Source organism: Acomys russatus, chromosome 8, assembly GCF_903995435.1.
Source record: "Acomys russatus chromosome 8, mAcoRus1.1, whole genome shotgun sequence".
Taxonomy (NCBI): domain Eukaryota; kingdom Metazoa; phylum Chordata; class Mammalia; order Rodentia; family Muridae; genus Acomys; species Acomys russatus.
The window spans coordinates 67636654-67708742 of record NC_067144.1 but is presented as its reverse complement, the minus strand read 5'-3'; the positions used below and the strand labels follow the sequence as shown (position 1 = coordinate 67708742).

Here is a 72089-nt window from a genome sequence, read left to right as displayed (position 1 = left end):
TGAAATAACAGGACAGATTAACACAAACATGCATCAGCTCTGGCATTTCCAATATTCCTTCAGCTTTAACATAATCATGAAGTTATTTGCACTTATGTTTCAAATCCCAGCCTTGGAGGGTAGGTAAGTAATTCCAGAGGAATATGGGCAGACAAGCCATTGTATTCATCATCATTATTAGAAGCCATTTTATTGTTTGTTTTATATTTTGGTGAGGATAAAGATGAGACTTTATTCAATAGCTTTAGTGAGTGAAGAAAGTCTAGACTAGATTTTTGGCCATGTAGTATAAACAGTTAATCTAGAAAGGTGAAATATTCACTAACAATATCAATGCCATATCCCTGTTGTCTGGGGATGTTGACATTACATTGATGGGCACATGCTTTTTAAGCCAAATTGACTGTAACCTGAGGCTTCAAGACCTTATCAGGTGGATCGGTGCCCTGTACTATAACCTGTTAACACTGGAGATAAGTTGTAAAAATCTGCTATTATAACAAAGGAGTTTATGTAACTTCATGTGGTTTGATTCTTGCCTTGAACACAACTTCCTAATTAAGAGTTTCATGTTCCGTACAGGAACAGAGTAAGTTGATTACAATGAGTTCCAGCCTTTTGATCACTCTGCAAAGTGATCTCTCAGGGTAAATTGACAACTAGTCTCTGATTATTATTTCATTTTCCACATCAAAAGAGATGATACACTGACAAAGTAGACTATTTCCCTTTCTCAGTGAAGCAATTTGTCTCTGAAAATTAATACAATAATCTAATTATAATTTAAATTACCTTGTAAGTTAAATATAGTAATAATTTATGGATTAAGCAAATACAAATGTTATAACTCCTGCAGTAATACTTTATTATATGTTAACATATTGACACTGATGATGCTCAACCACTGCAGAAATACATAGTTATACAGTAGTTTTATTCTTTTATTTAAGCATTTAAAAATTGAAACAAAAAGACAAAATATATATTAAATCCCTTTTAATACATTGGTAAAATTCACAAGTAAAACTCTATGAAAAACACATAATAATAGAATGGGACACTATAATTCAAATTATATTTCAAATAATTGTTATTTCTAACAATTGTTTTACTACATTATTTTCTTTTATTCTATGTTAACGTCTCAAGCAGAGGACTGTTTCTTGCAAGAATTATGAATATTTAAAATGTATATAAATTCATAGTATGATATTGATTGGGATCTCTGAATGAAACCATGAGAAATTATCATTTTACATTTTATTATCTAATGCAAGAAAATAGAACATATTTGTTCATGTGTGTATTCAAATCTTCATTTTTTCAAGATATAACTCTTGATATCTTGTTTGATCTAACAAAATGCAAAAATTCCAATAAGCAAATAACCAGTTGTACATCTAAAGTACTCTTGCATTAAATGAATAAAGTGTTTATAGCCAAGTACTGGTCAGCTCCCATCTCTCTGTATAACTATACACTTTTATTATCCTTTCAGGAAGCCGAACTTACTTTGATTTTTGTTTTTGTTTGATACAATTTCTTCATGTTTTCCTATTTCTTTTTTTTCTCTCTTATTTTTCTTTATTTGCTTTTTATTTATTTCTTCTTTATTTTTTCATTCTTATTTGACTAGGTCTTACTGTGTAGGCAGATCTTAAAACCATAATCCTGCAGGCTCAACCTCCACTTGCTGGGTTTGTAGCTGGCTGTCTACTGATTTTTGTGGTATGTGATTTCCATTATTTACTTTATAGGTGTTTTCTCATTTCTATGAGCAGTGAAGATTATCAGTAACAAATGATTCTCACATCTCTTGCCTTGTTTCAGTATTCACTGAGAAAGCACATCATTTATACATTTGTGACAAGACCTGTAAGGAAAAGAATGTAAATATTTAACAAGTCTCTTAAGTTATGGGCGATCATCTGGCATAGTATAGAAATAATGGCCTACTTTCCTTATGGCAATAGAGTTGTGAAGTTATTAAATAGTAAAAAGTTATTTTATAGTTGATTATTGTTGCCAATGAAATTGTGCAAAAAACTGATCTATATATTTAATAGCAGATAGCTTTATACTCTCCATTCATAGAAAATTAATGTTTCTTGCTTTTAATGATTCTATTTCATAAATACTCTAACACATTCTTTGTTATGAGATTCCTTGCCTTAGGTAACAGCACCAGAAATTATTAGAAACAAGGAAAAGATGTTTTGTTAATGAGAATATCACTGTAATTGGATGTTGTGGATAGTTATGAAGAAACAAATTGTGAACAGTAAAAAGTTCTTCTTGGACTAGTTTGTCAACTGGATTTTCTGTAATAATGGAGCATTGTTTACTATTTGCAGACATGTTCAATATATAGAACTCAAACATCATTAACTACTCACATCGCACTTGGTATGTCTCTTGTTCACCACAGAATGAGGTTAATTCTCTTTGCAGTAGCTTTCCTTGAACTTAGAATATTTCTATCACCTAATTAGAAAGTCAGTCAATCAATGAATACAGGGCTATTAAGTAACAAAATGGCAGTATATTTAGATGTTAGTATATCAATGTAAATCAGTGTAAATTTTATTTTTCACATTGAATGCATACATACATATTATACTAAATAGAACACATGCAGAATTTAACATAAAAATTGTGTACGTAAGTTTTTATGTGTTGACCATTATTCCTTAGATATAATTAGCATGTAGATACATTAAAAAACCCAACCAGTGTAAAACCATATGAAATATATAAACTGATAAGAATTTGAATATTTACAATTAAAGTAAAGCCATTGTTTGCTATAAAATTTTAATTCAATCCTGTCAAACACAACATGAAAAAAAAAAAAATAAAATCAGTATCCATTTGGAACAGGAAAGAAGAACAGAAAGTTAATACCAACAATGAAATAGACCCTCAACCATGCCTCATTAGAATCTGGAACCTCTGTGATTTTCATATTTAGGAATTGTGGGCTTATTAGTTTAAGGGAAGCTTAAGTAATATGAAACTAATATTAAGTTAATGTGACGCTTCTGTGCTATGCAACTCATGAAGGCGTGGGAGTACATACTGTCATTGATAAGGGCTTAAGATATAGCTTAGAGGTACTAGTGAAGAGGACTCAAAACTAATAGATTGGGAAGCTGTCCTCCAAGTGGACAATGCATATATGAGATGCTTTTCATGCACATTTGGTGGATGAAATGGAAGGCCATGTTTGCTGGTGGGTTGCCACACCAACTACGGAGAGTGTACAGAAAGCCCTGTGGAAATGGGGGAGCTCACGCTCGCTTCAAACACTCTGGTTTCAAGTAAATGCTCAGTCTGGACACCAAGAGCTATTACCACAGCTTCACTATGGCTAATTTCCCTGTTGTGCATTATTCCCCTCTCTACTGTCCTGTGGCTACTGAAATAGATCTTCAGATTTCAGCATACCAGAGCTGAGTTGATAAAAAAAAATCTTGGAATTTTAAGTTGAGGGAATTCATAGCTTGGGAAGTAATTCTTTTGGGTTCATATTTTAAATTGCTCATGTGAGAATTGTCAAAATTCACTTTAGGTTAGTATTAGAATGGGAGGGAGGGGGAATGGGAGGATACAAGGGATGGGATAACAATTTAGATGTAATATGAATAAATTAATAAAATATATTTTTAATATATATTTTAAAAATAAAATTAGATTATTTTTTATGGGGGGGCATTTATTTAGTGTTCTAATTATCTTTTCTATACTTCCCTGAGTACTTTGGGCAATCTTCAGATGATGGTCTTCTTTCTACAATCCTAGGCAACCATGAGGGAAGGAACGAGTAACAGTTTGTTTCACACTAAACTAAGATGCACTGACACAGCTGCAGCGAGCCTGACCAGTTTGGTATCTTCACAGCAGGATCGTTATGGGCCTTTACTGCAGCATTTTGTACTGTGTACTCAAGGGCTGCTGTACCTTGCTGTCTCTAAGTAGGAAACCACACTGCTGTGTGGCTGGGAGCCTTGTTCTTAATGGATTTCTCCCTCCGTGGATACCCTTTTCGCCCCACTTAAAGGATAATTGAAAGATCTGAGATTGGCTTCAGCTACCTGCTATTTCTACAAGACAGTGCTGTTTCAGCATCTAATGGTAGCAAGCTCCCAATGTCCACGCAGTGGTCGGTCACTGTTATACCTATTTTTTAAATGCCCTAAAAGACATTCTGTTTCTGCCATTAATTTTAATCTCTCAGTGATCATGGCATGTTTACTTAACTCAGTTTATGAGTCATTTAGAGAGCATACATCTTTGGCTATAGTGTATATGTATTTGACCACTATTTGTGTTTCTAAACTCCAGTATGACTGCTTGTACATTTTTGTATAGTCCTTCCAGTCTTTTCCTTCTACTTAACTTTTATTTATGAATGCTTTCTTCACTGATAAATTTCTGCATGCATGGAAGTTTACAGAACCGCACTGTAGTTTCTCTGGACTTGATTTTCTGGTTGTCAGAAGGAATGTTCTTACAGTCCTTTTAAAAACAAATGATAGATTTTAAAAGAGAATTCTTTCAGATGCCCACCCTATTAGGCTAGCGTTTGACCCACTTAATACTAATTTGTGAAGGTGTGATCTTGAGTATTGGATTCTTTAAGGGAAACCAACCAAAACAGAAACCTGACAAATCTGTAGAAAGAGGGAATGGAGTCCTCGAAAGAAGGCACATTTAACTTCTACCTGCCGAATAGGATGTTTATGACCAAAGAAACATTTTCGTTGGTTATAGTGAAAACATTAGTAATGTGTGCTTACAATTACTCCCTAACAAAATTCTAAGAGCAAATATTAATAATCTATTGGTTATAAGATATATAGTTCTCATACAGTATAAATTCAAGGAGCCAATATCAAGGTTTTTTACAAATTTAAAAAATAAGTATGTATTAGTCCATATCATAAAATAAAGCTATTGCTAGGCAAACTTTGCTTGGGCAACAGTGTAGGATGGCTGTTCTCATTGTGTCAATAAGAAACTAGGTTTTCCCAGACACACTCTTTGACCATAGTGTACTGTCTGCTGTATTCTTCAATTGATTCAATCCTACACTTTTTCAGTTACCTATATAACAATTGTGTTGCAGCACATGGTGTCCAATCTGTAGTATCAGAGGTAGCAAGTGAAGCTCAGTTTCTTGGAATCCTGATGTGCCCATGAACTCAGATAATGAGATACAAACTCAGATACGTAGGATGCACACGCTGTGTAAGGTGCTATTGTACTGGCATTGCCTCTAACGAACTCTAACGTGATCAATGACCTCTTGTGGTATAGGGAAGGTGAGTAAACAGAGTTAAGCCTCTTTGCTGCAGTGTGGCTTTACTTTAAGTGCTCTAGGCATCCCACTCACCATCACCTAACACGAAATGCAGATTTATCAGTTGAATATGTGCTTACTCAGCATCTTCTGGAGATTGGAAGGTTCAGTGAGATGACTGAGGAACACATTCCAACTTCCTTGGTCAGAATAATCTTCAAAATAATGATAGCCAGTATAAAGAGATCATTGGGGTTGAGGGGGTGACATTGAAGAGAGAGATCCTTGAAAAATCAGGACGATGTTTTTAGCTTCTAAATAAAAAAAGTATTATGTTTACAGATCCAATTGTGTCCAGAAGCACACTATTTGTTGATTTTTTTTGTTTCAATTAGAAGCATATTCCTGAAGATCTTCATTGAATCGTTCTGATGTACAACATTTTATTTACTGAAATGTTTCACAGACTCTTACTATTGTCAAGATATCCATATAATACTAAGTATATCCACCAGTTCAAAAATTAGTCATGTTTCATTTGAGCTTTCAAAATGAGGTTAGACTTAATGATCTCACCAGTGTCAAACTGACACACTCCAAACCAGGTGAATTCATTGTTCGTTGCAGTCATCACGTCTGTATAAAGCAAGATTTTTTTCTGAAATATGAGCAATGTGTGCCTTTGATTCTTGGCAAGCAAGACACGCCATCAGAGTAGTGTCAACCCTGCACTTGTGCTAGAATCACACAGCCAATTTTCACAACTCATGCTCTTCTAACTTTTACCTTTCATATGGATGGAGAGTCAGAGTTCTACACTTAACACTAATACCAGTTTTTCAGTTGCTTCGAATCCCTCTGAATTGTAATGATATGGCCAAATGTACATGTTATTTAGTCATCTCACTGGTGGTTTACTTGTAGTAATTTGAGTGGGAAGAAGGGAACATTAGATTTTCTATTCATTCTCTAATACCCCACATCAATGTCAAGCAACAAACACTTCTTAGCTCGCATTTGTATAGGTCTGACAAGATATTTATTCTATAGTTCTGCTCAGGCTATCCTACAGTTTAAATGAAGATCTCAGCCAGGTTGAGAGCTGATCTGGATGCTGCTGAAAAACCTGTTTCAAACTACATTTTGGTGGTTGTCAGAATTAAAGTGCTTGTGGTTTCAAAACAAGTCCCCATCTTACGCTGGCTGTTAGATGGAAAGCAGTCTAGCATCAAGTAAGGACTACAGTCACTTCTTGCTGCAAACCAGAACCCCATTCAACTCTACAGAGGCATGTGAATTCCCCTCATAACCAAGTCCATGATATCTCCTGCTACTAGCTAGAAAGAACTCAAGCCCATCCCAGTAGCCACTCTTTCTTTTTTCAAAAATTCTAATCAGTGAATATATACTGTAGTTACAGGACTCTGTGGTGGAGTATTTTGGTTGTCAGGTTGTCTGGAGATGGAGTGAAGTAAGAAACACTTCTGTTTATCTCATTGCCTTTATGTCTTCTAGGTGAGGTGAGTTAGTTATATGTTTGTGAATTCATTTATTCTATACACAAATATATTTATCTTGTTTGCTTGTTTATCTATTATGTTGCAGCCACTACTGCTGCTGCTGCTGATAGAACTCAGGTCCTTCTGACTTCCAAAGTGGACTGAAGACCAACAGCCCTTGAGGAATCCAGTATGCCTTCAAGAACTGATTTGTACTACCGAGGCACCCAGGGCCATGGGCTGGGCAGCTACCAAATTAGAGATTCTCCAGTATGTAGGGAGCCTCTCTCTCTCTCTCTCTCTCTCTCTCTCTCTCTCTCTCTCTCTCTCTCTCTCTGTGTGTGTGTGTGTGTGTGTGTGAGTCTCTGTTCAATATCGGTTTCACAGATGTAAGAAATTATATTTGTCTTCCTGAGCCTCACTTTTGTCATTTAGTAGCACAATCTCCAGATCTCACATGCATTTTCCTGAAGATTGAATAATTGCATCTTTTCATAGGTGAACAAAACTTTATATATGCACTATATTATCTTCATCTTTTCATCTGCTTAAATTAAAAGACTTCTGAACCAAAAAGGAAACTGTGAGGAGACTGTATAAAATGGGAGGAAAGTGTCCCGTTTTTTTGAAAATTACCTCTTTTTTATGACATTACTTAGTCATGAAAATAAAACCCACCATCTACACTGTACTAGGGTAAAACAGAGTGTGGTAGTTATCAACTGTCAGAATCTTAGTGAAGCTCTCAATGTTTCTTGGGGTTTGCTGTATAACACATGAGGTGGATTCTCAGAACACACCCAAAGAACCATTTTCCACATGATTCAAAGTTAACACAGATCTAGGCAGTGGTACTGCTGTGATTGCTCTGAATTTGGCTGACAAATTTGCTGCCAACAGTGTAAGTATTAAGAACAGAATACACTGTACTATGTCTGAAGTCTTCCCTCTAACTCTGCCTAGTTCTTTCCATGTTAGTTATATAAGGAGTCCTAGGATTGCCTGTTAGTTCTTCTGTCTATCTGGCATATTATTTATCCAAGGAAGTTATCAATTTATATCCTCATATACCAAGTTCATACTCACAGACACAGTTTTTTTCTTTTCTTTTTAAATTCATTTTGACTTTTTAAAATTCACTTTATAGCCTGATCACAGCTGCCTCCCTCTTTTCCTCCCAATTCCACCTTTGCACTCCTTCCCCATTCCCCCATTCACTTATCCTCAGAAAAGGGGAGACCAACCCCCATGTGTACTGTGTTACATTAAGTCCAGCAGGACTAAGTGTGTCCTCTCCTACTGAGGCCAAACAGGGAAGTTCAGCTATGTGAAAGGTATCCAAAGGCAGGCAACAGAGTCAGAGATAGCACCCTTTGTAATGTTTAGGGGACCCACATGAAGAACAAGTTGTTATTCTGATATATATATATATATATATATATATATATATATATATATATATATATATATATATATATATATATATATATACAGGCCTATGTACAGCCCATGAATTGCTATTTGGTTGGTGGTTCAGTCTCTATGAGCCCCAATGGGCCCAGGTTAGTTTATTCTGTAGGTCTTCTTGTGGAGTTCTTGATTCCTCTGGCTCCTTCAATCTCTCTTCCCGCTCTCCCACAAGATTTCCTGAGCTTTGCCTATTATTTGGCTGTGAGTCTCCATATCTGTTTCCATCAGCTTCTGGATAAAGCCTCTCTGAGGACAGTTATGTTAGGCTCCTATCTGCAAACACAGAAGAATATCATTAATAGTGTCAGGGGTTGGCTCTCTCCTATGAGTTGGGTGTCAAGTTGGGGTAATCATTGGTTGGCCATTCCCTTGATATCTGATCCATCTTTAGCCCTGTACTACTTGTAGGCAGGAAATATTCTGAGTCAAAGGCTGTGTGCGTGTGTGTTTGTGTATGTGTGTGTGTGCGTGCACGCATGAGTGCATGTGTGTGTGTCCTGATTATATACCCAAAAGATGATCCACCAAACCGCAAGGACACTTGCTTAACTATGTTCATTGCAGCTTTATTCATAATATCCAGAAACTGGAAACAACCTAGATGTCCCTCAACTGAAAAAAATGGGTAAAGAAACTGTGGTACATTTACACAATGGAATGCTACTCAGCTATTAAAAACAAGGACATCATGAATTTTGCAGGCAGATGGATGAAACTAGAAAAGATCATCCTGAGTGAGGTAACCCAGACCCAGAAAGACACACATGGTGTGAACTCACTTATAAGTAGATATTAGCCATATAGTACAGGATAACCATACTATAATCCACAGACTCAAAAGACGCTAAGTAACAAGGAGGGCCCAAGAGAGGATGCGTGAGTACAACTCAGAAGAAGAAATAGAATACATATCAGAAGTGGATGAAGTGAGGGAACTGGGTGGGAGAAAGTGTGTGTGGGGGAACCAGGATGGGAATCCAATGTAGGGAGAGTGGGGGTGAAGGAGAGAGAGCTGGGAGAAAGAAGTCAGTGGAGTGAACATCTCTGGGAAGGGGGAGGTTTCTGGGAGTCTATGGAGATGACCCTAGCTGAGACTTATATCAGCGGGATATGGAGCCTGAAGAGGTAAAGGCCTCCAGTAGCCAGGTGGACTTCTAGTGAAGAGAGGAGGGGACAGCAAGGCAACACCTTTAAAAGACAAGCCCATCTCATTTTATCATCCACTTCAATAATGTCCATGGGCTATTGCATATTGCTTATCAGTTTTACCAATTATCACCATTTAAAATGATTTTGTTGGTGACATCTTCCATTTTTTTCACATTGAAATATGATCTTAGGAAGTCAGGGATATTTTTTTCTTGCCCTTTTTTCTATCTTTAGTAGTTTCCCCACTGTTCAGAGAAACTCTTAGGTCTCATTAGCCATTCAGTGATTGGTTATTTGAGAGGATAAATTAAGTCTGCATTTGTTTATGATCTGTCTCCTGCATTAAAACATTAGTTTAGAATACTGAGGGAATTTATTTTTCTTTTCACTACCTTATCTCCAAGTCAAGTAGATAAATGTCATCTATTATTTATTGAGTTTGTAGATCAGAATTAACTAGAATTTAATGCAAATGAAGAAAAGAAGACTGACAGATGACTTCATAGTTTTGTCTTGGACAATGTGAGCATGTAGATGCACACACACAAATGAAAAAAATGTGACAATACTTAATAATGAGAAAGTTAAACAATGGATAAAAGTAAATATGTCACTGTGGTATGGAAGGCTATGAAATAACTTGTGGAGAAAGGGTGGTTGATAGAGAGGTCAGGACTCAAAGCAATACACCTGTTTATGTTCAGTCTTCATAGTTTTATGACTTGTAATCTTTTAGATATATGGAGTAGATAGAGTACAATTAGTTGACAAATATCACAGCATTCATCACTCAGATTTTTGTCTTAAGTATGAGATATGTATATGGAATAATATATCTTACTGAGTGATAAAACATATGAACCCCACATAGCGAGTCCAGGACAGCCAAGGCTACACAGAGAAACCATGTCTTAGAAAAAGATGAATCCCACTAATACTAAGTGTGTAATTGATATGGGTACATAATGTAGTGTAGGGTAGTATGGAAGGAAGGTGCTTAATCTATCAGAGGAGATTTGGAAAGTTCACCATGAGGACTGAGGACCATCCCCCATAGGCTTGAGTATTTGAACATTTGGTCCCCAGTTGTTGGAGCCATTTTCAGAGGCTGTAGAATATTGATGGGCTGGAGCCTTGCTGAGGAGATCAGTCACTGGGGTCTGGCTTCAAGAGTTTACATCCTCTTCCCACTTTAAGTTTGTTGTCTCTGCGTTGTGCTTGTTAAATATATGACCTCCCAGATTCCTGATTCTGCTCTCATGCCTGCCAGCTCTTATGCATCTTCAGTGATGGACTTTTACTTTTCTAATCATGAGCCTAAATAAATGCTTTCTCCCATAACTCATCTTGTTCATGGTGTTTTGTTACAGCAATAGAAAAATAACTCATATGCTGTCCCTTAGAATAGGGGCAGAAGGGGATTTTATTCACTAGTAAAGGTTCTTAATAGAGCCCAATGTGTTGACAATGTTACATATTCAGAGGATGTTTCTAGAATGAATATATTCAAACTGGCTAGATATGAAACAAATTTGGAAAGATACATGCGTTTACCTTCTTGATCACAACACACATACATAGGCCACATTGATATTTTGAGGGGAAAGCTCAATGAACAATAAAACCCCAAACTTTAAAAAATGGAATGTAGACGAAAGGGAAAAAATTTTCAAGAGCAAATGTTTGAAGCATTGACATGTGCATCCGATTAAGGTGGAGAAATCATTTAAAATTGTTAATCAGCAGCAACAGGAAAGGAATATGAGCCTGAGGAAAGAGAGATCATTGTTCTACAGATGTCTAATAATAGAACAACCATGTCGATCAGCAGGTCAATATGCCATATTATTTCAATAACCCTACTGCAAGTGAGGCCACTACCCAGTCCTCAAAATGCAGCTCTGGTTCATTTTGTTTTCAACTCACTCTGCATGCATACTCCTTAGTTATATAGAACTCATATACCAGAATGTTGCTTTCTTCAAATTCATTAACTAGTTTTTCTTAACCCATTGATTTATGAACTATAAAAGCGGTCAGTAAATATCTGATGAATAAATTGATTCTACACTGAAAAGACATTCTAGCTGCTGCCTGCAGATGATTAGCTCACACGGATATTTATAAATAACTCCTAATACGTTCATCAATACTTATAATGAGATTGCTTAAAAAATAAGACAGGTTCAATTAGGAGACCGCTGCTTTGTTTAATTAAAACTACCAATACAATTATACAACCAAGGTTAAGAACAGATAAAAGTATGTTTAATTTCATATTTAATTATATAGCTTCTTAAACATTTTGTGTTGATTAAAACAACTGAAAACAGTCACCTTAAGGGAGTTATTTTCACACAGTCTTATAGGTTTTCTCTTACACTAACAAGCTACAGGAAGGGACCTGGAAGAGAGTGGGGCCTTGCTATGCTTGAGACCGTGGGAGAGGCAGAGGAAAAGGAAGTAGAGGGAATGGTTGACAGAGTGATCAAGGCTGTAAATATGATCACAGTGCATTACATGCTTGGATAAAGTGTCCCAAAGGATGTATTTGTTTAATCTGTGTGCACTGATTAAAATGTTGATAAATGTAACAACTCATACACATACAGAGGCACATACTCTTCCATAAAGTCTTTTCCACTCTCAAGAGAAAGCTACATGCAGGCTGCCTGACATTGAAACATTGTTACAGTACTGGGTCTTAGAAACCAGAGTCTTATCTTTGCAAGCAGTTAGTTGAGGTACTTTGAACAAACAATAAAGCAGGATATGATAATACAAAGATAGATTGTTGGGAGTTTGAGTTTAATACATAGAAACGTGGCGAAGAGCGAATCCCTTCACAATAGAAGATGCTGTAATGGCTGGTTTCGTTTATTTCTAAATAAAATCACATAGGTGAAATCTGCTTCATTCTATGAAATACTTTGGCAGTTAATACATCTCTTTCAGGAATCCTGTTAGCAGAGACATATCTCCCAAAGCCTCTGGGGTCTATTTTTAATCTTTAAATTATTTTGCACTAATGTATGCATTTTCAGGTATTAAGGTCTAATAATTAAGCCAGAAAAGTTTACATACTGTCACTTTATCACATGAAATGGCACCCAGTCTGCTGACCGACAAAGATACTATGAGTGATCTGGAACTTTACTGTTTGAAGTTTTAAATTATTATTATTATTAAAACATGATGTTTTCATTTCTTTATATGTATACAGAGTATATGTGAACATAAGTACAGTGATTAGCTAAGGGTTAGTTATCAACTCCACCTCCTTGAGCACCAGTCACTTTTATGTTTTATGAATGTCTATGCTCTTATTTTCTACTCATTCCATATACCTACCCTACTATGACATGAGAAACAAGGGCTGATTTTTCCTTTATTTAGTGTCATTCATATTTCCTTCTTTTCTTTTCTTCAGTTATTTTTTTCTTTTGTTCACCTTACATCCTGGTTATAGCCCCTCCCTCATCTCTTGTCTTTTCTTTGTTTCAATCTCACTTTTCCTAACCATTATCCATTGATGGTCAATTCCATTTTACTTTGTTCTTCCATGAGATAACTTTCTGCAAGAGTGAAAATTATGAAAAGTTTATTCCACTTAACATAGTGACATTCAATTCTCTCCATTTTGGGACTTTAGGGGTGTCTTTGGAAAATGATTTCATAGCCTTCAAAGTCCCATCAGGGCATTGCTGGATCATACTGTAGTTTTTGTTTTAGCTTTTAAAGAAAGGTGTATACTATTTTCCCTAATAGCCACACCAAATTTTGTCTTCAGCAACACTGTGCAAGTGTTCCCTTCAGTACATCTTTGACAGCATTTGTTATTTTATTGACTTTCTGATAATAGTCACACTTCTCAACTATTTTGTAACCCCAGAATAATTTTAACTTTATGTGGTATTTTAAAGGTAAACTAATTAAATAGAAACAATTAAAAGACTATGCAGTATTGGTCAAATTGTGCTTGTATTTCTAAACATTTCGCTATGTTAATGCTGTGGTGACTTGGAGATAAAAACTATATATGAACTTCTTATTTAAACCATGACTAGGGCTGGGAAGGAGGCTGTAGGCTGTGAAAGGGGAAGATGGTCCATGTGGTGAAACATCTAGGCTGAACCTGGAGTATACACAAAGCTTAGGAGGGGCATTCTTAGGCTGGGGTCTCTAAGATCCTCAATTACTGAGATGTAATAGTCCCCTCTCATGAAATACTTACTTGAGTCATGACAAATGTTAAACTTAAGGAGTCCATTTCAAAGTATCTTAAATTAGATAAAGCCAGAATTATTCTAATAGACGTATACTGACACAAAATATTTCACACCAAAGAGAAGGTACATTAAATTTGCTGGTGGCAGGAAACCACTAATGTGAACATACATTTTCAACCAACTGTTAATAACTTGTTAATAAAGCACATTTTTGGTACTCTTTGTGGCACTCAACTATTCTGAGCTACAGCATACACTTACCTGAGCATTCCCATTAACAGACTTAATGATATATGTATATTTTATTGTGTGATGAACAAAGAATCCAATCCAATACTGTAGGAGAAGAAATTTAACTTTTTAACTATGTCCAAGAGCTGAAGCACTTAAATTGATCAGTCCTGGCTACCATTAAAGATGACACCATGATTCTATGTGTCCCCAAATCACAGCTCTCTTTTTTATTTATATGCGTGTGCACACACACACACACACGGGGAGAGAGAGAGAGAGAGAGAGAGAGAGAGAGAGAGAGAGAGAGAGAGAGAGAGAGAGAGAGAGAGAGAGAGAGAGAGAGAGAGAGACAGAGAGAGAGAGAGACAGAGAGAGAGAGAGACAGAGAGAGAGAGAGACAGAGAGAGAGACAGACAGACAGACAGACAGACAGGGACAGAGAGAGATGGAGACAGAGAGTTATATTAAGTTTCCTTAAGTTTATAGTGGTAGGGTCTTATGAAAGCCTGAAATTTAAGCCTAAATGCATTTGGAGCAGGTACCTATGTATGTGGAACTAGCATAGTTTTCTCTGCACGGTGTTTAGTGATATTTACTTAGCAGACTGTCTATATAAGAAGCATAACAATTCAGAAGTACTTGATTTCCATCTGTGGTTCTTTAAATATATATATATATATATATACACACACACACATATATATGTATATATATAGTCATTGCATTACACAATGTGAGTCTCAGCTGACTTTAGAATGCATGGTAGTGAGACACACGTCATGGTTGATAGCTGTCTTATAAATGAAGTAGCACTTCAGCAGTTATGATTCAGTGCAGGTGAATTCTTGCAAAAAATAATGATGGGACACCTACCTGGTTTAAGAAAATTCTTCAACTATGAAATATCAAAAGAAAGATAGTTAGAGGATAAGTGCATTCTCGTGTGATACATTTTGAGTGTTTGGAGCTAAGGATTTTATTATAGAGTAAAACTCAGGAATTCAAGCATGCAGGGGACTATAAACAGCATAGCATTTTTTTTAATTAGAGGCAAAATGTTTTTCTAGTCATATAAATAAAGCAGCCCATTAAACATGTTGCACAACCTTTAAATCACTAATCATACAAACAAGGAGAGGATGTGGTTGAGTCCCAAGAAACAGGATTGTTGACATAGCTTTCAGTATGCTTTAAAGGATGACATTTAGAGGTGTGGCTTCTCCAAGTATATATAAATGTCGTTGGGCAGTTGCACTGACAAAATTGTCCTGCAACTACAAACGAAACTCCCGACACCATGAGCTACTACAGCGGCTACTACGGAGGCCTGGGCATTGGCTATGGCAGCTTCGGAGGCCTGGGCTGTGGGTGTAACAGCTTCCGGAGACTGGGCTGTGGCTCTGGCTATGGAGGTTATGGATATGGTTCTGGCTATGGAGGTTATGGATGTGGCTCTGGCTATGGAGGTTATGGATATGGCTCTGGCTACGGAGGCTACGGAAGCTACGGATACGGCTGCTTCCGCCCTTCATGCTGTGGAGGGTATGGGTTCTCTAGCTTCTACTGAATAAATATTTGAATCTACAATCCTGGATTAGTCTTCTGTAATACCTTGATTTTGTAAAACTCTTTATTCTGCGACCTTCACACAGTGCATTCTTTGTCCAGAATTTTACTTCCCGTGGTACCACTTGGTTTCTGTAAATACTGTGGAGAATACTAGATGCATTCCATATTTTTGAATGTTGATCTTCATGGATCCACTTCTGTACTGATGCGGAGTCATTATGTTCTTACAAGCGTTAATAATAAACCTTTTCTTTGACAGCTCACTTGTCTTGAACTTCTTTAATAGCAACAGCTCTGTTTGGTGTATTAATATAATAGCCAGATACATGTTTCTTTTTCTTATAGGTAAAATATTCAACAAAGTTTGATTTTATGACTGCTTCCTTTTCCCTGTTTCATCTCTCCCATCTGTTTCCACAGCTCCTTCCTTCTTTACTCCTCTTTCCTTATCAGTTTTCTGTGTCCTTTTTATCACCCTTAGCTACAAATGTCTGTACACTTTTCCTTCAAAATACAATAATTCTATGCCCAAGAATTCAAGAAACATTTACTAAAACAATTCACTACAGCTTCATGTCTTAAATGGGCTATAAGTTGATAAGCTAGGAGATACACATTTAAAACTTTACTCATTTATTCTATTCACCTATGTTTAAGATATTTCAAAGTAGAGAAAGAAAACAAGCAAATCAAGGGGAAAAAATCTCCTAAACCAAAATGGAAACCATTGTATTCTACCTTAAATATGCATGATTATATTAAGTGAAACTTATTACATGATTGAAAATATAGTAATTTCAATAATTTTAGTTTCCTATTGTACGTTACTCTACTATTAGAAAGTCTTCCAAAATATAATTTTAAGGTCAAAAATTTCCACTGGTCAACTCCAACAGCCTTTTTTGAGATAAATAAAAGGTGGAATATTCTCTATATATTTTAAGTTGAAAAGTCTTAATATAAAATATGATAATATCATCTGGGGAGAATATATAAAGCTATTATTCTTTCTTAACTTAAATATAATTCTTCGGAACTATGTAACTATTTTTCTATTAATATATTTTAAAAGTAGTACTTCATGTCTGAATTTCATTAGAAAACTCCAAGGAAATCTTACTATTTGATAACCTGAAGCATAATTTAATATAAGAGGAAAATCAATTCTATAAATCAAATTATTAGCACAGCTAATCTTAAGCTATGAAGTTGTGAAATTCAGAATTGTATGAAAATGAATCTAAGTCCAATAACTACTTTTTCTTTAAAGAATGTAGATCTCATTTCTTTTTTGATATTATTTGTAATTTTTGTTAATTCTAAACATTAGTTGTTTTAATTGTTATTTTAAGAGATTATATTACTTGAACCTATTAATAGAAAAACACAGTATGAGTAATTTAACTCCATATTTGCTCTATCATTTATAATTCTGCATGGTAAAATATTGAAATTCCTTTTTTTCTAGGTTTTTTGAGCTATACCATACACAACCACTACACTACACTGAATTGCAGAACTTATTCCTAACTAAATGCAGCTGAGTCCCACTGATGAGGCTTTTTGAGCATGTTTTCCACCATACTCTCTTCATAGTAAAATAAACATAGTATCATAACTATGATACCTCATTGTATCATAATCATAGTGTAATTCTTTTTTTTTAATTAATTTATTCTTGTTACATCTCAAAGTTTATCCCATCCCTTGTATCCTCCCATTCCTCCCCCCCCCCCATTTTCCCATTATTCCCCTCCCCTATGACTGTTCCTGAGGGGGATTACCTCCCCCTGTATATTCTCATAGGGTATCAAGTCTCTTCTTGGCTACCAGCTGTCCTTCCTCTGAGTGCCACCAGGTCTCCCCCTCCAGGGGACATAGTGTAATTCTTAATAGAGTCTAGCTCATAGACATGGCACAATGTAACTGTCATTCATTAGTCAATTTTTGGTGTTATTCTCTAGGGAAAGGGATGTTTTAGCTACTGCCTATGGTTTCTTCTAGCACTTTCTGTGCTTCAGGTTTCACATTAATGCCTTCGATCCATTTGGAACTAGTTTGTGTGTAACATGGCAGTTACAGGTCTAACTTCATTATTCTACATGTGGACATCCAGTTTTTACAGCACCTGTTTTTGAAGATTCTGATTTTTCTCAAGTGTATGCTTTGCATATCTTTATCAAATACTAGATGACTGTAGTTATGCAGACTCATGTTTGGGTTTTTCCCCCATTTTTCTATGTATCTATTGGTACTGATGCTACACAATTTTTTATTATTACTATTATTTCTAATCTGGAATGGTGGTTCTTCCAGATTTGTTTGATTTGTTCAGAATTGCTTTGTCGAGCCCTTATTGTAGCATACGCATTTTTGAAATGACAAATGTGGTCTTATAAAACAACAGCAACAACAATATTGTACAACTAAGAAAACAACCAATGGAGTAAAGAGAAATCGGACAAGGTGAAAGAAAATCTTTGCCGTCTATATATACAATATATACGACTGATGGAGGATTAGTGTCCAGGTTACATACAGCACTCAGACAAAGAAAGAAAGAGAGAAAGAAAGAAACAAACAAAGAAAGAAAGGAACACCAAACAAATCTAAAACAAAACAAAACAAAAAATCTATCAAAGAGCCAAGGAATTAAATAATTTAATAAAAAATGGGCTAAGTCTCTAACAGATAGTTCTCAATAGAAAGTATAACAGGGTGCTGGAGAGAGATGGCTCCTCAGAGTTTAAGAGCACTGGCTGCTCTTCCAAAGGTTCTGAGTTCAATTCCTGACAACCACATGATGGCTCACAACCTTCCAGCTGAGATCTGGTGCCCTCTTCTGGCCTGCCCGATTACATGCAGGTAGAACACTGTATACATAATAAATAAATCTTTTTTAAAAAGGAATAAAAATGGCTAGGAGATATTAAAAAAATTAATCATCCTTAGTAATGGTAAATGCAAATTAAAATCATTCTGAGATTTCATCTTACACAGGCAGAGTGGTAAAGACCAACAAAAAGACGGACAAAAGAGGGGCAGAGAGAGGAATCCTCATTCAGGGATGGTGGTACAACAAATTTATGCATATTCTCTGGAATTCATAGTGGATAATTACACAACATTACTCAAGAGCATAGTACCTTCCTATATGCCCAAATGATGTAGTGCTCTGCTCTACAGCTACTTGCTCAACCATGTTCAATGACTCACTACCACCAAATTCTTAACACTAGACACAGCTGAGTGCTCAGCACTGTACCAACATCAGCATCTGTATCAAATTCTCTGAGGCCCAAAGAACACTGTGGAAGGACGGGGAAATGACCTGTGAGCCAGAGGACAAGAACGTATATTGAAAAATGCTGTCTTCTGAGTACAGCATGGACATTGCAACCATGAATATGCCGCAGCTGTGCTTACCGTATAAGATCTGCAGACAGGAACATCATGAAAGCTGGAAGGGGATTAGTTGAGAAAAAGAAGATGGTCATCAAAAGTGTGAGTGAGACAGAAGAATGGAGTGGGTAAAAAATACAATGATAATCCATTACACATGAGTAAGAAACAAAAATAAATGATATTTAAGTAGCTAGTTACTATGTATAAACATGTTAAGTCATGTTCTAAAATTTGAGTTAGAGTTAGTACAATTCAACCATAAAATGGCAAAATACTCAATATTTGTTACTGTACATAAAAATGTAAATCAGCAGGGACTTATGCACACTATCACTTAGAATACAAAATAATAAAAGCACTTTAGGAAGCATGCCACAGCTATTAAAGCTTCGCATTCATATTTCCTATGACACTGTAATTTCACTCCTGGGAATTCATCCAACAGATATGAGTGTATATAATCATGAAAACAAATGTGTAGATACATCCACAGTAGTTTTATTTACAGCCAACCCAAATTGGAAAAGAGCCAAGTTTCCTGGTTGTATATCACATAATTGATATGCAAATCCTGTGAAATATCGCTCCGTAGCTGCCATGTGAAGCAATGCATCGCTATGTGGAACAGGAGGAGAAACCACCCCTGTGCTGAAAAGAATAGCCACTGCGCTACCACGTAAATAAAAACGTCAAGGAATGATGTGGTGGTATGTGCCTGGGGTTAGGATAGCTTGTTATGCCATGTTTGGTTGATGTACCTGGGGGTCTGCTCGGAGACAAAGGTAGGGGAGAGAGGATGTGGGTGGCAAGGCTGAGCAGAGGGGAGGCGGGGGGAGGAGGAAATACAGTGGGATTGTGATATATGATAGAAGAATTTGAAGGTAAAATAACAAAACTACAATACATATGCATTATATACAAACATGTGCACTTGGAAGATGGAATGCTTCAATAGGCTGTTGGTACAATAGACATTACTAAGACACAACTTACTGATACTTCTTAGATACAAATTCTGAGAGGGCTTTGTATCATTTTAAGGTTTGTTGTATTTTTAGAATTTTTGTCTGTACTTTCTTTAGTAGTTTGGGTGCTTATCACCTATAATTTCTCATTGTATTACTCTAAATGTGTGTAGAATAAAAATTGGCAGTATTGCAATATAATAAAATGCTTTTCTGCATGGCAAAAAGTGCTAAGGAAGAGCAAAAATACATACAAATCATATTAATGTTTTAAATTCGCCCCATCTATTCTGCCAGCACTCTCCTCGTTTTCAGCCCTGGCCCCTCTGAGTGAATAGCATGGTTGTTCTCTGAGGTTTGTTTCCTTTTATTTTCTTTCACAAACAGCATGGTGAATAGATATTTTTCATCAAACTTGTTAAATTCCATAGCATACATATGTTGTTGTAATGTGTTTTTTTTTTTTTTTTTTGAGAAAGAGTTTCTCTATGTAGTCTTGGCTGTCCTGGTACTTACTCTGTAAACCAGACTGGCCTCAAACTCACAAAGATCCACTTGGTCTCTGCCTCCTGAATGCTGTGATTAAAGACATGCACTTCAACTGCACAGGTTGTACTGGGTATTTACTTAAGATCTATTTTTGCATTTGTGCACATGTTTGTGTGTCTGTGAATAAGGCCAGAAGAGGTGTCAGACCCTGAGGCTGGAGTTCCAGGTGGTCCTAAGCTGCATAGTGGAGGGCCTGGGAACTGAACTTGACACTGTAAGAGCAGCAACTGTTCCTAATTGCTGCGCCATCTCTCTAGCCTCATGCATTGTGCAAAACCTTGCATGGCCAAAACATACACTGCCTACACACACACACACACACACACACACACACACACACACACACACACACACACATACACATATGTAGCAGATGTGCAGCCTGATCATCATGTGGCTCCCCTAACAACAGGAATAGGCCTGTCTGAGTCTGTGCCTGCCTTCTGATCCCTTTCCCCTAGCTGGGCTGACTTGTCTGGCCTCAGTGGGAGAAGATGTGCTCTTTCTGTGACCTGAGGCGCCAGGGTAGACTAGTACCCTTTAGGGTCCTCCCATTCTCTCAGAAGAAGAAAGGGGTTGGAGGATGGGGTCCTGAGGGTGTATCTGGGAGGAAAGGAGAGAAGGGTATGGGATTTGGCTGGAATAAGATTAAATAGGTAAAATTTAAAAATAAAATAAATACAAGAAAATTTGAAAGTGTTACCTGCTATTTGTTTAATATTCATTTTAAGATATTTGAGATATTTTCATATTCCTCATTATTTAAAATGTTTAAAGATTGGCAGTACCCTGTTTTGAAGCATACTATAGTATATTAGACCATTTTATTCCCCACTCGTACTCTTTTCTTGACATTTCATGATCAACCATATTCTTTTAAGTATGTGAGGATGTGATGGTTAGTCTCAGTGGTGTCTATGGTAGGATTTTGACTAATGCAGAAAACAAGCCACTGGGTGAGTTGTGAGAGAGTTTCTTTTATTTTTATGTTTGTGACAAAATTCTGTTTTATTCTTTTATCTTTTTTAAAAATTTGTTCACTTTACATCCCAATTGTAGCTCCCTCCCTCATTGCCTCCAGCTCTCCTCTCCCTCCCCCTCCCCTAGATCTTAGAAAGGGGGAGCCCCCTCCTCTAACATCCAGCCTCAGCCTATCAAGTCTCATCTGGACTTCCTGTTTCCTCTCCCTCTGTGGCCTGGCAACATGCCCCACCAGGGGGAGGTGATCAACAGGTGGGCACCAGTGTCCATGTCAGAAGTAGTCCCTACTCCCCATATTATGGGACCCACAAGGAGACTGTGGGTCTCATGGTCCTCACCATGCATGGTCCTTGGTCAGTGCATCAGTCTCTGTAGCACTCCCTCCTCTGCCCATATTTGTTGACTCCATTAGTCTCCTTGTGGAGCTCCTGTCCCCTCCAGGTCCTTCTATCTCTGAGGGAGTTTCTAAAAGGCACGAAGATCTACCCTAACCATGGGGTCACTGATAATTGGGCTGGTGTCACTGAATACAAAGGGACAACTTAAGCTGAGTACCAATGTGCACCACTATCTGCTTCCTAAATAAAGACACAATGTGACAATACAGTTCACGCTCTTGCCAGCATGACTTCCTGGTCATGATAAATGGTGCCCTCAAGTCATGAGCCAGCATTAACACATTCTTCCTTTCTTAAGTTGTTTTATGTGAAATACTTTCTTGCAGTACTGAGAAAGTGACTAATATGAGAAAAAGCAAACAAAGAGCATAGCCCTTACTCTGATAAGTTTACTATTCATAAAGCAAATTCGATTTTCTCTTGTACTCTTTTTAGCATGATATTAGATTTTATTTGCTAATTATTATTATTTTTAGTATTTTGGCATATATTTTCAGAATTATGGCCTGTAATTTTCTCTTTCTGTGCTATTGATACTGAGTTGAGATAAAAATGCTGACTTAGTTTCAGAAAAAGTATTTGGGAGTATACTGACTTTCAGTGTTCTAGAACAAATCATATTGAAAAATGATTTTTTTCTTTGATGTTTTAGCAGAAGATCTCTGAAACTAATGCATTGCATAGCACACATGTTTGCACGCGTGTGTGTGTGCATATATGTGCGTGTGTTTAGCAGTGTTCATCATATCATGTATCTTGTATGAGTGTGTAGAGGGGAACACATTGTATTATATAACATGTATGTATGTAAAAGTGTGTACGTTGCATCACATAACTCTGTGTGTGTGTGCGTGTGTGTGTGCGTGTGTGTGTGCGTGTGTGTGTGCGCGTGTGTGTGCGTGTGTGCGCGTGTGTGCGTGTGTGTGCGTGTGTGCGCGTGTGTGCGTGTGTGTGCGTGTGTGTGTGCGTGTGTGTGCGCGCGTGTGTGTGTGCGCGTGTGTGCGTGTGTGTGTGCGTGTGTGTGTGTGTGTGTGTGCGTGTGTGTGTGCGTGTGTGTGTAGAGGAGAGTATTTTGAATCTTTCTCATTTTAACACTTACTCTTCCTGTGCATCGTCGTACTTCCATGTCATTATTTATTTGTTCTTGTTTCCAGGTTATTCCAGAAGAGAACCGTACAACGGCTCTCCTAGCTGCTAGTGGCTAAGCTTCTTACGGATTTGTCAAATAGTGAGTTGATTGCGCCATAGAGACTCATGACTCTGAAACAACCTAGATTTTTATCCTAGGTAAAACTGTGGGGTTTTATCCTGTAAAATTATACAATTGAATGCGTGGGGTGAATTTTTTTGCACTCATTTTTCCTCTTGTGTTTTAATGAAGCTACATAAAAACCTGTTTCATAATCATTCTTTGAAATTTATGTTAAGATCTAATATTCTTGCCTTGAAAGTGTTTGAATCATTTCCAGAATACACCGAGGGATATTTCTTAATCTTTAAAGTCATTCATTTCTTGTACTAAACTATGACATAAATTTTACTGTTTTAACCATTGTAGGTTCATAGCTTGATATCTGGCATTAAATTGACGCATGCTGCCTCGCAGCCATACGAGCTATATTTATCACAAGAACCTTGAACAAAGACTTGAATTTGTTAGTTATTAATCATGTTCTTACATAATGAATGGCCACATCACTGTACAGATTGAAGATATCTGTTCATTTTAGACGCTCTGTACATTTCATCACTATACAGATTGAAGATATCTGTTCATTTTAGACGCTCTGTACATTTGCCTGGTACTTTCACTAATCATTCTCACTGCAGCCTCCATTAGGTGTCAGCTACACATCTCTTTTCCACTTCACTGGTAGTTCTCTGTTTATTTTATTTCTTTTCTTAGTCACAGGTTTATTACATTGATTATTCTCTGATCTGATCCCATGCCATTTGTTCCACAGTTGCATTAGAATTTTGTGTTCACACACGCATGATTTCTACACTCTTATTTATTTCCTAGAATTTTCAATTAACTTTCTTATTTTTATTCACTTTTACTCTCACTCTTTAACATTTTAAAATATTTGTTTTGTTTTTAATTAGGTGTGTGTGTGTGTGTGTGTGTGTGTGTGTGTGTGTGTGTGTGTTTATGTGTGCATGTGATCATGTGTGTGCAGGTACTATGGAATCCAGAAGAGATGATTAAGTCCACTAGAGATGGTTGGAGTTAAATGTGATTGTTAGCCACTTGATATGGATACTGGGGACTAATCCCTGGTCTCCCCAAGGGCTCTTAATAGCTGAGCCATCTCATCTTTTCAGCACCTCTCTTTGGCTTTGATTCATGGAACGTTTCTTGCCTCTCTTTTTCCCTTTCACTATCTGGAATTACCAGTGAACTAATGATCTTTTCTATTTGTTTTAAGCATAAAACTTTGTGTAGATGAAGATTGTTTGCATTTCTGGATTTGCAGGTGGAGCTGGTTGCTAGAAGTTTATTATGACACTGTACGTGATTTTTATTAGGTCTTAAACATTCGGTTTTCATGTTCTGATGTGAAATGGGCTTGTCCTTGCCCTATGCGACTTTACACAATGCTAGGGGTAGAAATCTTCAGAAAACTCTCCACTAGAAACTGGTAGAAGATCTTGTCTAATGTTCTTTTAGTTTGGCATTTGTAATGCCCTTCATGATAGGATCATTTAAAGCACTAAGAATTTGTGTGGTCCATTGATTTGTATTGGGAATGTTCTGGAAGGCTAAACCTGAACAGCTGCCACTCCACCTCCCACCCAGGAAGGCAAAGATTTCATCATCATCATCATATCAACAACAACATCACAACCCAGTTTCAACAGCATTCGTTAATTCTCTATTAGGTCATAAGCTTGCATACTGTGACTACATTTAATAAATCATCAAGCTGTACGTCTATTATCCTAAATACATCTGACCGCTATACATAATGTGAAGAGAAGAAAAATGAAGGGATGCATTTCCATGGCTTACAATGGTCAGAGATCACAGAATTTGTACATTTATGGACTTTCCTAAATTTAATCAATCCAGTAAAAATCTACAGCTTTCTCTGTTTGGGTAATTAAGTATAGAACGTGATGACATGTGGCTGTGTTTGGAAGACAGGGATAGAATGAGATTTGTGTCAGAAGTGTCTGACGCACACAAGATGATCCACATTGAAGCCGCATGTCTCTGGGGCCACGGAAGGCTGGTGTCTTGTAGTGTTCGACATTGCTTGCTTTTGAGCTGAAGAAATGTATAATGTGGATTACAAGTAAAAAAGGGAGAGAGACATTTGATTGGAAGATTTCTGCAAATGGATCTCAGCCAGTAAGTAGCAGTGTAGATGGTAGGGATGTCCATCTACACTGCACAATGCAATTATGTGTTCTAAAAAGTGTGTGTGTGTGTGTGTGTGTGTGTGTGTGTGAAATTAGTAAATAGATACATAGTATTTAATGAAATCCCATCTATCAATGTATAACTTGACTGAGAAGGAAAGGGTATAGTTTCAGATTTAATAGATGAATTAAAAATTGAGGAAAGACTAAAAAAGAATGAGCAGAGAGAGGTAGCTGGTTATTTATTACAGAAATTAAGAGAATGAAAGACTACAGAAATTTGATGGGGTGATGTAATCACTGTTTTAAATGAGTCCAGAGACGGTGTTTCCTTTGAATGCAGCTATTTGGCAATTACTAAGGACTTTGTGGTTATGCCTGAAGCGCTTGGATGTGAAATCCTTGAGCTAAAGGAACGGTGGCTAGCTAAAACAATGGAGTACAAATTAAAAAGAAAAGCACTCCAAGGTTGCGTAATTACAAGGTTACTGGAAGCTATCAGCCAGATTAGAAGATTTTAATTAGAACACTAGTGTGGCCTTTGAAGAGGGTAAAATCATTTTTCATCTAGGAAGCATTTCTTTTACTGGAATGCAAACTCATTAAAAGGTAATGGTTACTAACAATTCCTTAATAGAAGTTTGGACCTTTTGTTAAGTAACAAAGAAACTATTTAAATGAATTTATAGACGTGAAATTATTCTGCTGCATGGAGATGGATCACCTGTCCTTTTTTTTTTTTTTTTTTTTTTTTTTTTTTTACTACGCTTAACACAAGAGTATAAAAGCATTCAGGAAAGCTAGGCACACACACACTCTCAAATTCGTCTCCAGTGCAAACAGTTAATCTCTCCCAGCATCATGAGCTACTACAGCGGCTACAACAGAGGCCTGGGCTTCGGCTATGGCGGCTTCGGAGGCCTGGGCTGTGGGTGTAACAGCTTCCGGAGACTGGGCTGTGGCTCTGGCTATGGAGGTTATGGATATGGCTCTGGCTACGGAGGTTACGGATATGGCTCTGGCTACGGAGGTTACGGATATGGCTCTGGCTACGGAGGCTACGGAAGCTACAGATACGGCTGCTTCCGCCCTTCATGCTATGGAGGGTATGGGTTCTCCAGCTTTTACTGAGTGAATTGCTTATCTTCAGACTATCTTCATTATTTTGTCCATAGAGAAGAAAAATGCTCTCTTGTGGTTTATTAACTTCTTGCTCTGGGGAAAAAAAAAAACAAAAAAACAAAACAAAAAAAAAAAAAAACGGTCTTCAATTACTCTCGAAGAATCTGGAATCTCCCCATCGACCTTATGGCTCCTTGTATGATATTCAGTCATTAACATTGTTCTGGATGTACATGCTCTACACTTGAAAATCATCATTAATAAACATGTTTAACTGATCTGACAGCATGAATTTATCATTTTATTTTAATACATTATAAACTGTAATGTGGGCTTATAGTCAGTATGTCAGTCTTTTATATGAAAGTCAGTGCTTTGATTCAATAATGTTTTATTTAAAAATAAATTTAATTCAAATTATACTTGTACGACTTCCTGTGTTGTGAACCATTCTAAGCATTGAAGATATTAAGGTATATGATGGGTTATAACATGGCTACTTTCCTGTGTTCTTTCTTTTGTTTTCAGTAGTTGTTCCATTTTTTAAATTGAAAATATATTTTATACAGTATATTTTGAATATGATTTCCCTCCAGCTCCTCCCAGATCCTCTTCACCTCCCTGCCTATCCAAATCCACACTCTCACTTTCTTACTTATTATAAAACAAAGAGTCATTTAAAAATAATATGAATAATAATGATAATAATAAAACAAGATAAAAACAAACCAGAATAGAACAAACTGAAGTAAAAGAGATGAAGGAGACAATACAGTGATTTTATAATCTGATTCTATGTGCTACTATGTTTAAGACTTGGTTTTACATACTTATTCCAAATAAATGGTTGGTGTAAAAAGATATTTGTATTGATGTTTAAGGTAGAAAGGGTATTATTAAATTCTCATGGACATCACATTGAGGTTTTAATTTTGTTATGTCTTTTACATATAATCAGTTTGGTTTTTAAATACTGGACAGGTTAGACCCAGCACTTAAGAAGTTCACACTCTGGGCGTGGTAGAGCACGCCTGTAACCCCAGAACTCGGGAGGCAGAGGCAGGAGGATCTATCAGTTTGAGACCAGCCTGGTCTACAAAGTGAGTCTAGGACAGCGACACTACACAGAGAAATATTGTCTCAGATAACCAAAACAAACAAAAAACAAAACAAGCAAAAGAGTTCGCTTAATTCACTGCAGTTTTCCACAGGTCCTGCTGTCCAAAAGGTGCTGTTTGTCTAATATAAACGCCAGATATTTCAGGAATAAAAATACCTGGATCAGGGGCTGGAGAGATGGCTCAGAGGTTAAGAGCACTGACTGCTCTTCCAAAGGTCATGAGTTCAATTCCCAGCAACCACATGGTGGCTCACAACCATCTATAATGTGATCTGATGCCCTCCTCTGGCCTGCAGGGGTACATGCAGGCAGAGCTCTGTATACATAATAATAAATAAATAAAATCTTAAAAAAAAAAAAAAAATACCTGGATTGCCTTTTCTAATTCGGACTTCTGGGATTCAGTCCCAGGTAATATTTTTGTTAGTTATATATTAGGGCTACAAATTTTATATTACTCAACATCTCTTAGGAAAAATCTCTGTTTTAATTGAATGTCTTATATTTTTGGATCACAACCTCTCCTCCTTCCTCTCCCTCCCTTCCTTTCTCTTTGAATGAGGTCTCTAGACTAGCTTCTGAACACTTAAGGATGTGCTGAGCTTCCCATCCCTTTGTCACCACTTCCTGAGTGCTGGTGTATAGGAAACTCTGACCCAGGCTGGTTCACAAGGAAAACAAACCCAGAGGTTCATGTTACACAATGCATCTCACAGCTGAACCACACCGCCACCTGGATCATAACTACTCTTAACATCCCTTTTTCCCATCTTATTTTCTTCAGGGAACAAAACCTGTGTCCTAGCTCTCAGGTAGCTTCTACTCTCTACAGAAATCCACGTGAAAAAGCACAAAGACTTTGTAGACCTAAAATATCTCCAAGATAATCATGTCAATTAACCAAACAATGGACTGAAACAGCATTTCACCCTGGGATATTCAGGTAATATTTACTTAATAATATTAAGTAACTGTCCCTCCCATGGTTATGGTTTGTTTTTTAACTTCTTTATGAATATGGTCATAAATATGTGGTAATTTTTATATATCTGCCCAATGTATTTTTAATTTTCAATAATATCATACTTTTATACAATGTGCTGTGATTACAGGAATACACAAGTGCCCTCACATTTCCCTCCAATTCCTGTCCACAACTTGCTATTCCAAATAAACATTGCTTTCTCCCTGCTCCCTTCTTCTTCCCATTTCTCTGCACACTGCATCGATGGATTTACCACTGCTGCAAGTCCATGCCTGTGCTGTATTGAGGAGGCGCATTCTTCCCCATTCTTCAGCTCCTCCAGTCTTTCCGCCCCCTTTTCTACAATGTTCCCACCACCTTGGACATTGCACCATAGATGTTCCATTTGGGGTGAGTTTTTTCTTAATTGAAGGATAAAATTTCATATATTTATGAACAATGTGATTTTTTATATGTTACTTCATGGAATGACCAATAATGGTAATTAATAAGTCTATTGCTTATTAAACATCATTTAGTACTCTTTAATATTTTTATTTAAGATTTACATTTTTGTTGTTAATTTTGTTGTTTGAGTAGACTCCACTTTGTACATGTTATACCATTAATTTATATTATACATATATGATATGCAAAACAATATTTAGGAATATATGTATATATGCATATGCATATAACAATTGATAAAAGATAGGCCATAAATTTGATATAGAGCAAATGGTGGTATATGAGACACCAGTATTAATACCAGAATATTGAGAGGAAAGGAAGGGAAGAGAGAAATGATATAATCACATTATAATCTGAAAAAATGGAAGAAACAAGCAAAAGAAATATGTTGGAGTTGGGTATGTAGCTATAGTGGTAGTGTGCTTTCCTAGCATTCACAAAACCCTAGGATGCATGCCCAGTGACACAGGAACCACGTGTGGTATTGCAGGCCTGTAATTCCAGCACTCCAGAGGAGAATGGAGCTCAATCTGGCCTCCAATTCACAGAAATCCTCCTGTATCAGTCTCCCAGGTGCTGAGATTATACATGTGAGCCCCATATCTGCTTTGATGCTTTATTCTTACTAACATATTTTTTCTTGAAGAGCTGAATGGCAGGAAAACTTGCCAATCATTACTTTTAAATATTTAATTTTACACAATGGGAAAATGCAAATCAAATTGATTCATCAAACAAATTTCATTGTTATTACCGCTGGTCATGTCCTTTTAAGTCCAAAAGTAAAGAAAACATTGAATAAATTGTACTTTCTAAGCCTTTAAAATGTTGGTGAATATGTGTTACTGAGAAAAATAATTCGTATGTCAAAATGTTGTATCATTAAATTACATGACTTATTATGAAAAATAATTCAGTTCTAAAACATATTATTTATGATTGTCTGTTCAGTTGCAGAAATGCATAATGAATTTATTAATACCCGCAATAGTAATGGCTTTTAGCTTAGTGGAAGAGATGGGTTGTTTCTGTCGCAGACTGCATAGGTCTTAAATTTCAGGCTACTCACATACCCTTTTGATACACAGAGTGCCTGACACAGAAAAGACAGTGCGTATTTGTTAAGAAACATTTACTTGATTTTCATGATATAGACGTAATGAGTTGGAACATCCTGCATCTTCAATAACAGTGTTCAACTACTAAGTGAACAATGGGCTGATTATTGTCAACGTTACTTCCTGATCCCTTATTGAGATCAAATGTGCTTTTGAAAGTTAACTAATAATATATCCCTGCAAACAACCTGAATCAAAAGTGAAGTTGTGACTCATACAGAGCCTCAATAGCTTATACAATCCTAAGAGATATAGTATCCTCAGTGCAGACCTTTATGATTCTACTTCTGGATGTTGTCTTTAATTCTATAAATGCAAAGTAGGTTTGCAAAATGGAAAAGAGTGCATTTCTCAGCAAATATTTAGCAGATCTTTGATAAGTCTAGAGAAGAAAATGCTTGCCAACCTATCTTCAAAGCATTAATTTCATTGTGAATAAATTATTATCTGATTCATATTTTTATGTTTACTTACCACAAAAACATTGTTTTTTTTTTTTTTTTAAGCAGACTGACAGTGTCATTCACATAAAACTATCACTTCAATTTCTAGCAACACACACTCAAACACACATTTTGGTGAGGATGTCTTTCAAATTAAATTGCTACCATTAAAAACAACTGGTTCATCCTTAGGCGTTAATCTTTTAAAAACCTACTTTATCTGGGGTTCTTTAATACCTCTACATCCCTTCCAACCAACCAGGTAGTGTGGTTACCTAGCATGCACAAAAAAAACTGGGCTGGATGCCCCAGCAACACAAGAACTGCACGTGGTATTGCAAGCCTGTAATTCCAGGCTTGGATAGAAAAGATTAATAGGGACAGTGGAAGTAGGCCCTTTTAGACTCACTTTTTTGGGGATATTCCATTCTTTGTCTTTAGGATTATAGCAGACCCATTAAACAGCAACCCAGCAATTCAGTAAAAGTGACCACAATGGCAGTAAATGGAACCTAAAATCTTTCTCTGAGGCATTTCTCTCTAGAAGTATCTCAAAGCAGAGTCGTGAACAGCCAAACGATATCAGCTGAGGCAAAGCCAAGCCTTTGTTTCTTGGGCTGTTTATCTCCAGAGGCCATATTAGGATGGTTTTCACCAGTCAAAGATCATGCCTCTGCATGAGGCAGTTCCCTTCCTAGCTGACAAATACCACATGCCCTCACACAAGTTAGCTTCACATTCCATACTTGGGATCAAAACGAAATGTGTTTATATCCACTATATTCAACCTTTCTTTGAGTCTCAAAGAGATCTACTTATTTCACACACTTGTTTCATTGGGTTATGGTTGTGTCTGAGAATTCTGCCAGAAGCAGCAAAAACTGGTGTCTTAGGACATACTGCATAGAGATGAGAAGGCCACCTGCTTGATGGCTCATGTATGGATGTGTGAGGCTGATGCAGGTTTGTGGAAATGCTACCTCCTCCATGCAATCAATAATGAACACTTACTGTGTCTGTGAACAAATTGATTCAAAACTCATTTTTGTAGTTTGTGGTTTGAATGCAAAGAAGAAGATAATATTCACAGATAAGTCAGAAAGACTAGAAACGGTGAGCTTATTCAGCAGCAAGTCTTGGAGGCTGAGAACATTGTAGTCCTAAGTTGGCAGATGGAGGCTGGAAGATGAAGCTTTCAAGATCCAGGCTTGCAGAAGATTGGATTGTATGGAGGCTGGCTTTCAGGCCTAGGCCTAGAGATAGGTAGAAACACTCTGGGCTCAGCACAAGCCATGCATTCATAAAGCTTGAGTTTCATCTCATTTCATCATCTAAGGAAATAACAATTACATTTATAAGGATGTTTCATCATTCTTGTTTGTTGATGATTTGGAAAACCAAGGGTCATCTTCAAAAGAGAGATAAACATTATTCAAATGACATTGCTTAGTAAGTTATGTCAGGACATTCAGTGTTCAATTTGCTGCCAGCTATTTGGGAAGGCTCTTAGTTTTGAGAAAGAATAACACATTTACAAAGTGTAGAACTACAATGAGGTGAAAGGTTTAAGCAAGTGAATTTCAGACAGAAATAATTAAACTATTAAAATACCAAATTCCAAAATAAAATTGGAAAAGTGATATAGTTGGGTAATTTTAAACAATCTTGGTCTTAATAAGAAATAAGATACAACTTCAAATGAAATTGAATTAAATTAACAAATAATGAATCCATTATTTTGAATAACAATGATAGGATGTCTAACTAAATGACTGGATAGGCTCTTACTCCAGGTGCATTCTGGGATGATATCATAGTAAGTGTCAACACAGGCACAGTATGCGTCCCTGGAATTTGGACAGATCTGCCACGTAGAAAGCAGAAATGGTGGTTATCTCTCCTGCAGCTGAAGTCATGACTGTTTGGTAAAAGAAGGGAAATATAAGAGTTCAAAGCAAAGGAAGATTTTTATTTGAAACTGATTTTGAAACAGAATTCGTAGGCATAATACTTAAGTGGCTGTCTTTTTCTTTCTCTAATTCAAAATAAAATAGGTAGAACTAATATATGTAATTTTTCATTGTTTAGGGGTTATATGAAGCAACTTGAAGGATGACTGAATTTAAATTCTCCACAGACTACATGTAGTTTTTGGATAAGCAGCCCTGAACCGGTAATCAGCTCATAGAATTATGCCTGCATATAGCATGAGCTCAGCAAATATTTCTTGAAGAACTTGAACTCCAGAAATAAAGGAAGGTGATTGAATATTTTATTACTGCTTTTAGTCTCTCTCTCTCTCTCTCTCTCTCTCTCTCTCTCTCTCTCTCTCTCTCACACACACACACACACACACACACAGACACACACACACTATACACACAGTCAGTTGATTTTTATAGTACACTGAAACATAGAAATAACAGCTTAAGCAAATATTTCAAGTTCTCAAAAATAGCAAGAGGCAGAATAGCAGGGACTACACAGAGTTTTAGAAATAGAGATCAACATCGTGTTCTTTTAATACAACTTGCTGATTCTGTGGGACTGTAGCTCCCCCCCCATCAGTTAAAATTGGTGATTTGTTTTCTTTGCAAGAATGAGTGTAAAGCAACCATACTGTCCCAGTCTACGTGCGGATAGATGCAATTCCAGTGTCTGCCATGGAGTTAAGATGGCAGATCATTTTAGATCTCTGTTTCCAAAAGTGTACCACCAACGTAGTGGCTTACAGGAGAGGAAACTGCTGGTTCAGGGCCAGATGCTGCAAGTCCAAGATGAAAATACGTTTAAGGGTCCTTGCCCAGGAGTTATTTGTGTTCGAATTCTTCCCACTTCTCCTTCGTTTCCAGTGGCTGAGCTGAGATCTTTGATTCTGCCATTGGCCACAGTAGCACGCCAGGGTCTGTCTGTGTTGTTCCTGAGTTCTTCTGAATCTCACCATCTTTTTGCCCCAGTTCCTTACTTTCCCTATACCCATCTTCTACAAGTCATACGCTATTTTAAATGAAGAAAATAATGAACCAATAATGTTTAAATCTGTAAGTAAGCTATTTTGCCTCTCTTTTGTTGTTGTTGTTTTTGTTTTTTTTATTAATTTATTCTTGTTACATCTCAATGTTTATCCCATCCCTTGTATCCTTCCATTCTTCCCTCCCTCCCATTTTCCCATTATTCCCCTCCCCTATGACTGTTCCCGAGCGGGATTACCTCCCATTCTTCTTTCATATATTGCATCCCCACTGCAGTTTCCTTTCCCTCCACTCCTCACAGCCCCTCCTCCCACTTCCCCTCTCCTCACGATCCACTTCTCTGTTTCCCTTCAGAAAAGAGCAGTTCTCCTAGGGATTTAAGTCAAGCATAGAATAACAACTTACGATAAGACCAGGAACAAACCCTCATATCAAAGTCGCATGAGGTAACCTTGTATGAGGAAAATGGTCCCAAAAAAACATCCAAAGGAGTCAGAGACAGCCTCTGCTCCCACTGTTAGGAGTCCCACAGGAAGACCATGCTACATGGATGTAACCCATATGCAGAGGGCCTAGATCAGACCCATGCAAGCTCCGTAGTTGGCAGTTCAGTCTCAGCGAGACCCATATGAGCCCAGGTTAGTTGATTCTGTGGGTTTTCTTGTGGTGCCCGTGACCTCATTGGATCCTACAGTCCATTCTTCTTCTCTTCTGCAGAATTCTCTGAGCGCTACCTAATGTTTGGCTTTGAGTCTTTGTATCGTTGTTGTTGTTGGTTTTTAATCAGCTGATGACAATTGGGCTAGGTATGAATTTATGAGTATAGCAGAATATCATTAGGAGTCATTTCATTGACTCCCACACCGCCCGATTGTGTTTGGTTTCATTCTAGGTCTCTGGGTTAGCCAGATTCTGGTCGTCCAGGCAGTGTCATGGGTGTGTTCCTTCTTATGGCATGGAGCTCAAGCTGGACAGGAACCACAAACACAAGCTATGTATGTCACATTCACACAACAGGATAATTCTGACTTCTACGTATCGTTTTGTAAAAGACACAATTATGAAGCCCATAATAGTGATCTATATGTTTAAAGCTATTTTATTTAAATAATCTGATTATAGTATAATAGAAAAAGTATAACATATTATACTTATAAACAGCATAACAATACAACAGCCCTGGGTCATGAATTCCCTTCTGCTATCCCGAGGATGCCCTTCTGTAAGTGAAATGTACTCTAAAGACAAACAAATGACACTGCTACAGAACAGACTGTGTTCAGCCTGATATTTCAAGGGTTATTTGTTCATGTCATCTACAGAGCTTCTGGTTTTGATTCATATCCTTTTACAAATGTGCATGAACAAATCGCATTATCATCAAACACTTTCTTTGAGTAACTTATACTTGATTTCAAAGAACTGTGATTTTTACTGTCTATACAAATTGATTGTTCAAACAAATGCTTTCCCCAAATGTTCATTACTGTAGATACTCTGCATGCTTTTAAGGGTTTTGTGCTTCCCTTTACATCTTCTGTTTATCTCTTGAGCAAATCTATTACCTCCAAAAGATAATCCAAGCTTTCTCCAAATACTTTATGAAAAATGAAGTATACAAGATCACTTCTCAATGTTACTTATCTCCAAAATGATTCCTCAACTTGTCCTTTGTTTTTACAACAGGAAGAAACCAAGCGAAGACATAGCAATGTCTTTAAGAAAGATGCTTTGTTACTCTCTCACACCCGAACGTCACTTCATAAGATTTACAAATGAAGACAGAGGAACAGCTTATCACTGTCCTTCATGTCAGCTATCACATCACCATCCTTTAGCAGAATTCAAAGGATCAGGGAACTCAGCCAAAACTGCTTCTCAGGATTTGAAAGGCTAAAGTTTCCAGCAGAACAGTGATATCTTTGTCTCCTCATGCTGGACCAACTCAATTTGATTCAACACATTTCTAACTGGATATACTTGGTTGATTGATGAACCATTGCAGAACCATCTGCCCTATCTTTTAATTAATCATGAGCAATGTCTAACTTTCCATATATGGGGCCGTTGTTATTTCTGATTGTCACTACTTCAATATTTTTAAGCCTAAAATATAGTTAATGTTTCTATGGATATACCATTTTCTGCATTAAGCTCTTAAAATTTCCAAATAGTTGTAAAAATGGAACTTTGTAACATTATATTTAAAAGTAATTTTATGTTGTTGTTTATTTGAGAAAGCTAACAGGACAAATGGATACATGTTTGACTGTGCCAAATGGATGCCAGTGTCATTTGGGTGTCTTCTTTTTGAAAAATGATTTTCAAATAACTTGGATTATTTTCTTTATAGAAACTGCATTAGTTTGCATACCTTGATGTTATTAGTTTTCTAAATACTTAAAATGATTTGCAAGAGTTCTAAATACTTAACATGATTTGCAAGACAATAGCAGGCAAAGTACCAGTTGTTTTGTAGGAGTGCTGTTAGCTGTTAGGAATGTTATTTACAAAATTATAAATAAAGAAAGGCTTGTTTTAAAAGTTTAACCTTCTTTTTAAAAAAATAATTACAATTTAATTTGACAAAGACAGATTAAGGAAGACAAAAGATAATACAATTTTTACGAAAGCAAGTTTAGAGTTCCCATAAATAGCAAGTTTCCTATTTTCTACAAAATGCTTTCAGAAAGAAAACCTGAAAAATATTTATGGATTCTATACCCGCTCTTACACGGACATGGAAGTCACCCCGGAGGCAGTTAAGAATGAGAGAGACTATAAGGAATCCTGTGCTGTGACTATGAACTTGGGTGTGGCAGCATCCGAAGGCTTCCAGTTTGGCTTTTAATGTGCTGGCTTTTTACCATTTTCCATCTGGAAACATGTCATCTGACTTCTACCAAAGTACCATTTTGGTTTTTTTTACTTAATAACTGGGTGTTATAAGTAGATTGAACAAAGTAGACTTTAAGGTCACCATAAGCCCCTCGGTCTAAATATTTAAATTCTCCATATTAAGACAACTTACTGGCGAGAGGAGCTACATCATGTCCTCAGACATCAGAACTGTGCATTCATAAATGAGAACACATGTTATTCTAAAACACAAAGGTTTGGTCCCCAGAAGACTTGAACTTGGCTTTTTACTCCACTACTCCATATGAGTTTTTATAACTCTCATTGATATATTTTTTTTAACTCTCATTGATATTGTTAGGTCCTGCTGCTGGGCCTGGCTGGCATGACCTGCCCTCTACCTAGGAGTGGGGCTTCCCTTCTCTTAGAGAATCACTATATAAACCAGACATTTTGGTCCCAGGGCCCCCTTTTCCCCACCTCTCTACTCTGTCTCCTTCCCTTCTCCCCCCCCCACACCCAGCGCACGGCCCCCCTTCCCTTCCCCCTCCCGTGCGGCTTCCCAAAAAACCCGCATTTATATATTATACCTTCATCACCAATTAAGTCATTCTGTTTATTTAATCAATCATATATGAGTCCAAGTTTTCAACTGTAAGTTGTCTATAATTCTTGCTTATTCTGTTACACATTTTAACTTTGTTTTATTGTTAGATGTAAATTTATTAGTATGTAGTTACTATACATAGTGATGATATTTATTACCTTTCTTTTATGTGTTTAAGTGGTTTTCCTACATGTGTTTTTGGATTTTATGTACACACATAGCATCTATGGACATGAAAAGATCTTGTCAGTTTCCTTGCGACTGGAGTTACAGATGGTTGTTACCTACCATGTGGGTTTTGGAAATTGAACCTGCGTCTTCTAGAATAGCAGTCAGTGTTCTTTACATTTGAATAATCTCTACTCTTACTTATTAATTATATATAGATATAAAGTAGATCAATATATTGGTATAAGTAGTTGTATGTATAAATATCAAATTATATGTGTGTGTGTGTCTGTGTGTGTGTGTGTGTGTATGCATATCATGAACGTTGACCACATTCACTCTTTCCCATCTCCCTTCTCCTCTGTCCCCCATTGCTCTGCTAGATGTGAGAGAGAGAATTTTTAATTAGCATTAAAGCAACCAGAACAGCAGAGCTTTCTAACTCATAAGCCCAAATAGTTGAGATGCAGGTCAGCAGGTTTGCTAGCCCAAGGCCCCAGATGATAAGTCACAAAGTTAGGAAACAAAGACCTATTGAGTGTTCCAGGGACCTGCTGGCCATAAAAGATAGGGAGGGTGCACAAGGACAAATTCCTGAGAAAAACAGGTACCGGACATGATCGAGTGAGTAATGAGCCAAGACCTCTCATCCAATCTTATGGTGTTTGCTTAATCCCCGTTGAGGCCCGCACCCAATGTTCCACATTTGAGTTTAACCAGACGTGTTGTTAGCTCAGATAAACATCTACCCTCGGGTTCCGAGGAAACAGGAACTGAGGACTGCTCCCGTGTGACTAAGTCCAACCTTACCCCAGATCTGCCTACGCAATTTGCTGATGTTCAAATGTTTGAAACAACCAATCGTGTGTGGCCTCGCCAAAACTTCCCACTCCCCCCAACCTTTGACCATATAAACCCCAAACTCCTCGGCTTCTGGGTCGACCCCTCTGTCTCCTGCGTGAGATACATGTCGACCCGGAGCTCCGCCAATAAACTACCTCATGCGTTTACAGCAAGACGGTCGTTTGTGTGTCTTTGGGTGTGTGCCATCCCAAGGCTTGAGTGAGGGTCTCCCTTCAGGGGTCTTTCAGGTGGTTTGCTTACATTTTCATGTCATTAATATAAATACATATATCTATATGAACTTATATGCATTTGATATCATATATCAACATCGTAATATATCATCCATATAAAATTTATGATTCACAAATGAATAAAAGCACACAATATTTGCCTCCACGTATTTAACTTGAGTTTGATTTATTCTACTCCTTCTGAACTCTGTGACCTTGAGCAAGTTAGTTTGGTTCTTTATCCTTAATGAAAATAACATACGTGACCTAAGTTTACATTATTTTTAAAGTGTTAAAACAATGAACACAAAAACCCATGAATAGGACAAATGTTACTGAGTGCTACAAAAGGAGGTTGGAGAAATGCTGTCCATGGATACAAACTTAACTCAGAAGAGAAACACAAGTGGTGGAGACCTATTATATAACATAATGATGCTAGTTAGTAATGCACGTCCTCATTAAAAGTTTATAAAATAATAGACTTAATCTCTCTTACTACCTGACTACATATACAAACATAAGTATATGAAACAATAAATACATCATTTTGATTTAGATATACCACAACGTATACACATTTTAAGTAACATGTTATATATAATAAATATGTAAATTTTTTATTCATTATTAAAATAATAAAGTTTCTAGCAACACCACTGATATGTAATTTATGGGAAGTTTTAGGTGAGTAACAAAATATTAAGTTTACAAAATTTTTAAAAAATTTTGGTTATTTTTAAAACTCAAGAAATAGAAAAGGCAAAATTATTTGAGAGAAAAAGTAAGGACTTTACAGATTCTGTTATGTGTGTTCAAAACATGAGTGTCCTGTAATCCCCATACAAAAAGTAGGATATTCTGTTTCCTTATGTGAGGAAGAAATGTTGTTGCAAGAACACTAATAAGCTGCACGTGCAACAGGATGAGCTATGACTCCCATTTGCAGACCCTCATGGGAAGGAAGGACTATTTGGGTGGAACTCTCACTGATTAAGAAAAGGAGGGTTGTTTGGCATCCATCTGTCATCACAGAATTTGTCAGAGAAAAGATCCATGTGTAGTTCACAAAGAAGAGCATGTTGGCAGAGCTATCATGTACCTACTTTTGCTGCAAATCTGAAGTGGCACTTGGCAGGCAAAGTTTGGTACCAATGTCACATTACCAGTAATCCTGTAATCAGGCATTTATTGACAGAGTGCTAAACACATTTTCCCTTTGGGAACTAAGGAGACATGTAGCTAGACAATTCAATTTATTTTCCATAATTATAACCGTGATATCATGTGTATTATGTTTAGAGGTCAATCTATCTTTTTATTAAGAATAAATTGAATGCATAAATATTTGAAAGTCATTTTGGTACGTAACTGTTCACGGTTTCTTCATTTGTGGTAACTCAAATCTGGAGCAATCCAGATGTTCTTTGAATAGTTGATTAGACATATACGCTATGCATATACATATGGTGGATTTATACTTGGCAATTCGAAGCAAAGAATCACTGATATTATAACAAGCAATATAAGTCTTAGGCATTATTCACAGAAGAAGAGGCTATAGTACATGCTTCCTAATACCTGAGCTTTTGATAATGAAAGCCTTAACTATAATAAATTGATTAATGATTGAGAAGACTTACATAAAGGTAGAGGAAACAAGATTGTAACAATAGCACAGAACCATGAAGGAACTGTTTTGCATCCTTGCAATGATAGTCACAAAAAAACTATACACATGTAAAATTTACAAATATCCTATATAGCCAAAATAAAAAATAATATTAATGTGTGACAATTTAACAAATTAAAGTAAAAGGCTTAGAAAACTTCATTTTAGCTTATGATTATAATTATAAAACAAAAGAAAAGAAACCCCATCAGTAGCTTTGAAAAATGTACTAATTTTTATTTTATGTGTGTGAGGGTTTCACCAGTGTTTATGTAACCGCATTGTGTGCCTTAGTGCCTGCTCATGACAGAGGACAGCACAGAGTAGCCGGCTCTAGAGTCACAGATTACTATAAAGAGCTACATGGGTGCTGGTCCTGATATAGGAGCAGAAAAACTGCTCTTAACCGCTGAGCCATCTCTCCAGCTCCTCAATATTTTTTAAAGCAAAAATTTGAAAATTAAAGACCAAAAAAAGTATTTTGAAACCAGAGGTTATGTGCCTCTTGAAAAAAAATTGACTGAAGACAGTTTTTCTTTGAAGAGATGCCATAAGATACTATCAGGTCAATAAGAAGATTAAATTAGATACTTTGGCTAAATGTTATTGTATATTTATTTCCTCCAGATTAAATCATCTCTTTCTACTTTCTGGATGGCGCAGAGAGACCTCATAAGTCTCAGGAATTTCATGAAACTTATAAGGCTAAGGGCTCTCAGGAAGATGCAAGATTAACAAAGGCATTCTAATTTTGTAAAAGCAGTACACAACTTCTGAGAAGAAAGTGTTTGTCGGAGCTCCTTCCAAAATTAATAAGGAGCTCCAGAGAGGAAGCTTTCCTCAGGTGTCACACACAGCAGGGAGGCTTTTTTGGTGATGCACCTGGTTTTGAATCACGACTGTTTTGTAAGTAACTCCAATAAATTTCTTGGGGAACTGTTCCTTTTTTTCTGTCACTAATGTCATTTCCAAGCAAATCGGTTCATTTCTTCCCTCCAAAATTACAACAGCAGAAGGTAGAAGTCAGTTTACATAAATGTGAAGTTTCTGGAGTCCGTAGTAGGTATATTCCCATAACAGTCTTGGCTTTTGTTTTTTAATGTCATATGGGCCACACAAGGAATACTGGGTGTTATGTAGGAAAGATTCTAACACTCATTATTCTGTAGTTGCCAGTATTAACAATGAAATGTGGTTTGTCCTCCCTGAACAAGGTACAGGTCTCTCCTGGGGACACACTGGTAGGGACTATTGTGACCATGGTGGCAGAGAATGGAGGCCGCCAACAGAAGCCTACACAGTTGCACCTCTCTTCTATTTTTTAGATAAAAGAGAATGTTTTAAGTGCACAGAAAATGGCTTCAAAATTATAGCCCAAGAAAAATTGTAAATAGGTACCCAGGGGAAAGAAATGGGAGGAATTAAAGAAACAGGTCTTTCTCCACTGAGAGCAATGAGGGACACTGATGAAGGCGGTCCTCTCAATCAAACCTCAGCCTCTTCATCACCCATTACTCCCTCTACTATACTCATGCAATGTTAGTGCAAGTAACAGTGGATTACAACTGGAAGAACTGCAAAAGACAGATGCTGCGATGAACATGAGCTGGTGCATCCCTGTGATGCCGCAATGTGAAGTTAGTTACAATTAGCACTAAGAATGCCCATTCCTGCCATTATAGCAACAATAAATGCAAAACACAACCTAATTCATATACAGATTAGCATAAATCTGCACCAAGAGAGAGGAAACTCATGCCATTTCCAAGCAAATGCAGTTTTACTGTGATCCTACCAATCCTAGGCATAGTGTTCACCTTCAAAAGAATGTCAGAGCAACAAAGAGCTATAACACAGAACATGGGTTTTTGAAGAAGGAAATGGACAATATTACTTATTAATATATCAAAAGCTACAGTGACAAAGAGAGTTAAAACAAGAGATCAGATAGAAAGAGTGTACAGAACAGAGAGAAAATATGAATCAACTAGAAATAGTAGACACTGAAAAGAGCACAAATGTAAGAAAGGTAGCTTTGTCTTCCATGTCAATAGTAGGAACAGAGTTAAAAATATATCAGTGAGAATCCAAAAATGTAACCAAATTTATTATCACTGAAATAATAGTAGAATAAAATACAAGGAAGTATTCATAACATATGAAGGAACATCAATAGGCATGAACACTCTATATAAACATATGTATGTATATATATGCATTAAACTCAGTTCTACGGGTACTATCTATGCACATATGTATGAATCAAGTGTTGGGTATAAGGCAGAAACAATATTATAAAAACACTGGACATTTTTTTTCTACAGTTAATGAGGAGCCCAAAGTAAAGACTAGCTAAGGAGTTTAAAAAGTATGTATTCTTTTTTATATATACTTTCATTTTATTACACATGTATAAAACAAACTACATACAGCAGAGAGAACCATGTGACAATCATGAGAATAATGAGTTCTATACATGTTACATTCATAGTGACTTGGCCATCTGCATTCGTCCCGTTTGAAATAAATGTCTTTCTTGTCTCGTTGGGTCTAACTTTCCAAATGAAATTCAATATCTAACCTATCGCAACTCTAATAGCTTAACTTTTTTTTATCTTGATCTAAAATGATCTTATCCCCTAACCAATTAAGTCAGGGTAAGCAAGTCCTCAATAGTTCCTGCCCTGCAAACAACAAAGTAGGTATTCTAAACCAAGCTAAACAAAGAGAAATGACCCCTCCCCCCAAACTCTCCAAACCTAAATGCATCTAAACACCATATTTATCCCTCCGATTATAAGAGGCAAGGAAGGAGGTAGAATCAGAAAGTCACTGAAGGCACCCAAAGCTTTTTAAGGGGATTTACTACTCATTTTTAATCAGCAACCAAGCAAACGTGGTGATAAATATAATGACCTCTTAAAACATTAAAATACAAACTACTAGTCTTAAATGAAAATTGTGTCTGTATATACACCTTTAAATTTTATATACACATCAAAAATCAAACAAAAAGACAATGATAACAAATGGAAGAAAGTAATTGCCAGAAAATCTGTTCAGTAACAATGTTTAAAAGATGTTTCAGGCAAAGGAGAGGAAGTCAAGTCACAACTTTGATCTAATTAAAATGATGATGTAAAATGGAGTAAGATACAATATATTATTTTAATTTATTTATGTTTTTAAATGAAATGTGGATTCAGAGCAATATTAGTGACCCAATGGATATAAATTAAAAAATAATTTAATATATGAACATTGGCATAAAAGGACAAATTAGGAATGTTATATTTAGAGACTTAATTTACATATAAAACCTTCTTTATATTTTATTTTAATTTGAAATCAGATTATTTAATCACAAGTGATGTGAATTATAGGAAAACTAATAGATATATTTTGAGAAGCACAAATTATGAATTAACATATAATATAAGTGGAGTCATCATAATAAATACTCCAAACCAAAGAACCATATGAGAAAATAAGAATAAAAAGTTAAAGTTCAATCAATAGAAAATAGCAAGATGGCTATTATAGTAACATTCATTTCCAAAAAAGAAGAAAGAAAAGAACCCAACCAATGGTCTAATTATATCAACACATCAAAAAAAATTAATCTCATTTAGAGAAAGAGAAAGTAAAACTATAGAGTGAAACATAACTTATACACTGACCAAAATAGATAATGGCAGGCTATGCTACTTCTGGGGTTGAGGTAGAAGTCAAAAGAAGCAAGTTGTTCAAGGTTAAAAGGGATGTTGGATAATGGGAAACAAACTGTTCAAGCCCCATATTTGTAAAGTATCAGTATCTGAATTCTCCCCAGTGAATATGTGTAGATCTAACAAGAGATTCGAAATTCATGAGGCACAAGTTAGTTCATCATTTTCACAAATGCTCTGAGTTCTGACACTCTGCCTCAGTGTCTGATAGGTTAATTAAGTAATCAGAGAATTGGTAAGGATATAGTGGTCAAACTGATCTACTAGTTATCAAATGTTATATTCATTGAGTTGTGTGTACAATTTGTGTTCGACAAGACACAGGATTTTACAGACTACTAAAAAGCCTTAAATTTAAGAGACTGTAAATCATACAAAATATGTTCTCAGACACTAATCGAATCAAGAAATAGAGGTAAGTTTCTGGGAGACAACTGGAGAATAAGCCGTTAAGATCAAACAACATCCTACTAATTATGCCATGAGTGAGAGAAGTCTCAAAGTCAGTTAATAATATTTTAATATGAATTAAAATGAAAACACAATCGCAGATCCGGGGCTGTGGCTTCCTGTAGCTTATAGAGGAGTTTTCTATTAAATGTATATGTCAGAAAATAATAAGGATATAAAAAAGTAAACTAGTGGAAAGAAAACAAATTAACTCCCCAAAGAATAATACATTGAAAACAGCTATACAGTAAAGAAAAATCAGTAAAAACCAAAAGCATATTTTTAAATAAATCAACTAAGTTGATAAATATCTCAAAATACTAGACAAGGGGAAAGGATGAAGGAGAAGACCTTTATACTAAAATGTAGAGGGATAGAGATACCACTAATGCCCTAGCAGTTATTAAAGAGGAAGAAGTAAAAAACACTGGTTTCATAAGGCTAAAATTACCATCACACCTAGTCATCAATTGGTCATTGAAAGAAAATTTCTAGTATATTTTAAGAAAATAATTGCTAAATTCTTCAATGACTGTCTTAGAAATTCAATCCTGTCATTCATATAATATTAATAATAATAATACTCCATTAAAATGAAGGAATGCAAAGCTTTTGTGTTCACAAGTTCATACAGTCTGTAGTCCAAACTGTTAACCAATGACAATGTCTCAGGGTTCAATAATCACAGAAGAAAGTTGACAAAATTCAACGTACATTTTTAAAGGAGGAATTTTGACACATTAAAAATGGAACAAGTCATGCTAATATGTATTGACAAAAAGCATGGCAGAGATTGCACACATAAAATAGGGAAATTCTCTCCCCACCTTAAGATTGAGAGCAAGGCCATAACCAATATCATGAAAGACAACGACTGAAGTAAGGGCACAGGGGAGGGGCATAGAAGGAGGAATGACATTTTGTGCAGAAATCTACAAAAAGAACAGCACAATTCTAAAGCTTCTAAGAAAAAATTTTAAAAGCTTGCATTTCAAGAATAGAAACAAAGCATTGGAAGAAATCAAAGTATAAAGCTATACACTAAGTAAGTTAGGGATATATTTCCTGTAATCATATAGTAAAACAAATTTTAGGAACAGATTTCACTTTATAAATATATTCTCATTCATTGCTTGCGAATTTCATGCACTGTGCCTTGATCATATTCACCCCAACTCTGCCTTTAGTTCCTTGATTTCTACTCCCTACTTTCCCAATGTCCAGTCCTCTTTTCTTTGTAATTAATAACATAGTAACTCCACTCTGTGCTGCTGTATACCCTAGGGGAATGTTAATTCAGAACATGGCTGCTCTGGCAAGAGATCACATTCAAAGACCTTCTAGGTCTGTGTGATCCAGCTGGAATACAAATATGCCTTTAATCCAGGAGACAAAGGCAAATAGATCTGAGTTCAAGGCCAGCCTGCTTTGTTTTGTTTTGTTGTTTTTTCGAGACAGGGTCTCTCTGTGTATCCTTGGCTGTCCTGGACTCACTTTGTAGACCAGGCTGTCCTCAAACTCACAGTGATCTGCCTGCCTCTGCCTCCTGAGTGCTGGCATTAAAGGTATGTGCCACCACGCCAGGCCCAAGGCCAGCCTGTTGTAGAGCAAGTATCAGGTAAAGAAAAGCATTGGTGATACATACCTTTGATTCCAACTGAAGGTAAAGGTTGTTTGTAGAAGGAAGCACCCATGCTTGAAAGTGATGTCTGATTGAGTGGCAGAAAAGGTGACAAATCAGAGAAGATTGATAGACTAGGATATGCCCAAAATTTAGGAGAAGAGAGAGGAAAGGGAAGCTACTTAAGTCGTAGTTTTCTAGAGAGAGGAGGCAGCTTTTTACCAGGACAGCAATAGAGAGATGGGTTGCAGAGAGAGAACTCAGGTGAAAATGGAACAGGCCAGAAAATGAGAAGAAGACAGAAGACTAGAGCAGATTGTTGAGTTACTCTGAAGCCAAGCAGAGCAATTCCAGGCCGAGAGAGAAGCCAGATTAAATAAATCAGCTGGGAGAAGAGTTTGAGCCAGAACAGCTGCGTTGAACCATCCAGCCCAGAGCTCAGAAAGAACAAGTAAGGGTGAGTTTATTAAGCATCAAGCCTCAGAGGCTAAAGCATTCTAGGCCTAGATTAAGTTATAGGGAGTCTAGAAGCTTCCAGGAGTAGGCCTATGTTAGCAGAAGGAGGCAGTTAGCCTCCCAGACAACAATTGAGCCAGGAGAATAAAATTACTTTTAAGAATACTTCAAAGACGGGTTTGCCTTATAAAATCAGCTACTGAGGCGCTTAAAGGGGTATCTGAAATAATTTTAGCGCTTTAAGGTGAGCCTGCACTATACTTAACTTGGTTTGTGAAAATAGTCCCAATGCCTTGTTTTCTCCTCAGCTCAACTGCGACTGTAGTGAAGGCAGCCCACCAGCAGGGGGAAGAGTTCCTCAGCTCCTCGCTGGTAGGTGAGGACCTCACAGGTCTGGATGGGTCGCAGAGAGAAGTAGAAAATGCCAGTGTCAGGTTCTAAAAGTGATACATTCTCTGACCTGCCCACTGCTGAGAACCAATGAGCCAGCCCGAAGCTTCTGCTCCTCAGAGGAAACAAATTTCATTCCAAAACTCTATTCCACGTCAATGTCCCTGTTTCTGACCTGAGCCTTCATAGCTGAGATACCCAGAGGCGTCTGTGGAAATGGCTCTGGTTAAGCCAGCTGCAGCAGGAGGATGCTATGCCTCATCTGAATAAGTGTGCAACCCAGTAAAGGCATTAGAACCCTCCTCGCCCTTTCCTTCTTGTCTTCAGAGACATGCTTATTGTTAACCTCATTAGCTGAGAAGCCTGGTAAGGTCACACACTATTACAGAAAACACTCTGAGGAGAATGGTTTAAAAAAGAAAGAAAGAAAGAAAAGATTTTCAATAGAATACTGATGAGAAAGGAGGGTGGGTTTCCTCAGAGGCCTCAGTCTGGGATTGTTGTGGCTGCTTTAATTTACTTGTGAGAGCACAGTGTCTATTCCCAGACAAAGTGTCTTTATTGCATGATAAACCTGGTTCCCGTTTTGTTTGTATGAAAGGATTTTATAAAATCTCTTTTTACCAAACATAAGCCATAATTTTCTGACACATATGAAACTTTATGTCAACAATATAGTTATTATTAAGATTTGTTTAAAATTATGCCACAGAAATTTTTAAAATAAAATGTTTATTATGTGTTTTTACTTAGAATAATGCTTTTTTCTTGGCATTTAAAAATTAGCATACATGGATATTTCTAATATCTTCTGAAACTTTGACTTTAATTGTTCAAATAAAAAGTTAGATGTCCCATCTTCTTGTGTGTAATGTCATCACTCACTATTCATAATCTCCTGTGTTATCAGAAGAGATATTTTAGTTTCTGTTATATTTCATTCTTCGCTCTCTTCATCTCTTTGCAGAAACACCCATGCTGGGCTCTGTTGGTTTGGTCGTAGTGATGGCCTTTTTGGGTGCTGAAGGCAGATCCCCTAACCCTGCCTGTGCTTCCATTTCTTCCATTTTGAGGTCACTTGAGTAAATTCCACTTCAGCAACATTTAAATAAAAATGGATTTGCTATTCAGTCCTTTCTAACAAATTTCATTAATGTTTTGATCATCATAGACCTCTGTATTGTACTCAAAATCAATCAAATCCAAGGGACCCTAAGAACTATCTAGTAACAGGTTGCAAATAAGTGGAGATCAAAATGGCTTTCTACAGACACTCCTTATTCAACGCCTGCATCTGACCATTTGCTGTAGACACAATCTCTTGTCTGTGTGGAAGCATCACCTGTTAAAAGCTGAGGCAGGAAATAAGGAGGTGGGAGTTCCAGAGATAGAGAGAGATGGGAGACTCACCCCAGGACACCGGAGAAGGTGGACAAATGAAACTGAGCAGAGGGAACCAACCAGCCACAAGACAGAAGTAAGAACAGTATAAACTGGATGGTAGTTTATGAGTAAGTCAGGGGGCATGCCTAGACTCTGTAAATGTACTTAAGTCTTGGAGTCGTTGTTTCGGGAGCTGCGATGCAGGAGGAAAATGCATCTGCAATTTGCAACCCGGATACTTGTCTGAAAGAGAACACTAAGTAGCAGGGTGCTTTTCCATTATAATCTATCGCCTTGCAATCTTACAACTTCGTTTTTCTTGATAGATGAATGAAATTCCATTGTGTATATGCAGTGCAGTTTCATTATTTAGTACTCAGTTGATGGGCACAGGCTCTATTTCCAGTGTCTGGTCCTTGCCAATAGAATTTCAGTGATATGGATGTTCAGATACTTTCATAGTAGAAAACAGAATCTCTGGGTATATATGTAGAAGTGGTATAGATTGGTCATGTAAATATATATATTTATAGCTTTTTGAGAATCTTCTAGACTGGTTTCTATGGGAACCTTGTCAACTGCTCTTTGTTCAGTTTAATTTTTGGAGATTATAATTTAATTGTAATATTTCTCCCTTCCTACTCCTCAATCTGAACCTTCCCGAAAACCTCTTTCTGCTCCCATTCAAATTCAGAGCTTTCTTTTCTCCCTAATTATTATTACATGTGTGTATGCACTATGCTTTTCAAGGATGGAGTACAGATAACATTATGCCCATACATGCTGGTTTTTGATCATGGAAAACACATCTACATCACCAAAATGGATCTCTAGCACTTATGATTCACTATGAAAACATCTATGTCTGGCGGATGTAGATCTTTTCCTCATCACCTGATGGACCCACAGAAACATTTTAACATTTTAGTAAATAAATTGTTTATATCTTTGTCATTTAGATCTTCATTATCTTAGTGCTATTCTACATTTGTCCCCTGATGTCTTCAACTACCATGCACAGCCTTTCCCCCTTGAATGACGTCACTGCTTTTCTTATGTTGCCTACGGTCCTAGTCACAACAATTTGTAACTGCTTAGTCAGGCCCAAGTTAATGTGGACCCTGTTTCTGTGTTTTAGGATATCATCAATCCAGATGAACTGTCTTTCTTTAAGGTCACTGTTTGTTGACACACTTTGTAGATACTCTTCTGACTTCTTGTTTCCAACTATTTCTATGTTTTCAAGAAAATTACTTTAATAAAATTCCAAAATAAATTTGAATTTGATTTATCCATCTATCTCTATAGATTTTTGCTCATTTAAGTTTATCAAATATTTTTGTGGCAAATTTTATTATTGAATTGTATTTGTTAACACTCATTCATGGAAAAACAAAAGCAAAAAACAAAAAACCTTAAAACAGACTGCTTTATAAGATATGGTCTTTCCTTTTTTGAGAGATATATTCTCTTTTTTTCCTTGGTTTTCAAGACAAGGTTTCTCTATGTAGCGTTGGCTGTCCTGGACTTACTTTGTAGACGAGGCTGGCCTTGAACTCACAATGATCCACCTGCCTTTGCCTCCTGAGTGCTGGGATTATGGGATTAAAGGCATGAGCATTCTACTCCAAATATCTCAAAACAAATTAGCCCTACAAATTTTAGAAAATGGTAGATTTGCCCTTTAATTTAAACAAATCCAAGTCTCTCTCTCTGTGTCTCTCTCTGCCCCCCAGCCCCCTCCCCTTTCTCTCCAGTTTACTGCATACCTTTCAGGCTCTTTGGAGCAATGGAAGAAGGCGCTTATTCATGGCTTATTGTGCTTATTGACTTGTCATAGTCACTTTTGTGAACTGAAAGTTGAGTAAAGCATGATGGGCTTGCTACTCTATGCTTCTGGAGAGTAACGGGGTCAAAACAGACGTTCACGTTGTTTTTTCCTCATATGCGAACATTGCTGTTTTATGAAACTTGGAGACACTTGAGACTCCATGACATGTACTGGAGATCCCTGAGGGTGGATTGAAGGTCTGTGGCTCTATACACTGAGTTCTCAGCTGATGTGCTCTGTCCAACACAAATTCATTGAAATAAGCAAAGAGTAAATACGGCACGTGCTGAGAAGAGAAACATCACTACCACCAAAAATGTGAATGATGCAAGAAGAGGATAGATTGCAACTGGTAACTCAGTCAAGTTCTGTTAACAGAGTTGTAGGCTTTGAAGACTTGATCATAATTATACTTATTAAGAGTCGGCTTTAAGATGTGTAAGTGAAGCAAATAAGTGACTGAAGTTATGCATCTGTGGCATTAAAGCTTCTCAGTTCTCAAAACAGGAGGGCAATTGTGCTTTTTCTCACATTTTTAAAGAACTTGAGAATGAGAAATGACTACAGAGGGAACCAAATTCACCCCACATAAGTATAAAGGTTTTGAAACAGAGGGTGATATCTATTCTCATGAATAAATTAGTCTCTAGCATCAAGCCCACTCTCAGCCTCTGACACAATGAACTACTATTATAGCTACTGCCACGGTGGCCTCAGCTATGACATTGTTCGCCTAGACTATGCTTATGGTACAAGCTTGGTTTTAGTGGCTATGGTTATGGCTACTTACATTTTCATTTCTTTAGAAGATACCAGCAATTATTCCATAACATCCATTTTAAATAAAATTTCATGTTGTTTTTGTTTTTTATCAATGCCATACCTGAAAGCCTTTGTGGAGGGGGTGTGGCAATGCAAATCAATGCTACAAATACTGAGGATTTGCTCTCTTTATCCAGATCATTATCACGGTGTTTATGCCTTTGTTGTATTCTGTTAGTGGCATGAGTAGTTTTTCTTTGTACACTGCATGATTTTCAAATAGTTTATGTTCAAAATGAAGGATGTCTCACCTAGAGTCTCAATAGGATGTCCTCCCCTCTGACCCAATTTCCTGGTAAGGGAAGACCTTCATGGGACATATCCCTTGGGCTAGTTTCCAGATATAAGTGAGTATATACCATTTGACTCTTTCTGCTTCTGGGTGAATTCACTCATTATGATCATTTCTAGTTCAATCCGTTTGTCCACACATTTTGGAAATTCCTTGTTTTTAATAGCTGAGTAGTATTCCATAGTGTAAATGTACCACAGTTTCTTTATCCATTCTTCTCCTGAGGGACACTTAGGCTGTTTCCAGGTTCTGGATATTATGAATAAGAAGGAAGGATAGCAGGCTACCAAGAAGAGACTTGATACCCTATGAGCATATGAAGGGGGAGGAAATCCCCCTCAGTCACAGTCATAGGGGAGAGGAGGAAGGGGAAAATGGGAGGAAGGGAGGAATGGGAGGATACAAGGGATGGGATAACAATTGAGATGTAATATGAATAAACTGATAAAATATATTAAAAATAAATGAGGATGTAATGCATATGAAGACAGTTCCTATGCCCACCTCTAACTCACAATACTTTGTGTTTTCATAGTCTAAAGCTTGCTGCCCCAAGGACTATAAAGAGATGCTAGCACTGCAGCACGAATCTCACTTTTCTCATGGCAGTCATCAGCCGATGTCAGGCTCACTGTTGCCTAAAGAGCACCTAGCAAATGTAATCTTTCCTCCATACCTCTTGTCCACCTGGGCTGAGCTGGTGAGGACACTATCATGATGTCATGATTCCATTGTCCCATCTGTAATTTGTTGTCCTTTTGTGGTGTTTTTTCTATGTTTCATACCTCAAACCACTAAATGTTCCTTAAAGAAACAATATGTGATATTTGAACAAGGTATAATAGATAAAAAGCAGGTTAAACAACACACTAGCTATCAGAGTGAAATGGGCAAGGAATGTAGACCAATACCAAATTCCCTATTTCACCGAAGCTTTCCGTCGTGATTAACCATGGTCTAATAATACTGGTGAATGACACATTTAAGAGCAAAAGGCAACAGTCCCATAACTACTCTCAAATGTATTTTCATAACAAGTCTGATTACCTCTGTATTTCATTTATGAAGGCATTCCTATCTGGGAATATATACACAGGACATTCATCTTTGATCTCAAACATCCTCTGAGACTTTAAACAATCGTCCTTACTGGAAAGGGAGCTAATATACTAGATGAGTAGAAATACATATGACAGTAGCTGAGATTTTTATAAGAACAATAATGACATTTTCCCTTTACATGAAGTAAAATATCTGTAATGAGGATACCTATGTCCAGTTCCAAAACTATTACGGAATCATATTTAGGCAGGAAGATGATCTTAATAAGAAAAGAAGAGAAAGAAAACAATGTCCTCATGGTTGAGCAGATCTGTTCTGTAGAATTTGATATTGACTAACACAAAAGTAGCTACAAATTCATGGCTCAGAGTTTCAAGGTAGATGAGGATCTAACATTATTTATATATTTGTAAGTAAACCATCTTTTTATTCTAACATATTACAAGCAGCATTTTCATAATTCCATAAGTTAGGGACTGAATACTTTTAAAAGAAAGAAAATAGGCCATTTGGAAAAGATCAAAACTACTTCTATTTTGAAAGAAAACTATTTCTATCCTTTGATGATCTAAAAAAAACCTTAAAAAATCTGTGACATATTACATACACACACATACACACACATGCATGCATGTGCACACACGACCATGGAATTACGTGTTTAGAATTTCTGTATCACTAGAAATGCAAGAAGATGATGGGATAAGAAGATTGTATTTGTTTTGCAGCTGATGGTCTTTTCTGATAGGGATGTTTCCACAGAAATAATAAGAGGATTTAATCTTTCTGATACTTATCAGAATAAAATTCTTCATATCTTTAAGGTTACTTATAATAATAGCATTGTTTATAATATCTAAAGTTTTAAGGAGCATCTCTTCTGCATATACATGTATATATAATCTATGTGCATATAATATCACAGATATATTTGTATAGATCAAGTCAGAAGAAGGACTTTTGGGGAAGGAATGTCAACAGTAGGCAAGAAGGAAAAATGAGTTAATGGTGAAGTGATAGTGAGTTAAATACAATGATATACATGCGTGAAAATATCATAGCAAAATACATTATTACAAGCTAACTAATAATAATAATAATAGCAACAAAATCTAAAATGCTGACAAATAAAAAGAAATCTTGGACTGCTATATTTTAATGTAGAAGCAGAGTATAATAAAGGTATGGTCATAATTAAAGCAAAGCTAATTCTAAGTTATAAACATTAACGATTAACATATCCAAAAGCAAATATACATTGTTACACATTTTCAGAATTACACTTACTAATAAAGTATGATGGAATTCGACTGTTTTTCACCGACAAGTTACACAGAACGGGGAATTCCTTTGATGTGGTTTGCCAGGCTTGCACTGAGAAAATATAAGAGTCCAGGTGGAGAGGGTGACAGTCATTTCTCAGAAACCTCATACCTGCTCCTCAGATATTACCACAATGAGCTACTACTACGGCAACTACTCCGGCCTCGGTGGCTTTGGTGGCCTGGGCTATGGCATTGGTTCTGGCTATGGTCTTGGGGCTTATAGTGGTTATGGTTATGGCTCTTTCCGTCCCTCCTTCTATGGTGGATATTGGTCCTCTGGGTTTTACTGAGGAAATTATCTCGTCATTTGATTTTTTAAAGAAGGCGCCACCATGCTGCACCACTGTTTGAATCAACGGGCACTTCAGTCCCTCAAGAGGGATCGGATTACTGAAGTTTTATCTTGTCAGAAACTCTTGATTATGATGTGTTGGCTTTTTGACTCTTCTCTTCTGTTACTTTTCTGAACTATTTTTAAAATAAAATTTTCCCTTGAATGTAAAGTATCTGGTTTCATTTTTACACATTGAGTGCAATAGTTTCTTAGGTTTGACAACTGCTTCATAATAACTTTATCCACATGGAATTATGTGTTTAACATTTGTGTAGTAGTAGAAAGGCAAGCAGGTGATGGGATCAGAAGATTGCATTTGCTATTCAGCTGGTGCTATTTTCTGATAAGATTTCCCAAAGAAATAATAAGTACACTCCAACTTTCTGATACTATAAAAATACGATCAGTCATACTATTAAGGTTACTTATAATAGCATCTTTCATAGTATCTAAAGTTATAAGAAGCATCTCATTTGCACTTAACATCCCCATGAGTTATTAAGAACCCATCAGCCATTCATATGGAAGATATCGTTGTCCATGCTCCAGGGACCTGCATGTGACTGCATCCTTCCACACTGAGCAGACAAACTGTCACTCATTGTTCTAAATGCCCTAGTGTCAGGTGACTTCTACACATTCAAGGGTGCAGGCAGCTGATTTCCTCCCATAATCTTTGACCCTGGAAATTAATGAAAGCATGTGTGGTTGAATGACATTCTGCAAACATTTAAGACTGTCTCAAAACTTTAAAATATGAGCTTGTTTTGAAGTCCACGTTTGGCAGCTACTATTCATTGAAGTAATTCAAAAGAGAATCAGCCTTGTAAGTGACCAACGAGACATTCCGACGTCCTCGGTGAATGCTAGCTGTGGAAAATACTGAACTCTCAACTATAACGCTATCACTTAATTTAAAATGAAGTACAGTAATTTATCAATAATTGCACATTTACACAGTTTTATAATTGTACAACAGTATAAATAAAAGATACTTAAGGTGGTGATTTTTAATACATGTCTCATGCATATGAGATTTACCTGTTAAAATATTCATTGTGCTGCATTACGCTTTCATTCCTTGGTAAAATGTAGATAACTAAAACTACTGGAGATGGTGCTAAAAGGGGAAAATTAGGGGTTATGGTTCTTGTAATATGAGGGGAAGAGGTAAAGGGACAAGCAGACACAGGTGAATCCTCAGGGATAACTCCATGTGACATGGGAGCAGAGGTTAGGAAGTCTTAGCTTCAGGTAACTCCAGACACAAAAATAGATGAGAATGGTTCTCCCAACCAACCCTACAGGAGAAAAGGGTTACGTTAACATCTTGACTCCAAACTTCTACATCTCAGACTTGTCATAAGTCCGTCATAAGATGAATTTCTGTGATTAGAAGCAAGCTGTTCTTTGGTTTAGCTGATTCCATAAATATAATGGACTTCATGAAAGTTCATGATCTTACCCATATTACTGAGACTTTTGAACTATAGCATATATGAGACAGTCTTTGACTCAAGAATTTGGAAATTAATTATGGATTAATTCTTCTATTTATTTTTATTCTGCTTAAATGTTGCTATTGCTTCTTTTTCTATTTCCATGAACATATGCTCATGAGAATGCTCACTGAATTTTGTCTAAGCCTGCCACAGTGTTCATCAAGTCCTGTCTATGCTCTCACGTTCTATCCTTGACAAGGCTGTATGTGATGGTAAAGATTTTTTTTAAAAAAAATTGAATACCTAAAGCTAAATTTATTTTGTTATTAATTCTTTTTGTATACTTTTAATGAAAATAGATTTCTTCATACAACATATTCTGATGAAAGTTTTCCTTCCCTCAACTCCTCTGAGATACTCTGCACCTCTCCTTAGGGAACAAACAGACATCAAAATAATAATAATACAACAAGATAAAAACAAAATAAACACATTAGAACAAAATGAAACAAACAGAAGTAAAAGAAAAAAAGCACAAGAAGTTCACATAGATGCAGAGATACACACATTTAGACACTGAGAAATCACACACACACACACACACACACACACACACACACACAAACAAAAACACGAAAACCCTACAATATATAGTATATATGCCAAGGGAAGATCAAAGATGGCAGCACACAACCCACATGTTACCTGAGGACCAGAAAATAGGACACTGCAGACCAGGCATGTGGCCTGGCTAACTCCTGAACAACAACATTTTTGTTTCCTGGATGAAGCGAGGCATCCAAGGAGCTGGGGATGCTTGGCCCCAAGTCCCCATGGTCAGCTCAATGGACACGTGGTAGCCCAGTACCTTCAGCATATCTGGGGCTCCCGTGTGCCCTGCATACACAGCTCCAGCCTCTTCGTGATTCCGAGAGGACAGCACAGCCTCGCAGGCTCTTGTCCATGGTTCTTCCCATTCCCCTCTGGGGACCTCCCAGACAATAGGTGCTTACAGGGTCTAATTACAAGATGTGGAGCCCACTGCACACTGAATCTGAGTACTTACCAGGAGAGCAGGCACTGTGAGCTAGCAGGTGAGCAAGTAAGCAGGTGAGCAAGTGGCCACACTGCTGACTCAAAGTGCCATTGTCCTTTTATCTTTCTCAGGAGAAGGGAGAAGATGACAGGATTCCATCCTCAGACCTTCCAGCTGACTATTCCACTCCAGGAATGACTTCTGATTCTAGCCTAAGGTTCATAGCTCTACCCGCTGTCACCAGTAAACCTGCCAGACCTCAGGAACACACAAGGAAATCACTCACACCCTAATACTCCTGTCTATAGGACCAACTTGGATATAAGCAGAAGATAAAAGCTGTAGGCAAGCTTCTCCCAGACACCCAGCTCCCAGCATATAACCCAGGCAGGGATTCTCCTGAACACTTGAAAATCCCAGCTGGCTCCAGCCATTACCAGTGACAGATGCCTAAAGTTCAGCATAAAAGTACAACCAACAAAAACAAAGGCAATATGGCTCCACCAGATCTCCCAGCAAACACTGGCTATCCCAATACAGGTGAAACACAGGATAAAGACTTTAAATCTATGCTTAAGAAAGATCTAGAGGCTTTTAAAGAGGAAATAAATAAATCTTTCAAAGAAATATAGGAAAATACAATAAAAATAGAGGTCTTTAAAGAGGAAATGAACAGATCCCTCAGAGAAACACAGAAAAGTACAAACAAACAGAAACCTTCAAAGACATACAGGAAAATACAAAGAGGTGAAGGAAATGAATAAAATAACTCAAGACCTGAAAATAGAAATGGAATCAATAAAGAAAACACAAACTGAGGAAATCCTGGAGATTTAAAACTAAGGGAAAAGAATAGGAGACACAGAGGTAAGCATCTCCCAAAGAATACAAGAGATGGAGGAAAGGATCTCAGGTGTAGAAGATACAATTGAAGAAATTGATACATTTGTCAAAAAATATTAAATTGAAAAAAATTCTGCTATAAAACATCCAAGGAATCAAGGACATGATGAAAATACAAAACCTAAGAATAATAGGAATAAAAGGAAAAGAAGACTCCCAGATCCAACTACCAGAAAATATTTTCAACAAAATCACAGAAGAAAATTCCTCCAACCTAAAGAAAGAAATGCCTCTAAAGATATAGGAGACATACAGAACACCCAATAGATTAGACTCCACCCCCAAAAAAGAAATTCCTCCTGTCACATAATAATCAAAACCTTAAATGTAGAGAGCAAAAAATTTAAAGGTACAGTAACATATAAAGGCAGAGAAATCAGAATTGCACATGACTTCTCAACAGAGACAATGATAGCCAGAAGGGCTTGGACAGATGTCATCCAGTCTCTAAGAGAGCACAGATGTCATTTCAGACTATTATAGCCAGCAAAAGTTTCAATCACCATAGATGGAGAAAACAAGATATTCCATGACAAAACCAAATTTAAACAACATCAATGCACAAACTCAGCCCTTTTGAAGATATTAAAAGCAGAACTCCAACCCAAGCAGGTTAACTATACCCAATGAAACACAGGATATAAATAACTTCACTGCAATAAAACCAAAAGAAGACAAGAACACAAACACTACTTCTACCAACATTAAAATAAAATGAACTAACAATTATTGGTCAATAATATCTCTGCTGGATCAATGGAGTCCAGTTGAAGACCCAGAAATAAACCCACCCACCTACAGACACTTAATTTTTGACAAAGAAGCCGGAACCATACCATGGAAAAGAACATATCTTCAACAAAAGGTTGTGGTCTAACTGGATGTCTACATGTAAAACAATGCAAATAGATCTATACCTATGACTCTGCCCAAAACTCAAAGAAGCCAAGTGAATCAAAGACTCAACATAAACCCAGAAACACTAAATTTATTAGATGAGAAACTGGGGAAGAGCGTTGAACTCGTTGGCACAACAGACAATTTCCTGAGCAGAATACCAACAGCTCAGGCTCTAAGATCAACAATTAATAAATGGGACCCCATGAAACTGAAAAGCTTCTGTAAAGCAAAGGACACTGTCAACAGAACAAAATGCTGTCTACAGATTGGGAAAAGATCTTCACCAACTCTATGTCTGAAAAGGGGCTAATATCTAAAATATATGAAGAACTCAAGACATTAGACACCAACAAACCAAGTAATCCAATTAAAAAATGGTGTATGGATGTAAACAGATCATTCTTAACAGAGGAATATGAAATGGTAGAGAAGCACTTAAAATATGTTCAACATCATTAGTCATCAGGGAAATGCAAATCAAAATGACTCTAAGATTCCATCTTACACCCATCAGAATAAATAAGATAAATACATACAAGCAACAGCATATGCTGGTGAGAAAGCAAACATTCCTCTTTGTTGGTGAGAGTGCAAACTTGTACAACCACTCTTGAAATAAATCTGGCACTTTCTCAGGAAATTGGGAATAGCTCTACCCCAAGACCCAGCTATACCACTCCAGGGCATATACCCAATAGGAGATGTTCATGCAATAAGGGCATTTCCTCAACTATGTTCATTGTCATCAGCATACTCACATAAAGGGGCAACCACCATTCCTCGAGTGCTGCAAGCCTGTGCAACACTTGCCATTGTCAAAAAAGACATTGGCTTTGGTGCTTTGTGTTCATGATAAGTTCTTGGTTTTTTTGTTTTTTTTTTTTTTTTTTTTTTTTTTTTTTTTTTTGTTTGTTTGTTTGTTTGTTTGTCTGAGCTTACATGAGAGAAGGTCCTTGACATGAACTCCTTATTCTGGGTGTTTTGCATTAATGCCTCTTATACAATTCAACTATGGGGAATAAACCTTCTTGGTAACGTTTCTTCTTCTATAAAAGAAATAGATCTTTAAATTAATCATACTTAACACACTTAGTTGCATCACAGACAGAGCACCTAAAACTTTCTGAACCTTTAACCAATCTTCACCCTCCAAAAATAAAATGTCCTAGGCATCCTCTTCCCTTGCTCACTTTGCTTATGTATAGAAATAACGAGGTTGTTTTCTATTCACACAAAAGCAGTCAAAATTTACATATAGCTTCTGTACACGAATCTAGCAGTTTTTGAGGACACATTTGATGTTAAGTTTTAACATATTCTTATGCAGGACTGTTAACATTTTCTTTGTTGCTGCTCACTAACCAGGATTTAAAAATCCCAAGATGTCTTACAGTAGCCTTGGGCTAGTTTGTAAACAAGGTTCAAAAATATATTGGTGTGTATTCAAAAGCTGCAGGTTGTTCCTAATTTAGCTATAACAGTTCAGTTAGAATCTCTACGAAATTCTGAGACTGATCCACTAGGTTTATATGCTTCTTTTTTGTTGATTCTTTTCTGACAGGAAAGAAAGAGTAATTCTTATAAATGAACTTGGGACCTTTTCATTTTTGCAAAGAACCAAACTCCAGAGGAGGAGGTTAGAGACGTGCCTCAGTTGATAAACAGTTGTTTTGAAAGCATGCCTGTCTGGGTTATACCGCTGTGGAGCATGTTAAGAAAGCCAGTTGTCATGGTACCTCCTTCTCATCCCAGAGCTGAGGAAGTACAGACAGTTGGGTCTCTATGATTTGATGGCCAGCTATAACAGCCCAGTCTGTGAGCTTCCAGGAAATGAGAGACTTTGATTTTTAATCTTTTTTTGGAGGGGGTGTTCAAGATAGGGTTTCTATGTGTACTCCTGGGTGTCCTGGAATTCACTGTGTAAACCAGGCTGACCTCAAACTCAGAGATCTGCCTGCCTCTGGCTCCTGAGTGTTGGGATTAAAGGTATATGATTTTATTTTATTTTTTAAAAGAAAAAGAAAACATTTAAAAAGATAACAAATAAATGACTTCTGGGGTTGAACTCCGGCCTCCACAAATATTTTCTTTCTCTCTCTTCCACCTTCAAACCTTTTTCTTACCTTCAACATTTCCTGTCTTCTTCATTTACATACAGGTGAAGAAAGAGAGCTAAAGACCAAGGGGTAGGGAGAAGGAGAAGGATAGGAAGAGAGCACAGTTCTGAAGAACTCAAATTTTTGTACCCCATTCTCTTCTTGAATCTCACTCTGGCCAAAGCTGTACTCATTTTTTCTATTCTACATCTCACGTAACGTTATTTGGTCCAAGATAATGCTGAGCAGTGTTAGTGGGGAGGTCTAAAACATCTACGTCTTATCCCAAAGGATGAAATGCAATGTGATAGAGGAAGACATGTGTTTTATAGAAAAGATAGCCAACATCTTTAAAACACATAGAGCTTTTAACTCCCAGGAGTTTGAGAACAAAAGTCTGTTGCTAAGAAGTCCTATTGGTTATATCATCACCAAAAGTAATTATAAACACTACTGATTAAGTAGCAACTATTTTGTCCATATAAGTAAAATATAAGAAGTCATCACACACACACACACACACACACACACACACACACACACACACACACTACCCATCCTCCACACACACACACACCACACACAAATAAACATAGGTAAATTATTTCCTTTATTTTGTTAGGAAATTCTGAACATTTCTTGCATTAATGTTATTTATTTATGAGGTTTTTGAAAACAAAAAATATTGTATTTAATGTACGATAAACTTTAAAACAGTAAAATATGATGAAGATATTTCTGCCATGTCAAAAAGCAAAAGCAAAAAAAAAAAAAAGAAAAGAAAAAAGAAATAAGGAATGCTGAAACATCCAAATACCCAAACATATTTGTTTTAATTATATTCTCCAACAATTTCAAGAGGGATTGAAAATTGCATGCAATTATAGAGATATGTGAAATTTTGAATTATGATCAAAGAAAAATGAAAAATAAAAATATTTAAGCACAAAATGAATATTCTATGCATCTTTGGAAATACTTTTAATAAGAAAGGCGTGATGAAATTAAACTATGATTCCCCAAAGGCGTATTTTCAAAGACAGGGGCACTCTTTGTTGTGGTTTGCCACACCTGCTCTGGAACAATATAAAGCCTGAGAGCAGAGAGGGGCATTCTTTCTCCAGAACCTCACCTTCAGCATCACACCAAGTCCTAAATCCCAGACACAATGAGCTACTATTACGGCAACTACTATGGTGGCCTTGGCTATGGCCTTGGTGGCCTCGGTGGCCTGGGCTATGGCTATGGTTCCAACTATGGCCTTGGTGGCTATGGTGGCTATGGTGGCTATGGCTACTTCCGCCCCTCTTTCTATGGAAGATACTGGTCCTCTGGATTTTACTGAAAGAGTGGCCATCTGTGAAGAACTGTTTCCTCCAGAATCCATCACTAAAGTTGACTCTTCTCCCTCTTGTGGGATGTGGGCATGAATATTTGTATTTTCAGGGTTGTTCTTAGACATGCTATTTTAATAAATATTTTTGAACATTCTAAGCCTTGTTTTGCTTATGTTTCTACATCCAAACACAAGTTCATACACAATTTTGACATATTTGAGTGATATACTTCATTGCATTATATTATCCAAAATAATTATATATTTCAGTTAAAAAGGAAAATAAACTTTAAGGTAAAAATAGTATTTGTCCTGATGTGATCATTACTCAATTTATATGTTAATTGAAGCATGACATTTTACCTCATAAATATGTGTTGTTACTGGCCATTAGATACATTTCAATGCAACTAATATGCTCTCAGCTAGTAACTCCATTTCATATGATATAGTCTCATATGTTGCTTCAGGTGTGAATGAAGGACATCATTGTATTGACATATTTAGACATTCTTAATCCGTACAAATATTTTAACACTTTGTCTACTTAGTAAGTAAAGGAAACACATATCATGATACTGGTGTATTAGGGAATGAAAGATTTGGAGTACATTTGAGCATACAGAGAGTTATTTTATGAGCCTCAAGAGACAGAGAGGTTACTGGGTTATTGTTACAGTGTGCTGAGAGTCATTGGACAGGGCTCTGAATGACTGATCTCTATTCCTGCCCCCTCCTGTGTACGTCATGTGACCATATGGAGATGAGGAATTGACGATAATCTTTACTTACGATCAACATTTCTTACTTGTCGTTATTTGAACAGGTACCATGTTTCTTTTCAGGAACACTTTCCTTCATATACTATAAGTCCTGAGATTTGATTTTTCAATCAAGAGTCCTGCATATTTTCCCCAGAATTAGGGTAATATTGCTAAAATATTCCTATTTGGTACCCATTTTAATTTTAAGATGGATTGGAGACTCCTTTGGATCATTTCTTCCGATCTGAGACTGGTTACTAAGACACAGCTCCTGTTTTGGAACATTTTCACTGCTCCTAAATAACACTTACAACTGTATTTAATTGCCTATTCATTCATTTAGTTTCCTCGAGTTTTTAAACAGCAGATGATGTAGCCCAGGCTAGCCCATCTTTTTATTTTGCTGAGGCTAGACCTCTAGCACTCTGCTCTTGTGCTCACTCTTATGTATTCCATCGTGCCTGGCTCATGGTGTGACTTTCTTTATAAATTATTATTGTACTATGTGTAGCATAAGAGTCACTATTAGTACTAGGGAATTGTAAAAAGAGCTACAGTGATACATTCATGAATAAATAGGCTGTGACAACTTCTATGACAGAAAATGCGGAGTGAGCTGGGGCATGGCAGTCCCATCCACCTGAGATATGGGCCCTTCAGTAGGTTACGTCAGAATTATTCATATAAAATTGAATTTAACCTGACATGGAGGTTTAAATTGTAGATATTTTTTAGAAAATAATGTTTATAAAAGGATGTCAACAACTTTTGAAAGATGCTTGACATTGGCTTGGCATTTTCTTAACATCCAGGATTTATGGAGTTCTCATACTATAGTACAGAAAGTATATGTTTACGAATTTTAAACAAATAGAATTTTAGATAACTGCTGATGTGTTTATTTCAAAGCAACAGCAATAGAATGCTGAGAACACAAAAATAGTACAACTAAATTCTTACAGAAATAAGAAGGTATTATTCATTGAATAAAGAGGCTATTGATGTTTAAGTTCAATTTTGGATCACTGTACTTTACACACACACGCACACACACACACACACACACACATTCAGAATAACACATATTTTATGTTGTAACAATTTATTTTTTATTTTCCATTTTTCATAAACATTCATTAAAATAGTCTCTTAAAAACATTAACTTTTGGTATTTATGTTTCTAAATTATATGATAATAATTCATAATTATGACATATGTGCATGTTAGTAAATGCGTGGACACGATGTGTGATGATTAAATCAAGGTGAGTAGTTTTCCTACCTCTGTCATTAGTTGTCTCTTTGTGGTGAAATATTTCTACTTGAAAATATATCTGAAAATAAAATTAAATTTATATTAAATAATAATAAATTTTAGTTCTTGCATTGATCTGTCAAATATCTGAACTTACTCTTTGTATCTAACTGTGTATTGTCCTGGATTTAATCTTGAATTCTCTGTTCCAGCACCCTGCTCCTATTTCTTAAGGCACATTTTTTACTTAAAAATTATTTATTTATTATAATTTATTCATATTACATCCCGATTGTTATCCCCTCCTTCTTATCTTCCAGTTCCGACCTCCGTCCCTCCTTCACCCTATTTCCCTCCACTAGAACTCTGACAAGGGGGAGAGGGGGTTTATCACAGTGCATCAGGTCTCATTAGGGTAGCCTGCATCCCCTCCCTCTGTGTGCCCCCAAGGCTGCCCCGCTAAGGGGCAGTGATCAAATTCTAGGCATCAGAGTTCATGTCAAACTCAAAGTAAATAATTGAAAGCCAAATAAGAATGGCAGCATAAACTCTGAGACATGACAAAGGAGTCCCTAGTGAAACCCCGTGCCCAAGCATGGCTCAGAGAAGACAAAGAAGGAATACCTAGGGAAGACACTGTCTGAAAATGTCATGCAAGCAGATTATCTGAGTGCTGTGTCCTGGGGAATTCAGGCCGAGTTACACTTCCAGGGCTAATGAAAAGAAAATGCTGCTGCTACCATTACCATAAAAAATGAGAAATTGTTATGCATCTGAGTGTAATTTTAATTAGTGTTGTTTCAAACAGTTTGCCTCTACCAAAGTCCAGTGATTGTCAAATGAATACACCTTGTGCATACACGGCTGCTGGGTTTTTCTATACCTATATTTTGATGTAGTTTCTGCTTAAATATTAAGTCCTGTTTTTCCTTTGCATAGCTAATTATTCACTTCAGTTCTCAGTAAATGTATTTGTTTTGCTTGCATTCTCCTACTGGATCAAATTCTGAGGGAAACAATGTAAACAGAAGGCATTTGGTTTAGCTCATGGTTTCACAGTTCATGGTTGCTTGTTTCTGCATTTCTGGGCCCATTGGGAAGAAGACATTAGCAGAATAGGAGCTAAAGGACCCTTTTCATGGTAAGCTGCATACTGAGAAAAGGCAACAGACATAAAGGCACAGGCAAAATGTAACCCTTAGGGACATTCCTGCCCATGTAGCTTCTGTAACTAAGCTCTACTCATTACCTTCCATCAGCTCCCAACAAATATCACCAAATGATGACTCTGTTAAGTGACTAATCAATTCATGACCTTGGAGACTTCAGTGTCTGACTTTTCTTTGGCAGTAGTTTTTCCATGTGAAGAAGTATGTTTCTGTACTCTAGGCTCTTCTTAATGCAATGAAGTGGATCGCTAAGGTTAATCAACGTCATGCTAAGTGGGAAAAACTTAAAGAATCCTCACTAGGACAGAAAAAAAATATGGGCTCCCGCTTTCTCCAAACCTACTTAACATAGTATTTGAAGTCTGTACTAGAGAAATATGACATTAAAATGAAATAATAGATATACACACAGGAAGGGAAGTCAAGGTATCTTGTTTGGCAGATGGTATAACTATAAACTTCATACCAACTTCTGGCATTATAAATGCTAGCCATCAGAGAAGAGCATCCAGACCATTTTAACTGAATTTCTGTTTCACTCAACAAACAAACAAAAAAACCAAACTAAAACAAACATTAATAACAACATCAAACAAGTGATGTGTTTAGCAACAGAGTCTTATCAACTAGTTTTGGTTGAAAAGCCAAGAGAATAGTAGGGCTGTGTGTTGGTTAGAAGGGCCTAGGGGATCTCTCTCTCTCTGACCATAAAATGGTCTTAAGTTAATTTCAGTCATGTAAAGTGGATTAAAATGTGTTAGTGGTTAACCTTTAGACAGAAGAATGTATCATCATGAGGAAAACTTTTAAAGACAAAAATGAAGACACGATTGGCCAACCATGAACTAAAGACAAAGACTGTCAAATAAGAGAGCCTGAGTACTAAAATGTAAGATTAAAAAATGTATAGAAGCAAAAAGTTTAGAAGCCATAAATTCATGATACATTTATAACTACTAATAGCTTGTATTTTCAATAAGAAGCCAGCTTCTTGGGCAAGAAAATTAAACTAACCTCAAAGGATTGATGTCTTCCTGCATTTTGGAGCCATCATACATAAATATATAGTATATAGCATTGTTTTTCTCTAAAGACACACTTTCAAAGAGAACAAAGGGACACACGATTTGCCACACCTGCAGAGGCTAAGTGTAAAAAAGGCTCAGGCACAATAACTTGCATCCCAGAAAACTCACCTCAGCATTAAACACACCCTCTACCCCACTGCAAGGAACCAATACTACAGGAACTACTATGGTGGCCTTGGCTATGGCTGTGGTGGCTTCAGTGGCCCAAGCTATAGCTGTGGTTTAAGTTATGGCCTCAAAGGCTATGATGACTATGGCTACAGACACTCTTGCCCCTCATTCAATGGAGGACCCCTGCTCTCTGGATTTTTCTGAAAGTGTGACTGTGTTCAGAGGTGATCAGTTTTCTGATTTAGGATTCACCACTCCAGCTGTATATGCTCAATCTAGTCGGCTGTGTGCATAATGATTTTGCTATCCATTCTGTGGTGTTTCTTAGCATGCTACTCCAATACACATTTTGTGAACATTTTAAGTCATAATTAATTTGTACTGTGTGCAAAATACACTTCTTGGTCATAAATTAGACACATCTGATTGGCATGTTTCACTGAAACACATTCTTCTTTAAATTTTTTCTCATCTTGTCTTCTTTATCCAGTATCTCTGACTTGATATTTTATACAAAAATGAAATGTAAATACTCTTAATTCTAATGACTGCATCTAATCCTAATGAGTACAGATATGCTGTGTAATTTATATACAATGGATAACAGGTTTAAGGATACATCCAACCTGATTTTATAGTATGATCTCATAAAAATATTTTTACCATAGACTCCCTTTAAAATAGTTTATTTTATGAATTTTGCAATCAAGACCCATCCATCTCTTGTTGTACATTTTTTTAAGTGTGTCACTCATCAAGTGTCTTTTTATGAAACAAAGAGAAACTCATACAGAGTTTGGCTATAGACACTTGCCCTCAGATTCTTGCTTTTGTTTTTGTTTTTGCCCCACAGCAGTTTTATTCTATTTTGTTTGAAATAAATAGTGCAGAACTAATTGTTTTAGGACATGAGATTAAAAAGGTCAAGTAATCATAGGTCTTCATTTTTTATATCCATGAAGACACAGGCATCTAATGGTGGGGAAATCAAGAAGCAACTTCAGAAATATTCCAGAGAGCCATGCCAACTCAGACCCTAAGCAGCCCTGCAAAGACACTATTGCCATGGTAAGGGGCAGCTAGGGGTTCTTTAGACTTAGATAACAACATGATTACACTATTCCCCTCTTCCCCTCAACCTCCAAGCCCTGTCTAGAATACAGTTAGTGATTATCCTGATATTGTTAATGGTAGTTGTAGGTTCTCCTTCAAGAGCTGCTACTTTGCTGGCCCTTGGCAGTTGGCTGAGTTTCTCATATCAAGAATGAGTTCCTTCTTGTTAGTTCCAATTTGGAAGCCGTAGGTTCTTCATTTATGGAGGGATAGAAGTCTAGTAAGATGATTGCTCATGCTCAGATTGTCTTCACACTTTTAGGACTGAGCAGGTGATGGTCAGAATTTCAAGTCTTATTCTACTTTTATTAATGGAAACAGTTGACTGTAACCATTTTTTTAATGTCATTTTTTTCTAACTCAAGGTGAATATTATTAATGGTCTCTTAGCCCATTTAAATCATCAATAGGATGAATTGAAAATATTTTTCTAGATATCTGCATCAAACCCAAGACTGTTGATTAATAAGCTCTAGAATTTAGAATCTTGTAATGTATCTGTTAGCTTTTATTCAAGAAAATAACATCAAATATAATTTATTTTTTGCAGCATTAGTCATAGGAGTCTCCACTAATCTCCAATGATATTTACTACCTTGATACTAATGTGCGGATGATTGCGACTACCTTAATTTATATCTTTGTGAAATGATGAATCACTCTTAAAGCGAATATCATTAACTCAAGGCTAAGCTAGAACTCTGGTAACAATAACATAGAAACTATTTATATAGTGATAATCTGAATCAGAAAGATACTTTGAATAGAAAAACACTATGTACAGGAAGTAAATTATAATGTTTTAAACCTGCACTTGTTTATTTAGTTATGAAACATATTGAGCCTTGAATTCAGAATTATTTTAAATGACTAGCCAGAATATAATGATCCTGTAGGTAATGCTGCCTTGTTTTTCACAGTCACAGAAATTTTATAGGCAGGATTTTAGTTACTTTAGGCTTACAATCACTATCGAACACACTGGGAAGGAGAAATTATGTAGAACCAGTCTCTATGTGCACCTTGCTAACATTTAAGATATTGAACAAATTAGAGAACTGGCAAAGCAAGAGAGAAGGTAGAATTGTATTGATATGTAAAAACAAACAGAAAATGTTACACTATGGGGAAAAAAGACAAGTCTCTGGGTTGATTTTGAATCTGCAAACTGAGCAGTATATAGAATAAGTTAAATGATAAAATGTATGCTAAATATTCATTCTGTCAAACTGCCTTTTAAACATTTATGTTTATTCCCCTAGATCTGTGTTGATCTCATCTTCTTTTATCAGAAAACCTTATTTTCTGAGTGGGAAATGTTTTATACAGAGACTCATAATAGTCAAAGTGCCAAGTGTAAGTAAGTGTGAGTGCTCAGGTGAATCATATGCATTACCCTCTTTCCATCCAAGGCTCAGAGACACCAAGGAAGGCTTTGCTGAGAGGCTTTAAAGTCTGAGAGATAGGAGGAGACCAGTGGAATGCTCCTTTCTGGACATTCCATGACTGTCGCACTCATCGATTGATAGCAACTATGGCTACCTACATATGATGACCTACCTAAACTCAGTCCACTACATCTATTTTATGAGTAGGGGGGGACTCTGAGTCCCCACTATTGGTAGAAGAGACAATGAAATTCACAGGGGGATGAGTCACTCTCCTTCTGGAACATGGCTGCCAGCACGGTGTTTATTCCTCAGTCCATAAGCAATGAATGCACACAGTAAAGCACTAATTGGAGCCTTAGGATTATAAACCACAAGAAAAAATGGAGGCCATGAAGTTGCAAGAGCATTAGTCTGGGGGCACTATGGGAAGCTGGAGGGAGGTAATGATGGGTGAATATGATCAAATAGAAAATTTAGAAGATAAATATATTTTAAAATAATAATATTTTAATATGCATTATGGACAGTTGGAAACAGTATTATGTGAAGAGAAAATATATTTCAAAGAAAATCACTACAAGACAACAAAATGATACTGAAGAAATGCTAACTTTCTACAAGTGTATAGAAAACATTTGTAACTAGGGCAGTGTTTGGTTAAAAAAAAAAAAAAAAGTAAATGCTGAGGGTGGAGCATGAACTGCATCCAGGCGGCAGTAAATAATTTTACAAAGTAAAACAAAAGACAGGGTATGAACTTGTAACAAAATTCTAATTCATTATCAGACAAACAGGCCAGCCACATTCTGAATGAGCTGACCATGATACTTGGATGTGTGGTTGGTTGTTACAATGGCTTATGGCCAAGGTGGGCCATGCATTGGTTAAATGATTAGTAAGGAAAGATTCTTGATTGTAAGGGAAGCATGCAGAGGTCTGCATATTTTCACACCATTCTTTGACAAGACGTTATTCAAGACTTCCACGCACTCCCCTCCCAACCATCACTTTTCTGCCAAAAGTCTATAACAGCTCTTTTACATTGATATGATTATTGTAATTAATGTTAGTCTTAATAATGGTGATCTATTTTAAAACTCAGGTTACCAAGAAGAGACTTGATACCCTATGAGCATATACACGGGGAGGAAATCCCCCTCAGGAACAGTCATAGGGGAGGGGAATAACAGGAAAATGGGAGGAAGGGAAGAATGGGAAGATACAAGGGATGGGATAACCATTGAGATGTAACAAGAATAAATTAATAAAAAAATTTAAAAAAGAATGAAAAATAAAGATAAAGATACTTTCTAAAAAAAAAAAAAGAAAAAAATCATTTTGTATAATTTTTCTTTTATAAGACATTTCTAAATTTTTTTGCAAAAAAGTCTAATATTCAATGAATATGTTGCATCTAGAATGTGTCACAATAAGAATATAATTGTGGTTCCATTTCTTCAGAGTGTCTACCTGTCAGACCGTCTAGCTGGTTTAAAAGGTAAACAACACAACTCTAATTCTGGAGGAGTGGAGTGGGTTTAGAAGTGTAACAGTTTGTGGCTGGTATTTATGTACTAGAATGGGCACAGGAGTCCTCACAGAGAGCAGTGATGGGGCATTTTGAAGAGAAAATGAGAGTCAAAAGCAAGAGTAGAAGCATTTGAGTCAAAAGCATTTGAGTGGAATGGTTGTGTCACAGAAACCATTGTATAAAAGCCCTTAAAAACTGAGCTTGCGTCTGTTGCCGTATTTGTAGATAAGATGTGTCTATGTTTATCATAAAAGTGTGATAGACATACAGGCTGTTTCCAATTTCCAACTGTCATGAACAGAGTAGCAGTGGAAAGGAATGAGTGGGTATCTCTGAGGTACCATGTAGAATCTTTTGAATGTATGCCCGATTGCAGTTGGATCTATGATAAGTATACTATCTTTTTGTTGTCGATTTTGCTTTTTGTTTTTTCTTTATTTTGTATGTTTTGATTGTGTGTGTGTGTGTGTGTGTATGTGTGTGTGTTTTCTTTGGTTTTTTAAGAAGTGGGGGAAATTGGCTAGATATGGAGGGAAGGTCTGCTGGAAGGAGTTGAGGAGAAATAATATGATCAGAATATATTCTATAAAGTTTTGAACAAAAATTTTAATAAGGCTCAACCCATCAATATGTAACATACTGGTAAAGCCTCATGCTGAGCTCATGCTCTTCCTGAAAATGTACTTGTCTGTGATTTTAAACTAACCATATCCATGTATGGTTATTTTATAATGTTATCCCACTTGATTTGTTCATTCAAAGAAGGTTTGTCTTCAAGAAGAATCCAATTGGAGGGGAAATGGAGATGACATTGCAGTGGTAATAGTGCCAAGATCCTGGGATGAGTGAGTTTGATTTCCAACTCAGAGGTACAAATTACCAGAGAATGATATGACTGACTGTACAGTTTTAAAATATTCTAGTTTTAAGGATAAAAATAAAACTAAGTTCAAAGGAACAATGTCTTCTTTTATCTTAGAAGTATCTTTAAAATGTAAAATGTGGCTTAATGGTATTGCTTTTCAGCACAGATGTATTTTCAAAGAGAAGAGCATTCCTTTGTTGTGGTTCACCATGCCTGCACTGGATCACTATAAAAGCCCCAGCGCAGAAGGCGACATTCATTCTCCAGAACCTCACCTTCAGCATCACACCAAGTCCTAAATCCCAGACACAATGAGCTACTATTACGGCAACTACTATGGTGGCCTTGGCTATGGCCTTGGTGGCTTCAGTGGCCTGGGCAATGGCTATGGTTCCAACTATGGCCTTGGGGGCTATGGTGGCTACAGTGGCTATGGTAGCTACGGTGGCTATGGCGGCTATGGAGGCTATGGCTATTTCCGTCCCTCTTTCTACGGCAGATACTGGTCCTCTGGATTTTACTGAGAACATGGCCCTCTGCATCATCTATTCTGATCCAGAATCAGATTACTCAACCTGGACACTCATTGCACTGTGCTGAAGATTTCTCATTTCTTCATTTTGTGATATTTCTTGGCATGTTACTGCAATAAACATCTAGTGTGAGCATTTGCATATTGTATCATTGATGTTTTCCTGATTGATGTTTTTCATTCCAAATTTTGGTATATGGTATAAAGTACTTCTTTGGTAAAGGTGCCCTCCATTGTGAGATTGTAAGTGTATCAATTTATATATGAGCTTATCTAACTCTGCCAAGTAGTTCCCTCTTTCTATGTCAGAAAAGTTTAGCTATTTCTCTCTCTCATTCAGTATTCTGAAGAGCAAAACATACTTAGCCATCATTAATTCCTAAGAATTCATGAGCACTTGATCTACATGATATTTTCACGTAGTATCCATTATTAACTCAGTGTCTTATGAAAAGGAATACTTTGCCACATTCTTCTTTGAATGTGGTTACTGTGTGAGCACCTCCAGGATGCTCTGCACATATGCTGCTCAGTCTGTGTTTTGTGTGTCTCTCATACTCTTATGAAACAATTAGACAACTGGAAGACATGAAAATAGCTATTTGCCACTTAGCATCTCCATGAGAAAGGAAAACTGAAATCAATACAAAATATAAATTCAAAATATAAAAAATACCCGCACACAAACTTGAAATTATAATTTTAGAAAGTGATCTAATAATATTCATTTCCTTCATAGTAAATTCACAAGTGGAAACAAATTCAAAGATTGAGGTTTCTCACTAGTGAATTCTTTTAATAAGAAATAAGGGAAGGCATCCTATTGGGACTCTAAATGAGAGACGCATGGGAGAACAGCAAAATAAAAGGATCCAGAGGGTCCTAGAAATCTACAAGTAGAACAATATGATAGGCAGATTTGGGCCCAGGGGTCCCACTCAAACTAAGGCACCAGCCAAGGACAATACAGGAGGTAAACTTTAAACCCCTTCCCAGATCTAGCCAATGGTCAGAATATTCTCCACAGTTGAGTGGAGAGTGTGATACGACTTTCTCACGTACTCTGGTGCCTCACATTTGACCATGTCCCCTGGAGGGGGAGACCTGGTGGCACTCAGAGGAAGGACAGCAAGTAGCCAAGAAGAGACTTGATAC

General features: G+C 36.8%; 4 protein-coding genes across 4 annotated transcripts; all 4 read left to right on the top strand.

The window, feature by feature from the left end:
* The first annotated feature begins 15130 nt into the window (after positions 1-15130).
* LOC127192857 (keratin-associated protein 16-3-like) lies at positions 15131-15464 on the top strand. Its single transcript, XM_051150207.1, has one exon. It carries the CDS (start codon positions 15181-15183, stop codon positions 15448-15450), a length of 270 nt encoding a protein of 89 aa, XP_051006164.1. The 5' UTR covers positions 15131-15180; the 3' UTR covers positions 15451-15464.
* A 10475-nt stretch (positions 15465-25939) lies between these two features.
* Positions 25940-26334, top strand: LOC127192856 (keratin-associated protein 16-3-like). The gene has a single exon (XM_051150206.1). The coding sequence runs from the start codon at positions 25978-25980 to the stop codon at positions 26245-26247; it is 270 nt and encodes an 89-aa protein (XP_051006163.1). The 5' UTR covers positions 25940-25977; the 3' UTR covers positions 26248-26334.
* A 34589-nt stretch (positions 26335-60923) lies between these two features.
* LOC127192875 (keratin-associated protein 19-9b-like) lies at positions 60924-61238 on the top strand. The gene has a single exon (XM_051150224.1). It carries the CDS (start codon positions 60948-60950, stop codon positions 61122-61124), a length of 177 nt encoding a protein of 58 aa, XP_051006181.1. The 5' UTR covers positions 60924-60947; the 3' UTR covers positions 61125-61238.
* Positions 61239-70567: 9329 nt separating this feature from the next.
* LOC127192862 (keratin-associated protein 19-9b-like) lies at positions 70568-71197 on the top strand. Its single transcript, XM_051150212.1, has one exon. It carries the CDS (start codon positions 70714-70716, stop codon positions 70924-70926), a length of 213 nt encoding a protein of 70 aa, XP_051006169.1. The 5' UTR covers positions 70568-70713; the 3' UTR covers positions 70927-71197.
* Positions 71198-72089: the final 892 nt, after the last annotated feature.

What these genes read in the sequence shown, in the direction of transcription:
- LOC127192857 (XM_051150207.1), top strand. Translation starts at nt 15,181, where the DNA reads ATGAGCTACTACAGCGGCTACTACGGAGGCCTGGGCATTGGCTATGGC.
- LOC127192856 (XM_051150206.1), top strand. Translation starts at nt 25,978, where the DNA reads ATGAGCTACTACAGCGGCTACAACAGAGGCCTGGGCTTCGGCTATGGC.
- LOC127192875 (XM_051150224.1), top strand. Translation starts at nt 60,948, where the DNA reads ATGAGCTACTATTACGGCAACTACTATGGTGGCCTTGGCTATGGCCTT.
- LOC127192862 (XM_051150212.1), top strand. Translation starts at nt 70,714, where the DNA reads ATGAGCTACTATTACGGCAACTACTATGGTGGCCTTGGCTATGGCCTT.